The 67,029-nt window shown below is 41.0% G+C and overlaps 1 protein-coding gene across 2 annotated transcripts; it reads right to left on the reverse strand.

Annotated features, from left to right (window-relative positions):
• Positions 1 to 17,422: 17,422 nt before the first annotated feature.
• Positions 17,423 to 56,242, reverse strand: EPM2A (EPM2A glucan phosphatase, laforin). 2 transcript variants are annotated; one of them, XM_064446976.1, is made up of 4 exons: positions 55,702 to 56,242; positions 41,826 to 42,000; positions 20,737 to 20,978; positions 17,423 to 19,327 (listed from the first exon to the last, which is right to left on the reverse strand). In XM_064446976.1, the coding sequence occupies exons 1-4, from the start codon at positions 55,961 to 55,963 to the stop codon at positions 19,047 to 19,049; spliced, it is 960 nt and encodes a 319-aa protein (XP_064303046.1). In that variant the 5' UTR covers positions 55,964 to 56,242; the 3' UTR covers positions 17,423 to 19,046. The 2 variants fall into 2 exon arrangements, with proteins under 2 accessions (XP_064303046.1, XP_064303047.1); XM_064446977.1 differs by having other exon boundaries at positions 55,366 to 55,845.
• Positions 56,243 to 67,029: the final 10,787 nt, after the last annotated feature.

The following is a 67,029-nucleotide window of genomic DNA, read 5'->3' on the forward strand; positions in this document are numbered from 1 at the left end:
AGGACTGATTCCATCAGTATGAACAAGGGGCTCAATATGACCAATTTGCCATGCAAGTGAATTATCTGTCACTCGCCTTCCCTCAGTTTTACTGCTGCTAGTGGGCCTCGTACGGGTTTTGCTGGCATGTGATGTAAGATTCTGGTAACTTTGAGTAGATTTTTTTAAAAGGCTGGATAATTTTATGCAATCATTAACCACCTCTTGCTGCTTGGCATGCTGAAATAATAAGGGTAATTGAATATCACGCTTCTGGGTGTGAGCTAATTGCCTGCAGGGCTCTGGAAGGATGTTTCTTCCCTGTACACCGCATAGCATAATTGGATAGGTAATAGGTGTTATGGGAGTCTTCCACCTTCCTCAAGAATATCAGTGCAGAAGGCAAAATGTCAAGTTAGATGAACAAATTATTTAATCCAGTACGGTGAGCCCTCTGCTCCTATGGTGCCGTGGTGAGCAACCAGTTGGATTGCAGGATATGCACCTGCCATTGTTGATGAGGTTCTGAGTAAGCTGGGTCATTATTTTTAACCTGAAATGCCAGCAAAAGCCCCAAACTTCTCAAAATGCTCGTCTCTATGGCAACCTCCATATAAAGTATTGTTCAGTTGTGAATTAATATGTATTTATGCTTAAATGAGAACCAGGAGTGACTATTCCTGGTTTTACAAGCACACCATCCCCTGAATCCCTTTAATCTTCTCTGTGTGCTGCTGAATGTCAGGTAATGGAGAGGCACAGTGTGAGCTCAATTAGTTTAAAATCTTATCAGTGTAATTGGGCAGGATGAGCTGTATTAGCTTGCCAAAGATGACTCCACACTTTCAAGTTATTTACTCAATTTTATATTCTTCTAAATGCAATTAATTGCATAACCATTAGCAAATAATATTAATTAATTAATGGGGTTCCAACCTAATTGTATGTGATAGACATCACCAAATGAGTCCTTTGAGATGACTGGAAGGTAGGGAAGGTGATTGCTACCATGAATACCAAATTTCCTCAGCAGTCTGACTCACCTTCAAATCATGTTCAGGAATGATTAGAAAAATGGCCTGTGAGAAAGAGGACTCTAGAGCTTGCATTGCCACACACAAGGCCTCAGCATGGAGATGTGGGGTGTTATTAAATCAGAATAACCTTGTGTAGGGGACCAGCTGGAAAAACAAGCAATTTAACACCAAGGCTAACTTGTGAGCCCCTGCAACAGAGAACTGTTTGAACCATGTGAGCTCTGTAAAACAGAATCTGGCCATCAGAGGAGGGAGCTGAGAGATAAGGAGGCATTTGTTTTATGACTATATCCACAGAGAAGAACTGAGAGACGGATAAAAGGGAACCTTCTGCCTCACCTGGTCGATAAAGTGTAAAGTCAGTCAAAAACTGTGGTAACTAGGGGAAAGGTAAGGGTAGTGGGGGGAGATCATGACCACGAATTCAATTCAGGACTGAGAAAAATTGTCCCCCACTCCTGTAAGGAGCATGCGTGCTAAGCACACAGCTGGTAGGGATGGCTAACCAATCGGCACAAGACGAAACTGGATAAGGGGACAGGGGTGGGTATCCCTTGAGCCTTTCCAAGGAATGTCTCAGACACTTGCAAGACAAAAACCCTGGGGAGCAGTCCGTAGTGACCAGTGGACATAAAAGGGGGAAGACAAGTGCCATTGGGGGACACTTTTTTGGATGAGCGCACCTACTGACCAGGCATCTGCCATTGGCTGGACCAATGCTGGGACCTGGACCACTGATCTCTATTCTGCCCACACCCACCCCCTGCTTTTTTCCATACTTTCACCCTTTCTTAATAAGTAATGCAAGGCTTGGGACAAGTAAGTAATGCAAGGCTTGAACTAATTAGGTAGCACCAGACTTAAGCTAAGAAGTAACTTTTACAATATTGTTGGGCCTCTGTTGATACAATTACAAATATACACAGTAGAAGTAATGTTTCTGTATGGACCTTGAATGTTGTTTCACCTTAATTCACACTGAGAGGCTTGGCAAATCTGAGTCACCTCTCCCCCTTTCCCTGGTGGGATGTGACACCTTGGTGAAAACAGGGGTCTCAAAAAGCTAGCTAAAAGAATGACTGTACTACTTTCATCTGCTTTAAACAAACAGCATTTCACTGACTTCAACAAATTCCTGTCCTCTGAACTCTTTTTTACTAGCTAAACATTCTTCTCTTGATTTCAGCTAATTGAGGCTGAAATCTTTCTGTGTAACAAGCCATTTACTCTGGGAGTTGTTTGCAAAGAAGCCCTGCCTGTGCTTGTCAGCACACCACTGCTCCATTTTCTTCCCTTCAGCACTGGAGTAGCCTCCGCCCAAGAAAAGCAAGCACATTGAAGGTATGCTATGGGCTGCTGTGCTTGCTGCCCTGTTTTCTTGCAGACAGCAATGCAGAAGCTACACAAAATTATATCACTGACTATTCAGTTGCTAAATTGAAGTCCCAGAATACTGTTGCTATTATGCCATTATAAGTGCCATCATTCATAACAGTTGTAACCCCTGAATGCTTGTGGTTATCTCAGGTCCTGAACTGCCTTACTAGCTAGAACAGGCTGTTATGATCCTGACCAGTTTTCTGACATGTGTTCATTGTGCATTGTCAGGGTACTGCTGTTATGATCAAAACGTTCAGGAGCAAGCATTCATTTGACATTTCTGACTTGGGCTGTCTAGGGAGCCTATGTTTCCGTGGGATGAGTATGTGAGCTGGGGTCCATCAGCACCCATGATTTTCTGCAAGGATGTGAGGACCTCTGAGACGCAGAAATCATATCCTGCCTAGGAAAACTGAGAAGCACCTAGAAATTAGTGGGTTTTGATCAAAACAAAAGGTATAGGGTGTGACAGGTAGACCAGATACCTTCTACATGATACCTGTAATACAAATAGGCTTAAAACAGGTAAGGGATGAGATGAAGTGTGATTTGTTTTCCAAAAATTGTATTAGTTCAATATTCATTTTTAGCTACACTTTTATCTGTGCTGTTTCTGCTGGCTTGTGCTTTGCTTCTGCCCTTCATTGTGGGACAGTGTTATTATACACAATTAAACACATTTCCAACTTGTACTCCTGAGACTGTGGCAGCTGTACTTCAATAGAGGGTGAAGACAGACCAGATGGATAGAAGGTGAAGTGCTGTCAGTCCTCTGGGATTGAAGATGCCACAGAAATGCAAACAGAACCTATAGTTTATAAGGGAAAATAATGTCCTGACAGTCTGATGAAAGACTAACTCAGAAACTCCTCATCCTCCCAAAGATTAAGATCTGGGAAGATTGATATGTGTGCACTGTCAAGTACTTCATCTTTTTTATCTATTTTTAGCTTTTTTTTTTTTTATGAGAAACCATACAAATCTAATCCGAATGAGGAAAGTCACCTTCCCTGGTGCTCGGTTTCATTTTCTTCAAGCAATAGAAATGAAAATGAAAATTCCATTTTAAAAAAATGAAAAGAGGAACTTTCTCATGAAGGTAGAAAAAAAAAATCTTCAGCAGCCCCACAAGTAAAACTCTTTAAAACTGTCACTCACATCCTTAAAAAATGAAGCCCTGCAAGTCAGACTATTCAAAACCATATGCAGGTGCTGCACATTTTTTTTTCTTGAAGGCCAATAGAAACTGCAGTGACTTAAAAATACAATAAATACATAGCAAGGGAACACTTGAGAAGGGAAGGAGAGAGAGGAGACAGAGATGAAGTCAAGTGAATTTGGAAGACGCCTTAAGAAAAGAAGATGAATGCTGTTACGACAGTTCTTCTGGGACTTCCCGTTCTGTGCATCAGTCAGTAATGAAAGAAGCTGCTGATGTGTAGATCAACATTTAAATCCATGATACTTCTGGCAAAGTGTTTCTATCGGCTTTATCCTTCTTGCTTTTTATACTGTATCTATTTCACATGCATGCATTCCTATTTCTTATCAGCCAGATGTTGCACATCCAAAGCAGTGCTAACTCCTATGAGATCAATGAAACTTTTAACCTGAACTGCAAAGCAGGATATCTTTATGTTTCCATGTGTTAATCTTTACGGTCCTGAGCAAAGGTATGAATTCCCTGATTGCAGCGGTAAGCAACTCTTCACCTCACCAGTTCTAGCCAAGCCTGAAGCAATGAATTGTGTGAATATCTGCACCCCTGTCGGGTTTACAGATCTGCCCCTCGTGCATACTTTACAGCAAAGATTTCCAGTCAGCCAGCTTGACATTATTCTATGAATTGCCTATGAAATGATACAGCTAAAGGGCAGTATGCCCAGGAATGACCAATTCAAGTGTGGCGAATATTGACTGAAAGAGAATATTTCGTATTATGAGGCCTTGCTTGGATTTTGCTGTAAGCGCCTGAGACACACTCAGCATTTGCATTCCCAACACCCCCACCTGCTTTACAGACATGCCATCCAGTCCAGCAGCAAGAGGAACTCATTGCAGTGACTGCTCTGTAGACAGAGAGCTGAAAAAAATTTTCCTTGCCCAAAACCATACAAAGAAATCTGGGTTTCTACAGGTATGTGGTTTTACCCGGTTTTGGAGAGGTAAAAGGAACAATGAAAATAAATCCTGTGTTGCTGAGGTCAATGACCTGACATCTCCAGGGAGAGAGGATGAACGATGAAGGAGGAAACCTGCTCTCACACCATGTGGTGCCCCGTAGCCCTGACACATCTCTGCTCTGTCAGGTGAGATGAAGACAAAGGTGCTTTTAGGTGTGGTTCTCAGGAATGCGCTCTTTCCACAACAAAGTGTTTTCCCTGCAAAATGTTATCTGAGCCTCCTGGGCTCTCTTGTCAAGATCACCCCATTAAAGAGTTAATCACAGAAATTACGTGAGATATGAGGTAAACCGTAGCTCATCCTTCTTCCCTTTCGTATTAGTATACAGAGATGTTATAATGTGAAATATTATGACATGAGAATGTATTATTCCCTCAGGAATATCTTGGGGGAAAAGCAGAAGAGAATATAGCTGAATTTAATGAAATTGCCAGTTGCAGTACGGCTACTTGCAGGGTAAATGGCTGCTCTTTGCCAAGTGCAAAAGCATTATTATACGCATAGAAGAACAAGCCCATGGCAAAGGCAAACTGTAATCACTGCAGAAGGTAATATTAAAAATAGGATCTTCTGTGGATTTCTAGATTTCCCCTATATTGTGTATATTTTTCAGAGCAAAATAACAAAACTGATAAACTGCATTTTTTATTTGGGCCCGTATGTAGGCAGCAGGCTTCAATGCGCATGTCAGCAGCAGACATTTTTATTAGGACCCCACAGACACAAGGATCTGTAAAGCTAGAGCCTTTTTTCCCTACCTTCTTGGGGATGCTGGAAACATTTTGACAGAGTTGCCAATCCCCACCCCCCATGGGTGTTTGCATACTTTCTTCTCCCGGCATGCTTTGCCTCACTTTCCAGGTGTCTCATTTCCTTTTCAAGCTGGTTTCTCCAGCTATCCCATTTTTACAAAGTTAAATAGCAAGCTTTCTTTGGGTTTCTCTTTGCCTGTCTGCCCAGATGGCAGCAGGTTGGTGTGGCAGGCAGGCAGGAGGTCTGGGCTCTCCATTGCCCTCTGAAACACGTTGTCAGGAGGCTGACCAGGATTTCATCACAATGTTCCAAACACATTTTGTGATGACTCTCAAAATCTTGCTCTTATAAGGAGCCTTGTGTGGGGTTTTTTTAAGCATTAATATGTCTGGTTTTGTGCCAGGCTGCAACAGCTGACATTTCTATAAACTCTCCCTAACACTAATCCCCGTGAACAGGTACAAGGGCATGCCGCAGTAAGCAAGGGGCTCCCGACCCTGACTTTGCTTTATTTTTCTCCCCTCTGTTCTCCCTGAGGGAAAGAGGTGCCCCAGGCGAGGAGTCTGGACCACCAGCACCCACAACACTGCTACAGTGGGCACTCAACAGCTTGGGCCCCAAGGTATTTAAAGTTAGTTTATAGCTCTGAGGTGAGGGGCTGGTCTCTGCTGCGAGACTGCCCTCAAATCATCTTCTCTGGCACATGGGCACTTCCCACCAGGAGGACACGGGCCATCTGTCCACCACGGAGCTCTCCCAGATTGCAATGAACTCCCACGGCAACTGAAAAAATCATCCCTCACCTTGACATCCACTTTTAGGTCATGATTTTGTATGTCCTCTTTTTCATGAATATATTTCCTGAGGGACTTCAGGCTGGTTCAGATTTCCCCCACCATGGCACAATCTGTTTGAGGGCAGAACATGAAGAGTGTGGGAACAGCTTCAAAGGCATGTGGCCTTTTCTTTTCCTTCTTTCCCCCAAAGCAATCATCTTTAGAAAACTACCAGGAAACTTGTGTTTTCTGTTACTGTTCTGCAACTAAATATATAGTTTTCCTTTTAAATTTTTATTTAAATGATTTGATCATTGGAGGAAAAGAAGAAAAAGACAACAGCAAAAACAATTTATTTACATTATAAACCTACAGTGTTTCTCCATTCTGAACTATAACTTTTGCTGGCAGTATTTGAGCATCTCATATAGGCTAAGAAGGGGAAGAAAGGAAACATTTCCCATGTGGTGAAGCAGCACCCAGCCTTCCCTCTCCTACACTATGATATACACTTTCTTCACCTTTTGGTTCTAGCAGATGTTTGCAAGCTGTTGAATAAAACAGGGATTGCACATACATACACAGTTTTTTTGTCTCTCACAACAGATGACAGCCTCAGAAGAAGCTGAGATCCAAAAACCTCTTTAGGCTCTGGGGTGCCAGCAGTGCCAGCATGGAACACTTCCATACCTTGTATACCTCAGCCACTAGGGATGGGATTTTCAACACTGTAGACACTTTAGAGAGTTTAGGCTTCATAGCCTAAATATCACTTACTGACTGTGGGTATCTTAAATGCTGATGTAAGCATATACCATATTTCTTCTGAAATACCAGAGATTATTGTGATACCTCTGGCAAAATAGCCTATTCATAGGAATACTTGTTTTGGAAATGAGCACAAAATCCGTAAATTGCTTCAGCAATAAGCTCTAGGCTAGGCTGCAGCATGGTGGGATCAAGCCACCCACCCCAGAATTATGGTAGTGCAAGTGCCAGAGGAGCCACACAGCAGCGCTAATGTAGCATTTATGCTAGAGCTCATGCCAGAGCTGTGCCAGTGTGCAGCGCAGATTTGAAGTTTCATTGGGCCAGAGAGAGGGAAAGCACAATAGAGATGTTGATCGTGGGATCTGGAGACCAAGACACTAATGGCTGACAAGGAGCCTGGTGGCCTCCTTCCTGCTCTCCAGGATGTTTCTGGCTTGCTATGGCTCTTTAACATAAATTCCCTTTGCGTGCTATACCACTCAGTGTCTAGGGCCACATCCTGGGAACCATGGTCTTGGAACATTTTGGGCAGAGGAGTGAATTAAGGCTAGGGTCCCGCTTTCTAGGCCAATATTTAAGCCCTGGATAATCATGATGCGCATTAGAGCCGTCATCCCTGCCCCACTACCCTGAAAGACAAGGGTGAGTCGGCAACTTCATTACAAAGGACAGGTGTCTCCTCTGGGGACGGTGCTATGTCCTGTGTCCCACGCAGGCAGAGGTACTTACCTGAAGTTCTCCCAAGCTAGGGGCAGGCATCAGATTTGCCTCTGCCCTCTGATTTTCTATTAGGTATCGCCAGGTGACACCTCAGCCAGCATGCAGGTGGCAAAAGGGGGCTGGGACACCCAACAATATAGCCTCGTCTGGTAAAATTTACGTGGTTTTATGAAGTTTTTAGCTGGTAATAAAAAAAAACTTATTAAGAAACTTCCTGCTGCCTGCTCTGTAGCTGGGGTATTACGACTTCTGCAGATCACATACCCAGAAATAAAGCTCTGGGGAAAGGGATGGGGACTGAGACAAGGACTTCAGGAGGCATTAATCAGAAACATATTTGGACACATACATGAGGACTCTCATTCCTTTAAGTTATCTTCCATTACTTCTAGATCTTTTATCTATGCATATATACGCATCAGGATTTTTATAAATAATGTAATTCACCAGAATTACAGTAGTGCAAGTGCCAGAGGGGCCACACAGCAGTGCTAATGTAGTGATTGCTTTCACTTTGTTGTTTAATTGCTCAGAAGCACCATTTGGTGCCTGCAGGATTTTTGCATCTTCAGGCCTCTGTGAGATGGCCAGATGAGTGCAGGTGCTCACTTCCCTCTTTGTGCTGGTGGCCTCTGACCAGGGGCAGTGAACAGATGGGAATCAGAGGAAAGCAAGAGTTAAAAGAATGAAAGCTATGTGGGAATGCATGCCCACTTTATTTAATATCTTAATAAACCAGAAGGTTTTTGTGGCAGCAGTTAACAGGGATAGAGGGAAAACATTTGTCTCTAGGAAAGCAAAGGTTTAGAAGTGACCTTCTGAATGTCTACACCTAAACAAAGGCTCAGAGCAGGGAGTTCCACTTTAAAACACAACAAAATGAGTTTAGCTCTGCAGCGATGCTATTGGAGACCTCATGCTCAGCAAAGCTTTTGCAGATGAGTTTGTGTTTAGGTTTGGGCTAAGGTTTTGTTTATTCCCACTGTACATCATCAAGCTCTTAATATTCTGTTATGTGTGTGCTTAACAGAGCAGACGCTTCTCTGATGGAGAAGGTGGAGAAGATATTAATTACACTCTGAATCTTCAGGTACAAAAACTAGGGGATGTGAAATGCACCACAAAACAAACAAAATAACGCAGTTATTCCTCCCATGTGTAGAAGACTTGTGGAGTTTCTTGAGAGAGGCCACTGCGAAACACTTGAGGCTTATGCCCACAGGAGACAGACCAAGCACTTGAACAGAGATATATTATAGATTACTAACCAGAGAAATTACACCAGCTCTGGAAATTGATTGAGCTACAAATGATCAGAGCCTGGGGGCAGTGTAGTACCCTCTATGATTTGCCCCGTTCTAACTCTGCCTTTGGCTTCTGCTTGTAGCCACTGCCCAAGTCAGGCTATTGGGCTGGGTGAACCCTCAGTGTGCCCTTATGCAGCCACTCTGTAAGTGAACTGCTCTGTGCAGCTACGGCCTACAGGAGAACAACATTATTAGCCTTGCACTACAAATACAGAACACAAGACTAAGTCTCAGGCCCTGTTTACAGGGTATCTCTGGGATTTAACTCATGTTTTTGAGCTGAGCAAACGAGGTAGGCGTAGCAATCGCCCCAGAAATCAGGAAGGAAATATTATTCTTACAGGTTCCTGGGAGACACGAAGTATAAATCAAAGCAAACTCAAGCTGTTGGTGATCACTATTCATTGACTGTTCTCATTTAGCCACCCGCTTGACTGATGAAGCTCCACCACCAAACAGAGCTCCTTGGACTTCTGCTGCTTCCCCTCCAGGACAGATAATTGGAGTGCGAGCAAACTCAACACAGTCCCCTTACTGTGCAGCATTTTGAAATGCCTCTCAGAAGTCACTACGTTATAAAATGCCCATGTACCTGTAGTAAAGAGGACTGTTTGTCTTAGCATTTACACCCCCACTTGTCAGCAACTGGGGAAATCTGCTCCTGTGCAGCCAAGGCACTCTGCTGGTCACAGAACCACTGTTGGCAATAGCTGTGAACACTGGTTGAAGGAATTGTATTACAGGCTATTATCAGAGGGGAAAATAACTAATGGTAATCAGTGAACAGCTTCAACACATCCGTGCCAAAATATAAGCAATGAAAGAACTAGATATAGGAAAAAATATAAAAATAACCAGAGATCAATTCATAGGAAACTGCTGTAGCTCTGGTATCTAGTATGCAGCTCCAAAGGGCTCTGAGGCACACATCATTATTTGCATGCTGAAGAGACCAAAAGACCATTCACAACCATTGCAAGTTGCAAAGTGTTCTTCAAGACCAGGTCTCTTCACTGCAGAAGGAAAAGCATAAGGGTTTCCTGACTAGCAACTGATGTGGGAAAAACCCACATATTAGTTCAAATTATGTCTAGAAGTACTGATGGAAAAATCATGCTGAACTGTAGTTTTCAGATGCTTCAGCAGGGACATATCTTTCTATCTGTCTATCTATCTTTCTATCTATCTATCTATCTATCTATCTATCTATCTATCTATCTATCTATCTATCCATCCATCCATCCATCCATCCATCCATCCATCCATCTATCATCTACCCATTTATCTATCTATCTGCTCTGATTTCTGCACATCTCTTGGAGGTGATCCAAAGCCACACAGAATCATTACACAGTTTTATGCTTCTCCCTACCAAGTTCAGGAACTATGAAGGAACAGGTGAAAAGAAGGAGTTGTGGCACTGAAGTAGATAAGAGTATTGCTCTGGTATTTGGCAAGTCAGGAATGGGCAGTTACCAAGAAACGGTAAGGAAGCCCATGGAGAATAAAAGTTCTACAAGTCAAAGAATTTTCCTCAAAATTTCTGTAGTATTTGGGTCTGTTTCAAGCAGGAGAAGAAGCAGGGGCAGAAAGCAAGCAGGAAAGTACAAGAGTAAATGTGTAGAAGAAATCACACCCATGCATAATGCAACAGAAACATGGCTAAAAACTGCAGGCTTTCCCCAAGACACTGCAGAGCTCATTTGTGTTTCCAGCCATTACATATCTGACACATACACATTCATTCTTTTAATTTAGGCCTGAAAACTCTCATTTTGGGTAGGCCTTCTCTTTATTTTATTTCTTTTCAGGCGGGCATGTGGCACATGAACACAGATGCTCAGACAACTCTGCTGGTGTGCACAACGCAGTTTTCAGATATTGTATTTCTAATGAAGTTCCAACACCCATTCCCTCGAAAAACAAAGTGATTTCACTTTACCACCTTACGCAACTTGTTTGCATCACAGTCATGTAACAAGCAAGTGTCCTTACCCTTTTCTAAGGGCTCACAGCACATGACATTTGCTGGGGCCATTTTAGTTGCAGCAATGCACCAATTTAGAATTTGTCTCATCAAAAATCAAGGTGGAGAATGCAGCAAAGCACTTAGGCACCAAGTGTAAAGTTTTCAACTTGAAATCCCCAGGACTATTCTTGTACTGAAATTTCCACAAGTGGTAAGTGCTTTGTTAAATCAGTTTCTATCTAAAGGAGGTGTCCCCTGAGCAGAGCCTTTCAGAGCGCAGAAGGAGGATCAGCAGGTCATCTGCCTGAACCCACTTCTAAAAAAAAAGGAGCAAGGGTATGTCGATGTGCATAAGCGTGTCTTCTGTTTGACTTCCTGAAACATTTCCCAAATAATTTTCTCTCCTGCCATGTCATATGAAAAGCAGGTAATAGAGGATAAACATTCTGGTAACACTGCATTTCTCACCAATCTTTGTTTAACAGGTGGGGGGAGGTTTAACATAAAATATAACATAGTGAACCCTGGATCTTTACAGCAGCACAAAAACATAACAGTTTCAGAAATAGTTTCAAATCTAGATTATTTTTATATTTTCTGTACTACCCAAGCATTTGTTTTAGTCTGGAATATGACAGTAGGTGAGCTGAAAGAAGATAACTGCACATTCTAAGCTCAGTAATACCTCAATAAAATAGGATGATCATCATTAAAACCACAGAAATTACCCTAGGTATGTATCATTTATATCAAATTCTCATATGATCTTTGGGGTTTTGGTTTTTTCTTTTTAAATCAGGGTGTCACTGAAAAACAGCTTGAAATTATTGCTATTCAGGAAAGCAAAATAAGAACCATGTTTACAGCTAAAATTAAGTTATTGATTTCCGTTCCATAAGCAGAAATACATGAATGGCAGAGCTCAGCATTTTCCAAAGTGTACTCAAGTCATGTTCCCAGCAATCAAGAGAGGCCTAATCAAATTTTTTCCTCTCAAAAATAACGATCTTGGCAGATTTTGTTAAATAGCTTGCCAGGCTTTGCTGTTCCTGTAGATATTGTGTGCTTTTAGTGATGGCTTGGTGCTGAGATGTATTTGGGTCTCACTGCTGCATTTCCTCAGACCCTGTGCTTACGTCTGCTAACAGCTGAATGAAATATTTCCAAGTGCACTGAAATAAGAGTGATGATCTGACTGCGTCAGTCACACCACCGCCCCCCGGGAGCAAGCCCTGCTCACACCTCATCTCTGCACCTTTCCCCAGGTTCCTGGCCATTCCCCAGCCACTCTTGTTCACAACACTCTGCCTGGACTTCCTCCCCTCCCTATCCTCAGCCTGCATCCCAAGTCCTCTCCTTCTTTCCATGTGACATGAGACCACTAGAAGGAAGGCCGCCTGGCCACTTGCTCTGCCTCATCTCAGCAGACCACTGCTTCAGGTCATGTATTTTCCTACTCCTGCATCTAAATCCTTCTCTGGTGGCCTAGTACATATCTACTTATTGTCTTGTAAAATGTTTTGTAGTTCTTTGCATGAAAATTACTGCAGAATAATATATTTATTTTACCATTTGGGAATGGTGGAAGATGTCAAAAATTCAGAGCAGCATTTTTAATTTTAGTTGCCCATAGTTGGGTATCTAAATTAAATTAAATTTAAAAACCCCCAAACCTAAAACCGCACCACAAATGAAATTTTCAGTAGCGCTGAGAACTCCATGATTGCTTTCATTATTCTCTGAAAAGAGCACTTGGATGGAAAGCGCAGTATAAGGCACCAAGAAAACTACAGTAAGTCGGAAGGTGACGGCATCTGTTCATGCATCTTTTATTTCCAGGTGAATAAGATACCCCAGTTGGAAGAAGGCCAGATCAGAGTCCTGGTTCTTATTGCTAGACCGTGTGTTACCTGTGAGCACCATCAAACTGCAATGCTCACTCATGTACCAGGAGGGTATGTGGGGGACATGGACAACTCCCTGTGAAATTTAAGCCAACCATTTAGACCATATTAACATGGAGTTGCAAAGTACTTGAAATAGTGTCTGATCAAGCGCTCACAGGCACCCACACAGCCACTGTGGGTGGAGGCACTGAGAACATCAGTTGTCCCAGTTACTAGTCGAGGACTGAGGTGAAGTATCCTTTGTGTCATGTTGAGAAACAGAATAACTCAAGTAAAGAGGTTAAATGGTCCATTTCACCTGCAGAAGCAGAGTTCAGCACTGGGTGCAGGACCTGCCTCTTGTCTTCCAGTCCACCCTTCTCCTGGCTGGATCCTGCTGGGCCATCTTGGTCCTGCAAGATGAGTTTAACTCCCCCATTCCAGATATTCCTCAGACCTCCACATGGCAGCCTTCCTCTGAATTTGGCCAGCTCTGCCAGACTTGATGATGGTCTGAATGATGTCATTTAACAATTAACTAACTGGGGTCAGGGCCACTGCTACTCACAGTTACAATTTCCCCTTCTGGTGCTCTGGCTTTAAGCACAGGTGTGGCAGGACAAAAGACCTCTAAAAGGCTTTCCTGTTTCAGCAAGACACATGAAGAGAAGGACACTGTCAAGATATATGCTTGTTCAGACTTCCATCTGGAGCTATCAGTTAAGCATATTTTAAGAGGTGTCCTTCCCATTAGTTCTTCTAAAGCATAGTTTCTTGGTCCTATTTCACACACCAGCAACCACTTTTGTGCTCACAAAGCTTCACCTGCTCAAGTACACTCCGTGAGTTAGTTGCCCAAGAGAGGATATAAAACTGGTCTCTGCTCTTGAGACCTTAACCTTCCACATTTCTTTCTTTATACAGATAAATATTGTAAGCCTAAATAGTTTGGTGGTATCCCTTTAACTGATTAGTGAACTTTAAATACCAGCTATACTTTTATCTAACATACTGATTATGTTTTCAAATGACTTGTAGTGTTTGTTATCCCACTCCAAAATATTTTTCCCTTTGACATTAGCTAGGATTATACTTTATATATTTTTGCTTTTCTTAAAATACAGTCTTATATTAATTTCTTAACCTTTGCGGTTATGTATTTTATTGAATTTCTGAAGATTGGATTAATTTTCAGCCTTTGATTTGTTGCAGTGACTTTGGGCTGGCTGCCCAGCTTAAACATGGCTGCTACCCTTGGATGATGGCCTCACTGTTAATTATTTCCCTGCTGAAACTGCATTACCACAAAACAAATTTTGTTATAATGACATTAAGTAAAGACCATAGAAACCTGCCCAGCATTAGAAATTTTTTCTTGGCAGCTGTTTTATGCTTTTTCCTCACATCACCTAAATCAAGAATGAGACATCATTTAATATTTTACCAGCTCATGAATAAACAGGCCTTCTATTTTCCTTGATGTAAATATAACAACATCAGCATCGAAGCAATTATCAAATCACAGACATTATCCCTCAATCTTTATAAATTCAATCTCCCAAATAAGATGACACGCTTAAGCACAAAAAGGTTGAATTATATAGGTCTAAGATTCACAGTGTCATCATCCTTGTTTTACAGGGTATAAAGTTCTTATTTCCTTATCCCCAAAGAAGCCTTTATATGTAAAAAAGGTTTAACAAAATACACATTACTTACCTTTACAAATATGGCAATTTTTAAACACAAAACTGTTTATAAACTGGTCAAGACTGGAATGAGGCATCCTGAGGTGAAAGGGAGGAGAGAGGAAAATATATCTAATTAAGAATGAACACCATATAAGTTCACTGTTAGCATAAGTGAAGGGCCAATGACATGTATTTTGATCGCTTATATCACAATTATGTAATTATGCTAATATATGTTAATGTCATTTCCCTTGAAAAAAAGCTGCTTTCTTATGTCAATTTAGGAAGAAGATCAATTATGAAGTCATAGGGTTTGGTCTTGCTCTTGGTGATGTCGTTGTTTCACTGAGTAACAGAAAAAGGATTAATTCCTATATATTTCCACTGTTCTAAAGCCTGCTCCCTCAGAGCAGGCCCTTTCCCTTTAAGCTATATACATGTGGAAAATAAACCACCATCTTTTCCAGCAGATATTTTTAAGGCAGTAACTGTAGAGGTGTTGATTTACCACTAAGAATGTAAACAGTTAGAGTTGGATAGTCATCTATATTTTGTCTTCTGCTACATTAATCCAATTCCATTATAGCTAAGGGCAGCCTGATGTTCATTATCCTTCAAGAAGGTAGGGCTTGCTTGCCAAATATATGCCTCTGTGGTAGTTATTATGCTTCTAAATATTTCTTCATAATTTCTTGTTGCACAGTCCCAGTGTATTTTTTAAAGAATCATATTATTCTTTTTTTTTTTTTTTTTAACTCTATCATTGGTTTGAAACCTCTCTCTGCAATTTAATGATAAAAGAATAAAAAAAAGCAACAGGGTAATACAGTTAAGGCAAATGCCTTTGACTACCTCAAACCAAATTTTTTTCTCAATTACAGACTAGTAAAGTCAGTGGGTTTTATAAATTAGAACTCAAAAAGGACATCGTAGTAGATAACGGGGTAAGTCCGATTTTTTGCATTCTTGTTTTAAATAGAGATTTTATTACGAGCTCCTGCAGAACCTACAGCCTATCTTTTTCCTTTATCTTCGCCCAGGAGGGCTTGGCTGGCAGTATCACATTTCAGTTCCACCCCAGAGCAGAGACACTGTTTTGCACATGCTTTTGTGCAGCACACACAGCTCAGTTGCCAGCTGTGAGACTTTCCAACTGCTCTAGAGTGCAATCTGGTACAAAGCCTGCAGTTCTGGCCACATCCAGAGCTTCACTGTGCTTGGTGGTTTACAGACAGAAAGGCAAGACCAAGGACTTAAAACTGAAGTGACTAGAGCAAACAAATGCCAAAGGGACAAAAGTTCAAAGTGTGAAATAACAAGTAAGGAGTAAGGGAGAAAGGAAGGTATTGAACAGTCGTGCCAGCAAGCCCAGTCTCCTTTCACCAGGCTGCATTGCCTACCTAAAAACGTCATGCAGAAGATTCTCATTAGCACTTTGCTGATGTCAAAAGGAAAAAGAATATTCATGCAACTACACCACTCAAAGACAAACCCATCCCTCAAGGCACTGGTTTTGTTACAAAATCACTTGTAAGAGCTAGGACTGCATACCTCCTTCATGTCCATAGCCCTGGGAAAGAATATATACGCTATTGTTTGGTCTAATAATGACTTGGAGATAGCCTAAGTACCTGGAGTTACAAATGGTCCCATTCCATGTAGCAAATTCTGCTTTCTTCTTTAATTTAACAGAGGTAAAAACCTGGCTGTAATAGGGCAGAGAATACTGATGCTTATATGAGCAGAAAACCATTTTCCCCAGCTGATGCTTTTCAGTGATGAGTTATCAAAAATATTTCTACCTGGCTCCTGTTATTGTGTAAGTATTAGTTTGTCTTCCTAGGCCTACTTTAAAATAACTGTTACTGTTTATCTAATTCCTTCTATAGGAGTCGTTCTTCTCTAAATTTTGTAGCACTTTTATGACTAAAGTAGCAAGGAAATACACAAGTACATGAACAACAGACTGTCTTCTTCCTTTCACCCAAAATGGATCGAGGCTAGTCTGTAGAAACAGCTAATGATCCAATCAGCATAAGAACATATTACAAATTGGAATTCTAATAGATAATCTCTAGATGCAGATTTATCATGTAATTTTACAGCTGGAGAAATGGAATATTTTAATATGATTGCTTTTTCTGTTGCTGTAGCCTATTGCAATGATCTCTTTAGCATTTCAATTCCTAGTTGCATTCAACAGACAGGGCTTTGAATGAATGTTACTTGACCGGGCAGCCTTCAATGAAGAAGGCAGGAAGGTGTCAATGAGGAAAAAATGTATGCTACAAATAGGTACAAAGGGACCACAAGCCATGGGATCTCTTTACATTCTTTGTCAACATGATGTTGGCAAGTTGTTTTCATGCAGTACAACCACAGGTACTTGTCCCAACATATATTACAAGTTCCATCTGATGGAAAGGACTGTCTGTCAGGGATGCTTGGAAACTCATTTTAAGCTTGGGGTTTCAAATATATCTCAACTGAAATGTAAAACTTAAATGAGTTCTACTCTCCACTTCTTATGCGACCCTTCTCCTCTCAGCACTTGATTTTGAGAGGCACATGGTAGCAAAAGCTCACCATTTTTACTTTAAACTCAGTCAAAAGGAGATAAAACTCCTGGGTGCTCACGGGTGCTCAGCTGTAGCTCTGCACATTTGCACGAGAGCCCAAGAGCCAGAGAGCAGCACTGACGTACTCCCTCTGCTCTCTGCATTGGGCTACGGTAAACAACCCTTTTTTTTGGTCCTTCAAGGTATCAGAGGTGCCATACTACCTATGCATCTTTGCTGTGCTGTTTTTTGAGATTTCCTCCTCAAAACTGACACAGCATAGCAGACAAGAAATAAGCTATTACCATTAAAGTGGCTGGTTCCACCTATATATAGAATTGTCAGTCATGATGCTTTTTGCTATTCATGAAATTGGGAGCCAAAGACATAAGACAAAAAGGGCTGCTGGAATTGTCTTTATATTTTTATTTAATAGAGAACTTTTCTTATCCATTTTCTAAACAGGCAGTGTTATTTCAAAGGATAATATAAGAAACAAAATCATGATCAAAACCACACAGGTAGAATAACTTAAATAAACATTTTTCCTTTTGAAGATGATTGAAATATAGGATAAATAAAATGTATTATATTATTCCGTTCTCCACAGAGTTCATATCTAATAGTTTCTCCATTAAGTATTCAGATAATCAATATATATCAGCTAAACTACTCTGTCAATGACTGGGTCTTTAGAGGGTCAATTTGGCTGGAAAAAAAATGAGATTTCACTGAAGAATAAACCTATACAAATTAGGTTTCTTCATGTTTATACATCCTTAATTCTCTGTTCCTTAGGAAATGCTTTCTCTCCCTTCTCTCTTGGACTTAACCTACAGGAAACTGGGTTTGCCTGAGCAGGGCTGGAAGCTGTTGGTGCCGCTGCTTAGTTTAGCTAAGGGACTAAGCAGCACTGGAAAACATTAGGGATCATTCACAAAGCCAACTTTAGCCTACTGAGGCTAAGCTCCTGAGAAACCCTCAACAGAGCTGCTCTTTGCTCCTACAGAGGAACGTATTTGCTTCACTTGGCTAAATCTAGCAGCTGTGAACATCCACACACTGCTTGTGCAAGAAGAGACTTTTGCTATAGTGAAGAAATTCGTCTAGGTCAATAACAAAGAGGCTGTGGCATCAGTGATGCACAGAGGCTTATCACACAGATCCTATAGGTCCTGTTTTAGCCCAGTGGCTACTGCTTATATTGACTTGGTACCTAGGAAGACCACTGTAAGCACTGCATAGACCAGAAGAGCAAAACGTATCTTTGACTTAGAGATCTCACAGCCTAGGATAATATAACAAATAGTAGTCCTTCCCTGCAACAGAGTAAGACTTCAGTAAGTGGAGTTGTTTCTTTTCTTCATGCCACATTCCAACACGACACCAATGTCATGAAAGAATATAGCTATATCTCATGATATTTAACATTAACTACATAGGCAAAAAGAGCAAATTTTAGTTCACTGCATTAGACACTAGCTTTTTGTTTAAGAAACTGAGTTGAAAAATCAGTTTCCTTCTGGTTTTTCTCATTAATACCTCTTGTCTACAGAAACAATAGCAAACACTTCAGTAACAGACACTCCACCTAAAATAACTCATCAGCTTTGACAATGATCAGCTTCATCCTAACCTGAACCTTAATCCAGCCAAGCTTTGTATCTGTTTTTCTAAGAATGTCTTCTCTTTCTTGTCACTGAAATATTGCCAACTCTAACTATTTCACATTATGACCTTTTTAGCATCTACTCTAAAAACTCAGTGCAGGCAAGTAGTTAAAAGAAAATCTTAGTTTCCCTTTGCAGAGTTTCTAGGTCTTATACTTGCAGAAAAGGCTTGAAAACATGAATCATATCAGCCTAAACAAAGCAAGTAAAAAACCCTCAAAGGCACTTTTTAACAAAATTCTCACAACTTCTGTGACAAGCTTATAATCTGAAGAGGAGAGGCAGGACTCTGACTCATGATTTCTAAGTCCTTGGGGTTCAAATGTAAAGATTCCTCTTCACCTTCCTTTTCATCTTCTGCTTTTCTACTCTTGTACTTTGCATGAGGAACGAAGACGCCCAAATTTCTGGTAGAAATCATCTTCAGCATGAATCAGAGCTTCCTCGTCAATGTAGACAGCTGCTCTCCTGGAAGCCAAAAAGTACTGCACTTTCCGCAGGCTCCATCCCATCACATACTTCAGCCAGCCGCTGACAGCAGCTGTAGACCTGCCAACACCAGCGTTACAATGAACATAGACAGTATGTCCATTCTCCAGTAGCCCGTGCAAGAGGCAGACAGCTTGTGGCAACATCTGTATTCTTCCTAAGGTCAAAAACAAGGCACGTTCATTTGCATTTGAGAAAGCTGTGTTCACAGTTGAGATTATGTCTGTACAGCCTGATGCACTGTGAATCATAATGGCAAACCTGACATATTTTGGGTTTTTTCCTTTTTTTTTTTCCCCAAATGACCTTCTACCCGAACCTTTGTTTCTTCTGGCAACATAGATTCGGATCACACAAAATCTGTACCATGCCCAAGTCTTCTCTAAATACACATTCTGATTAACAATGAACGTGTGTGTCATATTCATTTTCACAAGGACTGAGATAAGGGAGCAAATTACATCAAACAGCACATCTTAAATACCATTAAAGTTAGCAAGACAAAAGTGCAAAGTTTTTTTAGTGCCAGGGGTTTGTGAAGCTACCTACATACTGCTGCTTTCCAGAACACTGTAATGAAGGCCATTATGTCAATAGTAACTGAGGGAGGGAAAGCAGAAGAGTATTTTCCTGTACAACTTAATACTGTTATGGTTTAACTGTGTATTAAGCATATGGTTAAACAACACAGAACAGTCTTTCTCACTCCCAAAGGGAGGACTATACCGTATTTCCTGACACCTTTCTCTCTGTTACCCCAGGAACTGAAGATGTAACCATCAGAGCCTAACTTTTCCTCATGTCACAGATGAGCACTGACATTAAGCCCTTTCAAATCCCTGTTTCAAGGCCTCCTGTCTTCCCTGATGTCCTATTACTGATATGACAGTTCTCTATTTGTGGCAGCAGTCCATTGAAAGCACTCTCTCCTCCTGGTAGACTACTCACTCAAAAACCTGCACACTTTCTAACTTACCAGTTGGAAACAAGATTTTGAACTGAGCATTCCAATAGAGGAATTAAAAATAATAATTTATGTTACGACACATGATGCTATGGGTATTCTAAATTATTTACAAATAATTATATAAATGACTCTATGGAGATTTATCAGACTGGGATATTACAGTTAAAAAAACCAATAGATTTGCTGGGGGAGGGGAACAGCAGAGGCAGACACAGAGCACTGTCTCTCCATTTTTAACCAGCAAGTTTGGCAAGCTGTCCTGCTGTGCAAGCTTGCAGTCTTCCACCTACACAGTGTATTTTCATTATAAGGGCTGAATTCAAGCTGAAAGCAAAAACAGCCAAGCAGTTATCAATGTCATATGGCTTTAAACTCAAATACATATATACTGCCAGACATGAAGTACTTTAGATGGCCTCTCTGTCTATGAGAAAATATTAATAATTTGTTAGAGATAACATACAGAGAAATCACACTCTGTGCATTATATTTTTATGCAAAATTTACATGGAAAAAAACCACAGTCGTGAAAGTGACAGATTAGTAACTCAAAGGGTTTGTTACTATAAATTTAGCTGCAAGAGTGGTATGAACATTACCTTCAGTGCTCATGTCCGGGGTTGGCATCCAGACATAGGCAATACCTTCCTCTTTATACAGTTTAATGAGGATTTCAGGGCTCATGGGTTCCGGGTAGCGGTTGCATCCCCAGGAATTCTGAACAATGTCCCATTCGGTCTGGAAGTTCATCACAGCTGTAACACCCAGCTCGTGCTTCAGCTTGACGGTCACATGCTCCAGCTGCCGAGGGCAACTTCCCAGCCAGATGTTTGGCAGAATTCTAGCATTAAGAAAACATTGCGGTGGGATCGATTAAAATATCTTAACAAAGAAACTGCCAAGTTCAGCGGCGTTCCAGCTCCAAACCTGCTTAGCACCATCACACAAACACTGCTAAGCACAGCCTTTTCATGTCATGCAGTAAACAGCTTCTTATTTCATTACATTTGCATTGGTAATGTTTGATCCTGGGGATCAAGTACCCAACCTACCACAAAGAACCCAACAGTCAGAGAAAAAATTCAGGGCATAATTAGTAGCACAGGTCTACAAGGCATCCATCATTAAGCATTCAGTGGAAACTTACTAACATCACAGATTAGAATAAGAAAGCTCTGAAGATTCATGCAATTTGCACCAAAAAAAGAGAGACCTAAAAGATTCACATGATCCACATCTGAATTACTTTAATAATAAGCCAAACACATAGAACTCTTCCAGCTTTGTAGCTACTACTGTAATGAGGAAAGTAGACAGAGAAAAACCCCAACACTACCCTTCTGTGAGGAAACTCAAAAATGAATGGGTAATTTTCTTCTCATTTTTCTCTGCTCTTGTGGAGTCTAGTGGGAACCAAAAGCAGAATTACAATACATGTCTAGTGTCCCTTGATGCCTGCAGAACCAGAAATTTTGCAAGCAAACTTGAGAGACGTGTAGGATGGATAAGCGTCCATATTTCTGGTACTTATCTAAATCATACTCAAGACTACCATGGTTTTCCAACTGTTAATTATCATAAAACTATTTTATCTCTCAACAGATTTTGACATAAACTGAATATTAAGATGCTTGTTTTCAAGATTTCAAACTGATGGTATTTACATGCACAGATTATTAGCGATCTACTTTATTTTTTCTTGTTTTCATAAACTTCTGTTTTGAACATGCAATCCACAAACTATACAAAATATCCCTGCAGTTGAACATACAACTTAGCAAATATTATTAACTACAGAAAGTGAAGCCCATCTACCACAAAAGCAAGATCCTCAAAAATAAAATGTCTGCCATGCATTTCTTATGGCTCTTTCCAATCTAAATCTCAGAGATAAATAAGAAAAGTCCAGGAAGCACTTATTATTGTTGTTTCCTGTGTTTCAGCTGCCCACAGTGAGTTACATACCCACTAAACAAACACAGTCTTTAGCCTTAACAGCCCCTGTTTCAGTGAGACAACATGCTTGATCTCAGTATATGGCAGCTGAGTCCATATATTACATAGCAAATAACCACTTCAACTGTGTTTCAACAGTGAGATTGTTTGAAGAGATTTGACTTAGTAGTTGTTTCACATCCATGTTCTGGTCTAGAATGCAGTGAGACCATTTCCTCTTATCAATAGAAAATGCATTTGTTCCTATGCAGCAAGCAAGCTTTAACCCAAAATTTCAGAAATTCAGATTTACACCTTGAAGTTGTTTCCTTTGTCACTTTTCTCACACTCCTGAACACTAACTTTCTAAGGGAGAGAAGACACGGAAAGAAAGAAGTTCTAATACACAGGCTTTGGATTTCTTAAGCTACAAATTAAATTCAGTTCATTTATTAAGAAATATCAATACCCAGTGGACTCCACAGCAACCTGAAGGAAATCCAATAAAGCACAACAACTGTGTACTACCATTATGTTCAAGGCACAATCCTACATGTTGGTGCAGGAAGGGAGCTTCACAAAATTGCCCAAAATCCAGCATAACCAGCTAGAGCATTCCCACTGACTAGAGGGATTAGCAAAGTCCCACTGCAACAATGGTTTCACTGCCCCACTTCCCATATGCTAGCCCCACAGCAAACCCCATCCTAACCTGAAAGAGTGACCACTGTCAGGCCACAGGGATCTGCCACACTGATTAGAGCATTTCAGTGGTGAATATAAGCTAAAGTGCCCTACCAGACACTGATTAGTGGCTGGAGATGAGCAATGCTCACAAAAATCTGTAGCGGGGAAAGAGAAACGGCAATATCACTGATACCTTGTGACAATAAAAGGATATTCTTTCAAGAACAAGAATATTAGTATCCTTCCTCCAAAGGCTTTCCTGGAGGCTCATACATATGTAATTCTCTTGGTATTTTCAGAAACATCTAATACAATAAGTTACCTTGATGGGAGAGCAAAAATGTGTTTTCTAGCATTTGATTGAATCAGGAGTGACTAAAGCATTCCTGAGATAAATGAAAATCTGGGTAGTACTCTTGCTTACAGAAAAATCAATGCTTTATGATTTTTTCCCCCAGTGATTATTTAGTGGGTGAATGTCACAGCTGTGCTATCTGCAAGACCACTGCGATATACACCATTTGTTTATTCTGGTTTTGTAGCCTAAAGGGTGTTGTCCATAATGAGACCTCCTGTATTTCACAGTAACAATTGCATTTACCAAAGAAGCTGATGGGTTTACCAAGTTTTTATCACTGTCTTTCCCTATAATTAACCAAATTAGTGGTGGCATTCAGAGGATGACCAAAACAACATATTTAGGAGAGCCAATTCTTGTGAATTATTTTTCTGATCAGGTCCTAGAGTTTAGCCTTTGAGAGGACCAAGATGCAGCCTTGACCTTGGTCTTCATCTTTTCTCTACCCTCTGTCTTGTGACAAGGCACATAACTTTAAATGGTGATACCATCAGATTATGATGACCCAGAACTATCATCCTGCATGTGCTCCTTCTTTTGCCATTGGCATCCTTTAAACAACATATAGCAGCATATTCTTAGGTAAATACGTGTCTCTTCTGGGCCTTCCTTGTTCTTTTTGCCTGAACCTGTGACAGTGAAAATACTAATAGCACTCAACAGAAATCAGACGAGGTTCCTGCACCTTTGTCTAGAAAATCAGGAACATTACTTAGATTGCTATCTGATGTCCTGAAATGCATATACAAAGATTTTCAAGTGACTAAATTCTGCTCTCCAGTGAAAGATCTGAACACATTCAAATATTGTGTGATATGTAGAAAGCACATTGATGACAACTCTCACCTTCAGAAATATTTTCCTAACGTCCAACATGAATAGCGCAGTCACAGGACACAGTGACTTGTCTCCACAATGGACACAAAGAACAGATTATTCCTTGCCACTCTGCAAAATCCATTCACCTATCTGAAAATTACTAACACACATACACATGCTTGTCATATTCAAAGTATTTGACAATTCTTGTTTGCCTTTGGACTCTCCAGCTGGTCAACATCTTTCTTAAGATATTATGCCCAGTACTGGAAATAGGTCTCACCATTTCTGAGCAGAACTGCTTAGTTACCTCTTGTGCCTCAAAGGCAATATCCCTATTTATAGTTCCCTGGTTGTCCTTTTACAGCATGACACTGTTGACCTATATTCAACATGGAATTCTGTTTGCAAGTTAAGATCTCTCACAAGAGGTAAGCCTACTCAAAGAGAGTAAAATCTGGCCAAAACAGAACTATTTAAGTTTTTATTATAGTTACAACTGCCAGTGGTATCAAATAAAACTAAACAAATATGCAGCAAAGGAGCAGATGAAATTCACAGTTGAATGCATCTCAGTAATGTGTCTTGGAATAAATAATCTCAGCCACTCACACACATCACGGGGTTTTAAGTTAACTATAATCAATTAGAAAGGGAAACAGTACATGCTTGCAGTGATGCTTGGTGAAAGTGTTGCTTTATCGAGGGGTCAAAGTGGCAGTATTAGCCTGTACACAGAAGTGAACTAAAAATGACAGAAAATTTATAGTAACCTTCTAAAAATCAATGATCCCGTTCTATGCACTCCAGCTTTGAACTTTCTATTAACTATTTTGTAGTATCAAAAAAGATACAGAAAAACGAAAGCATTCAAAATACAGGAGATGCCAGCTCTTTCTTGTGAAAATCCTTTCATATGAGGGCAGACTAGGAATGTAGCATATTTGAGAGGTAATTGGATGACTGCTTAAAGATAAAAAGGGGCGGGGGGGCAAATTAACTGGCCCTATCTATATAAAAGAGGTAAAGAATCCCAACTTCTGTATAGTTTCACCTGTAAAGCAACCACTAAAAGATGAGAAAAATGGCAGATCTTTTTTAATAGTTTTTTTATTTATTTATTCTTGCATCTTCCTCCAAAATACGAAAACATAGGCAGATATCAAAACAGAGGACTCCCTGGTTTGGTCTTGTACAAGAATTCTGGTTTCATTACATTCTCTTTAAATAAAGGACAGAGAGATCTCTCAGCAAAATGCCTCCTTACCAATGAAATAATAATGTAGAACTGAGGGGTTATGACACCGACATTTCATTGCACAGAGCATGTGGGTAAATGACTGTGGTCTTAATCCCTTCTCCTGCTGACTTCCTGATAAATTCTCCTTGCAGAAGACAAGCTGACAGAGGCTTTGTGATGAGAGGTTGACTTAAGCAGGATTGACTGAACACAGTCTGATGCACTCAATTGCTCAGCACGCAGACAGGCACTACAGGCCAGAGCAGGAGAGCAAGGTTTGAGGATACAATAGTCTAACTCACAGAACACCAAGATTTAATAGCCAGGCTTAATAAGCTCACTCTTATCAATAAAGATGGATTAAATGGACATAACCTTAGCAGAAGTCATCAGAGAAAAGCATTGACTAATGATAAAACTACATCCTACTGAAACAACACAGCTGTAGACCTTGTGAAAACTACTTATATTTTTGAACAAAAACATGCTTTTACCTAAATGCCAAATGTAGAAGGAGCACAAGTTGTTGTTTACAAATTTGTTCTGCTTTACCACTGAAAAAGTGCACTTTATTGTGAAGATTCCACCTCAGGGCTTTAAATGAGGAGAATTAAATAGCCTACAATGTAGTTCCAAGGTGGGTTTTTTTCCTCCTTCTTATTTGGCACTGTGATGAAAAGTAATTAAGCTCTGGCAAATTTTCTTCTTAGATGTAATTTGGACTACTTATCTAGCCTCTCACATGGGAGCAGACTTGGCAACTAAAAAGAAATACCTGCTTTTATCACTTTAGAACAACACTTTGTCAGCTTAGCAATATGCAAAGTTTCTCAGGCCCTTGAATTCTGAGTGTTATGTTTAATAGTATCTTTTTTAGTCCATGGTCGCAAATTTATGCATGAATGTGGTATCAAACGACCTCATTTGCTGATATGCAGAGCAAATAAGCCATTAAGATTTGACCTTAAGCTGACAATGTGCTGAAATGAAAACAGGTAATAATAATATCAAACCAATAACTGAAACATAAGGTTACCCAGACATTCAGCTACAAAGCAGTTCCAGTAGTACAGTGCCCTCAGGTTCTGCTGTCTTAGGAGGAGATTTCTGTAGCTTCAGCTTGATGGCACAAAAGGGCTTGGTTGTCCCCTCGTCACCCACCAATCTGCATTTACAGCAGGTGGTACGGTGCACTCTTCAGGTTGTGAGACAAGGAGCAACCGTGCTAATGCCTAAGCACAGCAGAGCTCTCCTCCTCATTCATAACCTCCTGGTGGATTCTGACTCTGGGGGGCCTGTAGGCTATGTGTACTTTATGGATTGTCCTGGTTTTGAATGCACCAGGGATACAGGATAAGAAAGTTCAATGTGAGTAAAATTAAAGTCAATTACATAAGAGAAGTTTAGTCTACGTGGACTCACAAAGCTTTCTGTTTATGGCCCATTTTCCCCTTCCATAGCAATCCCAAACATTCCCTTACAATGAGCATAAGAGGTTTATTAAATGAAACTCAGAAAAACATCTCATAAGGACAGCTGCAGAGATCAAGGGCATCTCTAGCATCCTATACCCTACCACAGCAGGGAACATGTTTGACGAAAACACCTAGACCTGGGAAGTAAACCACATCCCACACTACAAAGATTGCAGCAATACTTGGAAAAATAGGAAGTAGAACTATGTTTGAGAGTCACAAAATAATCCTTCCATTGTATTTAGTACTAGTAGACCATCATCAGGAGGAATGGGAAGGAGGAACACCTGGAGAGCCCAGCAGAAAGTACCAGAACAATCAGAGGTCTGGAAGACAAGCTGTTGGAGAAAAGACTGAAAGAACTGATGGTGAATATCAAAATGAAAATACTGGGATGTTCCAACCTCAACCACTTTGTGATTCTGGGAAAAAGGGTAGGAGTTTCCAAGCACATGAGAGATGGCTATAAAGAGGCAGGATACTAATCTGTTCTCCAAGTCTGCTGTAGAGGCAACAAGAAGAAATGAACTTAAATTGTGGTAGGAAGAATTAAACTGAGATTAGAAAAGCTTTTTAATGGTAGGAACGGTGAGGTAATTGAATGGAAGCATCACAGGGCTGTAGAATCTCATCACTGAGATGAGATCATATTTAAGATCAGGCTAGATAAACCTGGAATAATTTAAATGTAATTGAGACTAAGAGCAAGGAAATGGACTGGATGCTTTTTGATGTCCCTTTGAGCCTATGATCTATGACATTATAATCATAAACTTTAATTTCCATCTCTGGGATCACTACCTATATTAATTTATCAAGCTCCATCTTGAAATAATTTAGGTTCCTTGTCCTCCCTGCCCTGTTTGAAAGGTCATGTCAGAATTCAGACATCATTCCTTTGATGTCAGAAACCTTGTTCTAATTTCCACCCTAAATTCATTCAGAAGCAATTAATTTCCATTTGATCTTAAAGCAGGTTCAATTTCAAGAATTCTTCTTCCTCTCTTGTACTAATTCCTGAATGTCTTTTACAAATAGTAATATATCCTCTTTCTCAGTCTTCATTTAACTCTGCTGTCTATCTCAGACACCAGAAGTAGCCAAGCTATGGTAGCACAGAGTTCCTTGCAAGCCAATTTATTTTGCTCCGACCCTATGCCATAGAAGCTGCACAGCATGTGGAAAATGCCCTCATTCACTCCAAGGTAGCTCAAGTATCTCTGGTTTTCACTGCAGTTTGTGATTAAGGCATATCTTATGTCAGGGAACCCCTGACACAGAAACAAAAAAGAATGTTACGTTATTTTGAATTTTAAGTGGGTTTGCAAAACCAAATTTGCTATTCCTATTCCACCTGTGATGCAAAGATGATGTAAAGTTCACCTGACAAGAAACCTTGGGGATTCCACAAAGTTCCTGTGAAGAGGGCAACACAGAAGAGGCAGTGTATCCTCATTAACAGGGATCGTGCCATTACCTCAAAGGCCAATTACTGACAGATCAAATAGACCAGACTGATAAAGCTGACCTCCTCCATGCCAGGACTAGAACATGTTCCAGACTTGTCTGCTCCCTGGAAAATGGAAGTGCAAAAGGGACTGTAAACCATCTTTGTTCTTCTGGCCAATAACAGATGAAATTTATCTGATTTTGTCTCTCGGAGAAGTGCGCATGCTCCAGTAAATTCAATGGAATGGCTCTCATTAAGCTTGCAGTACATTTGAATCTATACAGGGAAAAAAACACTCTATAAACCCTTCTCCCCTCTCATTCACCTCACTCCATTAAAAAGCTTAAAGCCAATGAATTTATACCTTATACCTTTTTTATAATCTATTTTATCTCTACTCTAGATAAGATCTAAAATAACTTGGTCGCACAAGACTTTATGTACAAGGTCCAAACTAAATTGTGGAAGATAAAATTTTATCCTCCTTGTCTTCAAAGGGAAAAATCTTATGCCATATTTCACTATGTATTTCTACTGTGAAGATAAAGTAGTCAGTCATAAGCACACCAATGCCTTGTTGGACAGGGTGTCCAGATCTAGCCTTACAGGACTCAGTCAGACTTTACTTTCAAATATACACGTAATGTTTCTACTGATGCCTAAGGAGCACACTGCATGCAGCAGAAGGCAGGATTTGCCTTTGTAGAGAATGACTTTTCTCATACTTTTATTTGTATAACCGTTATCTGAAGTAAACGATATGCCAATGACAAAAATACAGCCTGAGAAGAGAATTAGGTTCCAAGGCTTGTACCAAACAACCTGGAAAAGACTCCTCCATTGGCTTGTGAGGATTAATACTTAAATGCTCCAATTACAGATTCTTGTCTCACGCAACCATGGTTGCCAATGGTTACTTCCTACATATGCCTCTGTTAGGTTGCCAACATTCCCATTTGTTTTGAATTAGAACAAATACTCAGAAACACATGAACAACAGGCTGCTAAACTAAGCCAGATCGTAATGAGCCATGAATCTCTTGGCATTAGGAATGAGAATTTCTAGCATGAATGCTTAGCAATGGGAATGATGCCACTGCTGGTGCCTTTAAGTTAAAGCATCTTAACAAAATTGACTTAAACCACTACAGATGAACTTTAAGTTAGTGCCTGAGAAGTTCCAGGAATCGTTGGTAAAAATATCTTTTGTCGTCTCTCACAGTTTACATATTAGCAGTTGCTTAGAAATCTAGACCGTGAAAATAATAAAAGATGAACCCACTTTTCAAAATGCAGCACTTCAGATCCCATGGAAATGCTTTCCAGTGCTTCAGAAACAAGCACATATTCATGAAAATTACATAATTGCAAAGCACTGTTTATTGAAGGGTGGCTTTCTGATCCACATGGATGTGGTCCTGTGCACCCGGCTCTCGGTGTACGTACTTAAGCAGGCAGGTTGGACGAGATGATCTCCAGAGATCCCCTCCAACCCCTACCATTCTGTGATTCTGTGATTGTGTGATACACACATGTACAGAATACTGGAATCCCCTCAGAACTGCAACAGTCAGAGGAAGAATCACATCCATCCCATGTGGTACCATCCAAATACAACAGTCTTGACGGGCTACGTATCCGTGTTCATTCCAGTTAAGATATTTATCCAGAATTTCTAAACCTGCATCAGTTCATTTCTATTAACTTTAAAGAGGGACAGACACATTTTACAGTAGCACAGGCTGGGGGACGACATCCTAGAAATATTGGGAAAAACTGAATCAATGCATCACCACAGTCAGCTACATAAATATCTAAAAGAATGTGTTCCCACAACAAAGTCAGATGAAAGGGACAACAGCTGCATGGTGCTGCCACAATAAAATTGTCAGAAAACTTTGTTTTAGCTAACATACCTGGTTACTAGATTATAAACATAAAATTAATAACCCTGGTGGACGAGTTGCCAGCCTCAAAGGTTGAGGCTGAGACTGTAATGGAGCTACTGAGAGGCCCCAGAATGACTGTGTAAGTCTTCTTAACACAAAACTGCAAAGTATGGTGGGATCTCTTGAAGAAGCCTTGGATGTCAAAAGGAAAAAAAAATCATTTGACGCAAATTTTACGGATGAGCAATGCTGCAGGTTTTACTGGAGCCCAAAGATTGACAAGAATTACCAAGAACTGCCTATTTTTTAAACTGCCACTTTTTTTTCTGAGATTTCTTTCTTTTCCTAGCAGTATAATTTCACCTGCTTGGAAATTGAAATTGCAGGTATTTGAATGACAGCATTAAAGTGATCTGCTGCTACTAACGTTTATATAAACGTGTTTACATTCTCAGCTGAATTTAACTTTGTAAATTTGTAAAACTTTACTTGTACTGGATAGCCTTATTACCTAGACCGCAAATATATTTGAGAAGCTTTTCCCCCTTTCATCTCACCAGATTGAAGCAACTCAGTATTACAGGAAGCTGAGAAATTCAGTCTTCTGCAGTGAAAGTAGTAGTTAATGCTGTGTTTAGGAATGGTCTGCACACGCCCAACCCTTCAAGCGGGCAGCCTGACTGCAGAAAGAAGGAACACTAAAGAAATTATTTTATTAGGGAAGTTGTACATCCTCCTCGTCAGACCTTCACCTTGGGAGAGTGAAGGCACTGGATATAACTGTTCTGAAGAGTTTTGAAAAGGCAGTCTGGAGAAGCTAGAGAAACTAAAAGAAAAAAATAAAATAAAATAAAATAAAATAAAAGGGCTCTAGAAGCCCACCAACATCCACACATATATACTAGCACGGAGCATCCAGCCCCTGAACTGAAAGACAAAGCCACGGAGAGCCTTGCTGCTGGCCCACAGCTGATGAATGGACTTTCTGCATGAACGTTACCATCCTATTCCTGCTGCTCTTCACTCAAGTACTTGAAATTATAGAAAGGCAGGGTGGGAGGGAGGAAGGGAGGAAGATAAAGATTCTACTTCATTATTGATCTTCTTTATATTCTACATTTTCTTGTGTCTGTATTAAAACTTAAATTTATATTTCCCCCTTTTCCTCTTCTTGCATGCTTGAAATCATATTTTCTATTATTAGGTTTTTCACATCAAAGAAAAAAGACATTTCATTTAAACTTACAAACCCTGGTGTCTACTGAGCCAATAAAGAGGAAATCCATATTTCTTATAACTTGGGAATGTCTATGGCATTTGGCTCAATTTTTATCATAGTTCACAAGAGGTCATACATTAAACCTCTGAACAATAGGAGAGATTATGTATCTGACTCCCTGAAATTAAATTTCCCAAAGCACAAGCATTAAAGGAGGGAATAAGAAATTTTCAGTTCAGCCTCTTAATGTGTTCCGTGGGAAGACAAACACAGTTCATTTCTTTGTTTTTAGTTTTTTCTTGCAGAGAGAAAATTGTATATGGGAAAATATAGCAGCAATTCGATAATCTCTGTTTCCTCTTGGGAAATAAAATACTGATGTTTCTGAGACAGACTTCAAAGAAACTAGAACTACATTGACATTTCCTTCCTAATAAATAATTTTTTATCCTTTAAATAGGATTATCCATATTTATATATGCAGGAACTTTTTCAAAATTATCTTGTAAATATCTGGAGTACTTAAGCATGTAAACTTGCATTTATATCTCTCACCATTTACAAAAATTAGTGAAGACAGAGGTAGAACTTGTAACAGCTTCAGCTTACTACAGTTTTAAATGAAGTATCTTTTACACTTTCCCCATGTCATTTCAGTTGAAACAACTATGCAGTGTTTATGTCAGACTTTCTGACTTACAGGTTACGTTTCAGAAATACAGTATACACTAAGCAAGCAAACACCAAACCAGACTGTGGTAATAAACTGTCGGACGGTGTCACCTTTCACATTTGGGGACTGAAAACTTTTTCATTTTGAGGCTTTTTTTTTTTTTTTCTTTTTGTAAGTCAGCCGCAGGATGGCTGGGCTAACGTGCCCTACGAGTTGTGCCACGAGAAGAGTAGGCAGAGTGGGCCTACGCTACAAACACAGGTCCCTGGTCCAACAGTTTCACCAGTTGGAAGTTTTGGAGTTTTCTTCGCAAAGTTCTTCCGGTAACAACCAAATATCTGAATTCACTCCCTCCTGCTACATTAAATAGCAATAAGGTTGAGTACACAATCTCTGCTTTTGAAAAAGGAGCTTTTGCTATCTTTAGATAAACTATATTAAGAAATGCCAGTGATTACAGGGCACCTAATAAATGCATGTAAAATCTAACAGGAAATAAATATCTGCAAGACAACTGGAACATCATCTTCGGTGAAAGAGCGATGCTGCCCCTTCCCCGTCATCCTAGCTGTGAGCTAAATTGCCCAGGATTTCACAACCTCAGTCAATTTCATTCACAGTCGGCAACGCCAGCAAATTGCTTTCCAATGGAGACAGAACTTTACTCTCTCACTGACAGCCTGAATGTTAAAGAGTAGAGATTCCGGAAAAAGGGCTGAAGACCTCCAGAAGAAATATAGACCAGGGACAGGGAGGCACAGTAAAACAGAAAGAGAAATTAGAAGCAACAGCAGTTTTTGCCCTCTAACAGTGATACCCCACATAAAGTTCGTATTTACCATGAACAGACATATTTGTCTGTTATATCCCACAGAGAAAGACAGAAGAAATAAGTATGTTTATTCCTCAAGGTTTTTTCATGGAGGGTTCCTAGTCTTCCTCTGTTTTTACTCCCAGAATGACACAGAACTGTAAGTATTTCTTAAGAAGGAAATCTTTTTGTGCAGTGACACACCTATGAAAAGATCCATTGTAAAGAGCAACAGTGGTTATAAGCAAATATTACCCATTACTAGCCAGCTGATGAAAAGCATTCATCTTGCCATCAACAGCCAGTCTGTGCTTGCTGCCATTTTATCAATGAAATGCTCATTCCTGAACAGTCAACCCTCTAAATAAGTAATTCTCAGTCAAATGCTCATTCCAAATACCAGATATGAACAGCAGAATGCTAAAGCAAAGTTCAGAAAAAAGTCCAGATAAAACTCACAAGAATATCCAGACAGCATGTTGAGCTCCCCTTTAGCTTGTTGTGTCCTGTTGCCTACTCCCTGTTTACAAATTACTTGGCTAAATTACTAGCTCTTTTGAATTGAACCCTTATTTCAGTTTTTCTTCTAAAGCACCTTGCAAGCCACAAGTTTCCCGTATGTGAATAAAAGCCAGTTGCTTCCACAAAGCAGCAGCCGACCTTTGCAGCTTTCTCTCCCTCTGCCATCTCACAACACTCGGTCTAACTCAGCTATGGACTTCCTACCAGGTTTTAAAAATTATTTTTTAAAAAATTTAAGATTTGCTAAATTCATCTAGCTGACTAGAAGCACATTGAGCCATGCTCAAATTTATACATACATAAATTATTTGGTTTCCAGAGGAACAACATATCTAATAATTGCTGCCCTGCAGAGCTTTGTGCCGATGCGGCGTTACAGGCACCAGGGCTCTTGCTGTGGTCCCATTCCTCCTCCTGCTGGCACACACATGCTGACAGTCCAGCAGTGGCACTGCATGGAGCTCATAAAGCCCAGCCCAGCGACAGATGAAATGATATTAACTTCTGAGATGAAAGTACACTAAGAGCTTTGTTGCTGCAAAAGCTCTCTTTTGCCTAGGGAGCATTACTCTTTCAGGTTTTTAGCAATACTACCATAGGAAGATAATGCAGATCCATACCATCTCCCTAGCCATCAAAGTTTAGGGAAGCCAACTGGTTCTTCCTTGGCTAAGCCACATGGCAGTTTGAAGGGCTCTGACATTACTTCTGAGTATGATTCAAACTGTGGTTAGGGGAAAAAGAACACTTTTTTTCAGGTGTGTAACATCCAAAAGATTTCCTTTATCTACCCATTAGGAATACATTGGCTTTCAGCAAAAGTGAAATCCATGTATCAGTGTGATTTGCCCTTATTTGCTTTCAAGAATTATTCTAATTGCTCTATAAACTAAGGCAATATAAAATTCCCCATTAAATCACTTATAAAATGTTATACTGTTTAGACTGCATATATGAACTGTTCAAAATTATTCATTTATCAATAATGCTGACAGCATACATTGTGGCTTTATAGAAAGAGGAGAAAACACTCAGAAAAGCTGGTGAATATTAATGATGCCTACCATTTGAAAAACTGCTGACAAAAATATTAATAGTTCACAAGTTTGCTGGTTTTCAGTCCCATTTGCTGACAAAATAATTTTTTATATTTACATGACTCTATCATATTTACAGAGATAATTTACCATTCATCAGCCATGACTTTAACAGTGTCATCCCAATGCCTAGACAATATTTTGCGTCCCTCAGCCACTGCAGTACACAACAAACCTGGCAGCATGCTGGCTAGTCACCATTCATCAGATTTAACAGACCAGACACCGTAACAGAAGTAATACTGAGAATTCAAACACTGATGACAGCCATGCAAAAATCTTTAATCTAAAAGCTCTGTCATGTTTTTCTTCTGGCAAGATTTACATCACCCATTCCAGTGCCAGATTACACTTGTTACTATGGCACATAGAAGATACATGATTAGAAATGAGTAGCTGAGATGCAGGAGTGCCCATTTCAAGCTTCTTTCTAGTGGTCAGGTGGCAGGTCACAGCGAGGGAACCAGAGCTGTGCTGACAACAGCTATTTGCTAATAGAAAAACAAACTGACAGAAAAGTGACTTCCATCGATCCAGTTCATCCACAGTACTACAACGGTACCAGTTTGCGACTGCACCGCTGCCACATCCTAACTGCATTCCTGCGCACAATTCATGGGACTGAGATTTGCAGCTAACTGTCCGACAGCATGACTTGGGTTGTCCCAGCCACATGCCATCCTGCCCATGCAAAATCATAAAACTTGGAAAAGCAGAATCAGTTTTCAAGTTTTTAGCCATTGTTAGGGAAGGTGCAGCGCGGGGAGTCCCTGGAAGGAGAAACTTTTTGTTTGGAGGGGCAACAAATGTGGAAGAAAAATGTATTTGTTACCCAATACAGGGATACATCCGAATTAATAAATGTAAACAAATAAGGACTTTAAAAATGGATTAAAATCTGGCCTTGTAATATGTTTGTCTTCCCACTCATGCTCCTGTTCCCTCACACTCTTAATTTTCAAGAACTTAAATAAAAAAGTGCGTAAAAGTCACTTCTTCCACTGGTTTGAAACCCATTTTCTTCACAGCAGAGACTAGCAAAAGTATTTCACAGCTCCAGTTGAGTGCAATATAGAAAAAAATGAAGATATACAAGGGACACAAAAATAGAAGTCGTATTTAAAACATTCTGTAAAATATGATTCCCATTGGTAAGTAAACAATAGCTCTAATTTAAAGTAATTTAAGACTATAGCCCAGTATAATAAAACAAAATTCAAATGAGTGGTCAAATGTCCTAGTTTATGGGATAAACATATCACAAAACGTGCCTTAGAATATTCTCATTATTTAATGTACAAAAGAGCCAGATAACTTTACAGTTAGAGCCCCAAATGCTGAAATCAAAGGCCAAATTCCTATTCATGTTAACGATTTTCAATCAGGATTATTTTACTAGAATACAATTGAAGACTTTTGTTCCAGAGCTCATTATTTCTTATTCTTTTCTCTATTATTGTTACCACAAATAGGCTTTAGGCACAGGGGACAGCTAGCTCTCAGCTTTTAATGTTAATTACGGTAATCTCCACAGACATCATCACCTCTGCTCTTAATTCATAACGTAATCATAAAGTATCAGTTCAGCTTTCTACTACAGTAGTATAGTTCACTGCATTCGGGGGGGGGGGGGGGGGGGGGGCAGCTCCCTCTAAAGTTTTTTTAATAATTCACTTAATTGCACTTAAAACAGAAGGATATTTTATTTTGTAAATGAATTAAAACTAGTAATTCAGAAGAGAAGTTGAAGAGTAAAAATAAAAGTGCGCCCTCTTGTATTTTTTCCAGTTGCATAATTCAATGGTAATTCTGACTTCATATGGAATAGAGATGGACATTATTCACTAATATAGGCTAGGGACAGGATACAAGATTAAGATGAATGGCCCTGGTTATCTACAAACGGGTGTCTTCAGGCACAGCAATGCTCAATGCACTGCCTAAGGACAGCTTCCCACTGACATCTGAGACGTCCTATAGCATCTGGAACATCTGGTACGGCCAAAGAGCTACAGGAAACCATGCTCCTGTAGTGCAGCAGCTGGAGGCCAGACAGTAAACTTCAGAGCATCTCAAATGACACTAGACATCAACATTCGAGTAACAAGAAAGGGTGTTTAAAGCCTCATTATAAATCAGTAGAGATCTCATCAGCATCATCAATGGAGTTTGGAGACTGATTCAATTCTTCCTTTCACTCTAAAGTAGACATCTAGTCACCAGTGAGTTAAATTGCTGTATAGAGATATACGAATTTAGTGGTCTTAAGCTCAAGCTGAGTCCTACCACAGATGCCTTTAAGTGTATCTTTTAAGTTCATCAATCCCAGCAGGGTTCCAACATTCAAATAGCAATAACTGCACCTTGTATGACCAAAATAAGTTAACAGAACCTACATTATTTCCCTTCTCCAGTGATTCTCAGGCAAAAATATACCCAACCAAGTTCTTGTCTTCCACCCCAATTAAAGATGCATGTCAATCAAGCAAATGCAAATTTTCTTCACATGAGAATTACTACAGACAAAAGGAAACTCAGTGCTCATTGGCAGAATCATAGAATCATAGAATGTCCTGAGTTGGAAGGGCCCTGCAAGGATAATCAAGTCCAACTCCTGTCCCTGCACACACAACCCCAAAATTCACACCATGTCTCTGAGGGTGTTGGCCAAGTGCTTCTTGAATAGCATCAGGCTTGGTGCCGTGACTGCCTCCCTGGGGAGCCTGTTCCAGTGCTCCACCACCCTCTGGGTGAAGAACCTTTCCCTAATACCCAAGCTAAACCTCCCCTGGCACATCTTCCTGCCATTCCCTTGGGTCCTGTCATTGGTCACCAGGGAGAAGAGATCAGCACCTGCCCCTCCTCCTCCCCTTGTGAGGATGCTGTAGACCATGATGAGGTCTCCCCTCAGACTCCTCTTTTCCAGGCTGAACAAACCAAGTGACAGATGCTCCTCATATGGTTTCTGTTCTAAACCCGTCACCAACTTCATGGCCCTCATCTGGACACTCTCTAGTAGCTTTATATTCCTAGTGTACTGCAGCGCCCAGAACTGCACACAGCCCTCGAGGTGAGGCCACACCAGCACAGAGTAGAGCAGGGCAATCACCTCCCTTGCCCAGCTGCAATGCAGTGCCTGATGCACCCCAGGGCACGGTTGGCCCTCCTGGCTGCCAGGGCACACTGTTGGCTCATGTTCAACTCGCCATCAGCCAGAACCCCCAGGTCCCTCTCTATAGAGCTGCTCTCCAGCCTCTCATTCCCCACACTGTATGTACATCCAGAGAATATTGCTTTAGTGCCTCAAGAAGTTAAGAAAGAAGCATCTGGATTTTTCCCTGGATCATTCCTCACCCACTCACCTATCTACCTTAACATTTTAGTACAAATCAGGAGCGCACACTTTATGAGAGTCACTTGATGATGCTCACTTAACACTTACAACCTACATTACTATGGCAGTGCCAAATGAAACCATCTTACCAATAAGCTACAAAGCATCTGGAAACACTATGTCATAAATTAAGTTTAAAATACAACCATCAAGAAACAAACAAACAAAAATACTATTGCCAAGCGCAAGTGTTTATTTTGTCTTTTGCTTTGTCTTACAGAAAAATTTAGCGGCCTAAACACTGATGACAGCAACACATTAGTCATGTTTACAATTTCTTGGATTATATCCAGCTACAGGAACATCCCACTCGCTCCATAAACATGAAATAGTAATATTTAATGGCCTTAGTATTTAAGTGAAAAAAACCCTCAAAGAGTTGTTGTCAAGACCCACGGCTACTCTCGCGTAGTGACTCCTCCATTAGATTCTTTCATATTTAGAGCTGATTGTGTATTTTCCTCTAAAAGGTTTAGCAGCCGTAACAATACTTCAGTTAAGAGATTAGCTATCATTGTCTGAGAAATTCAGTTACAGAAGCTAGTTCAGCTGCATTCTCTTTGCAAAGCATGTAAAAAATGTTTCTTCATCAGATTTAAGAGATATGACCCACAAAAAGCACACACAATGACTAAATTTACAGTTACGAAGACAGTAAATTTGAAACATATATTATTAAAAATTAGACACCATAGATGGCATCAAAATATATGTCCTAAAATGAAGAGGCGGTGGTCACACATCATATTCAAATGAGTAGGCAAAAACTATGGGAAGTCACTGCTTATCAGGGGTGGATTTGGGAACCTAAAATTAGTCTGAAAATAGAAAACTAACTAGATAGTTTTTCCTCTTGGTGATATTTATTCCCACAGCACCTAATTCTCCCATCAAGCATCCATGTCTCCAACACATTATTTAAGGATTTTGCAGTTTCAGGTGTCACTTCCTCTCTTGCTCTTATGCAACGCCTTTCTTCTGAGAATTGCAGAGCTTTTTATATAAATAATAAGGTATATAACACCTATGAATTAGGAAGTTCCACCTTTCACAGATGGAACTGAAACAGAGCTAACATGCTGCAGATCTACAAATTTTCTGAAGTCATCTTCTCCCAGAAAAGATTACAATATCTCTAATTTGCTTTGGAAAATTACTTTGTCCTAAGTGAACTCTCCTGCAATTTGAAGGCATATTATTGCAGTAATATCTAACATGAAAGATAAAGGGACTGTTACATCTTCCTGAATTAGATTTTGGTGATATGTGTCATTATCACCAACACAAGCGAACAGTAACACCACGGAGGTATCAGTCATGACTCTGTAGGTGTGGGCAAACTCCATATCACACTTTAAAAAAATTAATTCAAATCCTGCGATGCTTCAAACCACATCATACACTCACCAACTTGAATGACCAACACAAAGTGAGTTCTCTAAGTTTAAACATAAATTCACTGATTTATGAGCAAATACATTTATACTGAGTAAGAAGAATCTGATACCTCAGAGTGTTGCCATCAGCCTCAGCATGATTCGGAATGATTTTGGGCAACAGCAGTAAGCAGGCTGCCTCACCCTGCTGCAGCCTATTTAAAGTTTATGCACGTTTTATGAAGAAGGAAGGTGGTAGCAAAGCTCAGAGCAACTGTGTCTAATTGTGATTAGAGAGACAAGTAAAATCAGTCTGAGGGCTCATGTAGGAGGCCATTTTGACAGAGAGAAACTTTCTTCTCCAGCTAATTTGCACATGGCAATCCTGTTAAGTGGAGGAACATAGAGAAGGGGCTCACGTCAAAAGTTTTCACTGACAGATCATTTCTTTCCAGCCACCACTGTTCTGTAAAGATCCTACAGCTGGTGGCAGGGTGCAGAATTTGCGCTCGTAAAGCTCCCTGCAGTACCGCTGCCCCCATTACAGCATGGAAAAAGTAAACTTAGCCAGATAACTACAATCCAATCATACACTGAGCTTTTAACCGTACAGGTAGAGGGATTGACTCTTTGCTCTGTTTTGGGGTGGGGTTTTTTTGTGAGTTTTTTTTTCTTTTTGATGATATTAATCTCCATAGTACTCTTCTGAATCAATAAATCCATTACAAAAAATAAGGCATTTTCATCAGCTCACTTCAGCTGCTCTGCCAAAAAAAAAAAAAAAAAAATCTTAATTAGCCAGTATTTTTGGGCTGCTTTGTTATAATCAGCAGAATGGTGAATCTGCCCCCAGCTGCTAATAATTAAAAAGTCATTTAAGCCTGCATATCTTCAAAGTATTCAAAACAATTATGCGACAGGACTGTTATGGGGTATGCTCACTTAATATAGCTTAAAGAAATGAGATAAGAATTACTTACTGTGGATGTACATATAAGGTTGCCTTGCAACGAAGGCATGTGTGTGTGAGAGGAGATCCTCACCTGGAAAAGACTACACAACTCAGAAAATTTTCTCCAAATATTCTTTAATTGAATCTGCAGCTCTTTACCTCATCTTGGAAACATATAGTCATGCAGATAAGGCAGTATTAAATGGATAACTGCTGCCTCTGGAAAGGAAGATAAGTTAGCCTTTGGTGCTTAGATATTTGCTTTTTGATAGCTGTTCTTTCTCACAAATTTCCTCTACGAAGCAAAGATTATTTGGGATTGACAAGTCTGTGCTTTGGAATAAACATGATTTTTTTCTCTGATAGGGTGTTGGAAACAGATGCTTAAGATACAGATAACAGCATGGTCTGTCAGGCGTGTTATATAGCTTGAGGGGGTCTCAGGGAAAACGTACCAAGCCACATGAATACCTACATATGCCTAACATTGCTTATGAATCCGTACTATTCCAAAAGATACCAAAAGAAGGAAATCTTCCCCTCACACACTGCAACTTTGATGAGAAAAAGACAATTCTGCTTCCTACACTGTGTGAGAGTGGAGGCAAAAACTTAGAAAGAGGAGACAAGACCAGGAGGTTGGAGTGGCTGAAACGGAGAACTTCACACAAAACAATGCTAAGGCCTAACGAAAGCACAAGGCAATTTGATTTCTTAAAAAATACATCTCCCTCTGGGATCATTACCTATTCTGTAACCAACACCAGCTACATGTGGCATATCAGGGCTGCCAGCATTCAAGCCATCATTATCAACCAACAAACTTGCTGTCATATCCACAACTGGAGAGGAAGAAAAAGTTACAAATGGTCCCAAATTCCTCACTGCCACTTTGTTAACCACCAGTGCTAAGGCTGCTGCTCTAAATACAACCTGTGCTTTATCTGCAGCCCTAAAGGGTGGGTGCCATCTTCTCTTTAAGCCTTACTGGTCCCTAATTCAGGCCAGGATGCTTCACTGGTGAGGCAGCAAAGAGGCACTTCAGACTCTCTTTCACTGCAAGGTCTGGAGGTCTCTGCACCTTCTCAGGCTCCTTTCCCTCAAACAGCAGCAGCAGTTCTAGCAGCACTTCTTGAACCTGGTACTTCAAAGATGAGCTATACTGTTACAAGAACCCAAGATCACAGGGGTCTTCTAGACTCAATAGTCCATGGGAATTGGCTGGACTCAAGAGAACTCTAGGGAAGTACAAACATTTTAGGACTTCCCTAAGTTTTAGCTTTTATTTTTTTTTTTGAAGGGCTTGATCCACAGAAGCAGAGGTCATCTGTAAGAGTTGTCACAAATTGCAGTTGCTGCCACACGAGTGATAACGTGATCCCCTAGAGTTCTGGTGATGGAATATATTCTTTTTATTTCCCCAGATGATGTTCTGCAGCAAAATATCCCGAACTAAACACATTACATACATGCATATTTACACGTGTATGTGGACAAGCACTTGAAAATGACAGTTCCTCATAAATTTATCCATAGTTACCAACAGTCATTTTCAGATGTGATGCAGCTTAACGTACCTGTACAGGTTGCAGGTATCCTTAAATTCAGAATCTCTCCTTTTTATTACTAAGTGGCATTTAATTGCCAAGAGGTGTTGAAACTTTATTAAGCTTTATGGTTACACACATACTGCCATTCACCACTTCAAATTCAAAGTTTGCTGACATCCTGTTGGTACAGATTTTCTGTTTGAATGCTTGACACCAGCCAAGCCCTGCACTTTTCTTTTACCTGGAGTAATGGATAGCTTGATGTCCCGCAATATTAAAATAGAAGTCAGTTGTGTGCTTCATCTCATCCGTATGTCCAGAGACTTCAATCCAGTGTGCTATCGGGAGGCAGTAAACGCCATCTACTATGTTGCTCTGATTGTAAACACAACTTCGATCATGATGGGGCCCATTACCTAGAACAGAAGAAAGGACAATTGAGGGCTGTGTATCCAGAAAACCTTCTGAAAGATTTGTAGATCTGAACTGAGTATTTAAGGCAAGGAGTGGTGGTTGCTGCCTGTTCAGACTTCATTTCCCATACCATATTAAAATCTCAAATAGTTGTAACAGAAGCACTGCCACAAAGCAAGTGTTCAGCATTAAAAAAAGTTTTTGCAAATTATTTAAGAAGCATGAAAGCTATATAAGACTTCCAAATCATCAACCGTGGCACTTACAATTTCAAGAAAAATTAATTTCATTTAAGCTCCTCATCTGATGTCTAATAACAGGTGACCTCAGCGTTTAACATTTCTGCTGTGTGACCTCCCTCTGGAGGGGTCAGCTTGCTGCAGCCTGAGGTCTAGCTCTGCCACGGCACAGCAGCGTTACCGTGCCTCAGGCTTACTTCTAAGGAAATTGCCAAGCTGTGAGAACGACCTCGGAGAAAGCACAGAGTACAGCCGTGCAAGATCAGAAAGGTAAAACCGCAAACAAAGGTAGGACCGGTGACACTGGAATTGTTACTGGCTTAAGAATTCAAGAGGAAAAACACCAATGTGGAAAGGCATCAAATCCCAAAGAAGAAAAGTAAGCAGGCAGCAGACAGTGCAGCAATGAAGACCTGTTGCAGGGAGAAGTGACGGGTGGTCCTCCTCCACCTCATTCACAGCTGCCTGGCCAGCAAAGACTCTTCAGGTGTCCTGCCTTGAGACAGGACACACACTGATGCCTAGCCTAGGAGCTCATTAAATCCTACCTGTCTTTTATGTTTGCTAACTAATAAGCAATCGCTTTGTACTCTTCAGATGCATGTCCCACTTGCAGAGTCTGTCCATACACAGTAAAAGTTGCCCAAAGTGACCCTGAGAGAGACAGTCACATCTGCGATGCCGAGTGATCACAATTACCTAAAATGGCCTTGTATAAAGTAAGAAATTTTCCTTACGGTTTTCCAGTACCTGTTATCCATTACCCCTTCTTCTTCTCTTACAGCAATAGCGTGAGCCTTAGTACAGAAAACCAATTTATAACACCATGCCAGAGTAAGCAACTTAAATTGAACTGGGCCGTGTCATCAATCAAAGGTTATCTAGCCTCCAAAAATTCAGTACATGTATATCCCCTCCCCACCGTTTTTACATACTTAGTGTAATACTAATTGCCATGTAGGAATTATTGTGCAGATTAGAAGTGACCTAGTCTATAGCTTGCTTTTAATGCAAGTCTGTTACACTTGTACATTATTAACAATGTTGGAACATTTCTGAGTAAAATTATGCCCGAAGAAACATCTTCAATTTCACACTGCATGTAAATGCATGACCAGCTTCCAAACACCACATTTAGGGAAATTTGCTAGAACAAGAGCATTTTGGGAGATGTATTAATGCAATGACTAGAGAATAAGAGTAACATTTAATACTAAAGCTCAAACAATCTCCGTATTTCCAGATGACATGCAGCACATTTTATCATAACTGTGAAATATTATTTACTAAAAAGAAAAAGAGAATACTAGGCAGAAAACTATTTTCTCATGCTGTATCACTGAACCATTATGCATCATATGCAGTGGTATGACATAGCTTTTGATAAATAAGGTGAGCAAGATCAGTATATAGCTCCTGAAGCTACAAATCTTACCACCACATTTTTATCTTACATTTCTAGTTGTTTACACAGTCTTACCACTTTTAAACAGTATTTGAAGTCAGCAGAATACATTGACAAATACAATAGTGTAACGAAACCTATGGATGTTTATAATTGACTTCATTTGTTGAGCAAAATCTTTACAACCACAAATAACACATCTTGCCTTCCCCATTTTACTCTCTGACAACTGTCTGTAGCAATGCACCTTGGCCTGCCCAGCCATTGCAAGGCTGTGTCTGATTCTGACCCCCACCCACTCATGGGCAGATCTCCCATCCCAGCCTCAGCCCCATCCCCGGGGAGGTGCCCCATGCCCGGGCCTGGGACTGCCCCGGTGCCCCCCAGCTGCTTGCCAGCCCTGGGGGTATCCCCGCAGCCCCCAGCCCCCAGGAGCTGCCAGTCCTCATCACATCCTGGCAGTTTCGAACCATGTTCTCAGGATCTCTGGCTCCTTTGTTACTCCCAGCACTATACTCCTTTGTACGGGGGCACCCTTGTACCCACTCGGGCTCCCTCACAGATTGCCCCCTTCCATTACCCACAGCTGTTTTTCCTCTCCCACCCAGGTTTCTGCACAAATTTTTGCAATCACAATGTATGATCTCTCCCTCCTGCTTAATTTCTTCTTTCCTCAAGGTGCTAGTCAGTCCTACAAGACAACAAAGCCTCACTCTTTGTCTTCAATGATCTCAGTTGCATGACTACATGCTTCCTACTTTCCCATATCCAACTGCTGCTGCTTGACACGCACGTGCTTCTGTCACTTGCCAGTTTTACTGTCCATCCTCATTTCTCCTCCAGTTTTAACTCTTGGCTCTTATTTTCCTTCCTTCTCTATCATCTGCCTTCTTAAATGGCAGTAACCTCCTTGCTTTGTAACCTTTTCACCTTCACCATCATTCATTCCCTTACCTAGCCTACAATCACACATGAAAGCGGGGCCAAGAGTACATTGCCACGAGATGTTTGTTTCAACTGTTCCCTCAAACAGGTTTTGACAAATCTCATTCTGAAAAGCTTCCTTCTCTAATTGTTATTTATTGCTGTTGATTTTTCTGTACCACTCAACCTCACCTTCCTGCTGTGGCCTACAGTCAAACAGGAATCTCGGAAGGTACATTTCCATTTTGGCTGTTATACTTCGGTAAACAATAACAGCTTGCATTCGTAACGTTTTTTCATAACTCCACAGCTCTTTAGTACTCCTTACCTTATATACTGATCTATGAATTAACAACCCTTTTACTGAAATATGTCATCTGTGCAACAGAGTGTATATGAATATACATTCAACACATATATATTCATGTGTGTATATATATTCATGTATTTGTTGAATACATATTCAACAAATGCAGTGATATAATTTCAGACAGGAAGGGGAGAGCACTACCGCCTCCAAGAAATACCAATTTAGAGAACAGTATGATCATACTGAGCTGTCCAGGAAACTGAATTCTCCATTCCCCTTGCGAGAGTTATGAAAGAAGGCAATTACAAATGATCAGCATCTCACTACCCAGGCAATAGCCGAACGATGCACAAGTGCTTCTCACTGTAGTTTGCTTCATAAGCTGCATTTAACAAATAAGTTTCAAAAAAAAAAAAAAAGAGAAAATTGTTGTATCAGTTCACATAATGCTTCTGCTAGCACAGTTTGTCACAGGAAAACCATAATATTTTGGATGCCATAAAACAGTGCAAGGAAACAGTTTCAGAAGTAGAGCCAGATGACAAGTTTGGAGGAGTACAGTAGAGCTCATCTATAATTTAGAGCTGCTATAAAAGGGCCAAAGATTTAATTCTCTCAAATTCTATCTTCCAGAGTAATTTAATACAAAAATAAGTCAGCCAATGAAACCAACTTTCATTCAAGGTAACTGATCATAAACAGTGTTTTAAACAGAAAACAATTAGCATCACTTACATGTTCTGTTATATATTTGCAGAACATATACGGCTAGGAAAAGGGGTGCAGCTTGGGTGATGAGCAGAAAGCATTAACTGGATAATCCTCAGTTCTTCCTTTTCCACTCCTATCTTTTTAAACCTTTCCTCCTGACTTTCCTCTATCTGAAGCACGGTGCATCAGCCTCATGGTATGACATACATCCAGGCAAAACATGCTTTAGTCTCATCTTAGCCCCTTTATCTCTGCTGATGGAGCAGGCTCCTTGCATCTCTTTTGCAGTAGTTACATGACTCCGTCAGACTCAGACGAGCTGGTCCAAGACTTCCCACAAGTACAGGAAGAGTTTGTGCCAAGAACAAAAAAGCTTTCAGAGTCAGAGGGCAGGATAAAAATCTGGCACACTAGAGTGAAAAGCTTACTCTCCCTTCCGTCGCCACAACAGGCCAGGCAGTCCTTTCTGGATTTGGATCCCTGGAACACGGGGACTTTCCCACACCCAGGGCAGGACTCGGGCAGGGCGTTAGCTCCAGGCAGTGACCAACAGCACCACCACTTCCTTGCTCTCTCTCTGGTCCAGGGCTGTTTGTGGGGCATGGTTGGTTAGTTTGGGAGTAAACAGAGCACCCAATGAAGGCAGCAGGACCTTCTCAGTGCATCAGAAACGTGTTGTGGTCATTTCTGATTTATTTGTTTCTGTTCAGGAACCAGACAGAAAAGATAGAGGCCACTGCAGAGAGAAGTGCCATGAGATTGTATGTATGCAGAGTCTGGACGTGTCTGCTCATGACTGGGGCTGCTCATACCCACACCAATTTCCTGCTCCACTTATTTCCCCCACAGGTCCCAGCTATCTGCATAATCTGAAAGGCCACTGCACCTTTGGATCTTCTAAGTGACTTCCTAAGAAGTCAGACTCAGCAGCCCATTCCCACAGAAACTCAGCTCTATTACTCACTTCTCAAATGCACAAAGCACTTCACAACATAAATTACCAAAACTGAAGGACTAGTGCTGAAGTTCAGTTTCTGTACCTGAAGCTTGGAAAGGTCCCTTCTACAGGCTAGGAAGGCTACCCTGACCGTCCTGGGCAACCACACCTGTCAGGGTGTCCCTACATCACCGCCTGGCATGGCACAAACAGAGAACATCCAGGATTTAATTTGCTGCAATCCAACATGCTTCCGTGATCACGAACGCACATCGGATCTTTACCAACAAAGTGTGCACCACTGGCGAGTCCGAGGCACATACTGCTCATGCAGAGATGGAACAGCCAGAGGACTCTGCATCCCTATTAGGTGAAACAGCTTGAAGCATAGCAGTGCTGAGCGCGAGGGCATACTGCAAAATCCCTAGGGGAGCTCCAAGGCAAATTCTCACCAAAGGGAAGACTCTGGTGCCTAAATTGTTTATGTAAATACATCTGTCCCCTTACACTGACTAGTCTCCCCAAACCTTGTACAAAGACTTCAAGATACTTTGAAGAACTCCCCTATGACTCCACCAGTCTCCAGAGCGGGAATTCATCACAACTCTCATTTAAATGCCCTGCTGAGGCACAACAGCTCTGTGCCTCCTCACCAGCATTTGCAAGACAAGAGCGCTGGTTTCAGAACCAAATGCTGTTTTCTCACATGTTGCTCGCAGCACACATCAGACCACTGGGTAGGTTTCCACGTACTTTTAATATGAAATAAACAATTATTTGGGTGAAAATTTAGGGTTTTCTATAGTCAAGAAAACACTGTGCAGCCTCAAAGATTTGTGGGAATTTTAACAGCATTTCAACTTCTCTGTTCCTAGAGCCAGTACTAAAGCAAAAAAAATTCAAATTCCACATGCCTGTTTGCCATCACAGAAATAAAAACAAGTAAAACTCCCCTTTGAGAAAGGGAAAAGTGCAACAGGAAATGTGGTGTTTTACAGCCCAAACCACTCTAAATTAGTATTTCCCTTCATCTTGTTTTTATTCATGTTGTTTCAATTGATAAAACATTTGTTTATTTATTTGAGAAGCAAATACACAATTCTTTGAAAACATGTAAAATTCAACAATGAGAAAAGAGTCAGTAAAATTTCTAAACAGTACTGATCCTCTTGTTAACTGATCATGTGGACTTTCCTAACTAAAGAATGAAAGGAATTTGGAAGAGCTTATTAGGAGATACAGGTCCCAGTTCAGCTGATAGGGTAGCGCTCTTTTTCCTTCAATAATTCCCAGAATTATTTTATTTAAATAATATCTGTGACTTTTCACCGCAAAAATGCTTACCTGAAAGAGAAGCTTAAAAAATAAGTTTCTAGGCATGAAATTATAAAAACCCATTGCTTTTGCAGCCCACCTGTTGCGCTCTCTACTGCAGATGGTTGTGCAGTGGAATCCACTGATGTAGGGAACTGCTGCAGAGGAAAGGAACCAGCAGCCCCGCTTACAGCTCAAGCCTCATAGAGGGCCCTTTCACAATCCGCACGAGTGCACGCATGGCTCCTGGTTTATTGCCTATGAAGGATGATCAAAGTGGCACAGGAAGGAAGCTGGCTGCACAAACAACCAAACAAAAAATTAAAACCAAAGATCTCCATATAACTGATAAATGGCACTAGCAAAAGACGGATACAAGAATGAAACAGAGGAAAAACAGATGAAGATATAGTAAGGGAAAAAAAGAAGTCCAGAGATCAAGGACTAGAAGATAAGCAGGGACCAGAAGAGGATCTTCTAAAATTTGAGCTAACCACATGCAGTAACAGAACACAAAGAAAAACCTTCAGTCGCTATTTATTATAACTGTACTGCAGAAATGAAAAAAGCATAATCTAACAGTCTACCAGCAGCACAGAGGACAGCTGCACACAGATTGCATAATGGTCTGGAAGAGCCACACTGGTGAAATTATCAGCTTGATCCTAAAAGATAACGAGCAAAACCTAGGCCAATGAAACTTCTCAGCACGAATAAGTGTGGTGAGCAAAAAACCACGAATGAATGGAAAAAATAAGATTGCTCTTCCACTGTCTCCGCAGAGCTCTATGCAGCAAAGCCACTTAGTATACTGCTCAGCCACAGCTCTCCCGGCTACCAGCTTGTTGCATACCTTGCTGGAATTGTTTTTCCTTTTTTTTTTTTTTTTTTTTTTTTTTAAACTGTGTGAGGGAAGGTGTGTAGAAACTCCAGGGCACAGCGGTGGCTGTAGAGATGCTGTGTATCTCACCCTTGCCTTAGCCAGGCCCTATGCCAAGACCTACTGCTTCCAAACATCCAAACCCCAGCAAGGTCAGCGTGTTTCTCAATTCACCGCTCCCTTTGAAAAACCACAGGGCTACTTAGATGACCATAGATACACACATTAACTTCAACAGCAACTAACAAATCCAAACAGCAAGCAGCCAGGCAATTTTCAGATCACCTACTCCCAAGTCAGTAAAAGCAAAGACTTACTTTTTTAATATTTGTCATAAATTTTGCATGAACCAGCAGGCTTTACACATGTCAAGTCAAAATTTTAAGTCTGCCTAAATATTATAAGTAACTACATTTGAAATATTAAACAGGGTCTTTTAACAAGGTAAATGAACATCCTGAGTTCATGCTTAGAAATTCCCCTGGAAGAGTTTAATAACATCATAAGCACTATAAACACTTGGGGGGGCAGAGGCATGAGGAAGGGTTGAGGAACATAAGATTTAAAAAAAAAAATACCAATAGAACAACAGGAACTAAAGGAAACATATGAGGAAAAAAAGTCTCTGAAGTGAAGGGTTTAAAAGATTAAGTACTTGCTAGCTTCCTTATCTTTCATACCAACATTACAATGAAGAAAACCCTCAAGTCCTATTTTGGACCCAATTCTCAGAGTTACCTGCATGTGCTACTGCATGGCGTCATTATCAGACATTACTCTAACTGGACCTCCATCGCTACACTTACAATGTTCAAATTTACTTACCCTTTACACCAGATTCTGTCATGAAAGTCTCCCTGCTGCCTAGCTGTTTGAACAAAATTCAATCTCTGATGTCTTGAAACAGGGACTGTCTGAATCCCACCACGGCTGAATTGCTATCGATTGTTAAAAACCAGAGAGGGACGTGAGGTTGAATTCTCCTCCCTGGAACTGAGCCAGGTCAGGTATTTTGGCAGTGTGACTCTGCCACAGGCTCTTAGACTGGAGTCCCACCCTCCTAAAGTCTCAGTAAAGCCCCCTGAATAGCAACCCTTTGTTTTTATACCCCTCAAAAGTCGCACCAAATAACACATTTTAGTTCTGTGTTGTGTACTAACCTTTACTTGTACGCTTAATATACCTAGCTTTTTAATGCTACTTTCTCTGCTGTAGGTGAATTTCTAGTATTACTTAAATACTTAATGTAAGACAAACTTAATTTGCCACACCTAGTCCACTAACACCTTCGTCATGACTGGTTTAGTTTTCAGAAATGTTTCCTTGCATCTGCCAGCCCAAAAGAGATACCAAAAAACCAAAAGGCCATTTGTATCATACACTGCACATCATAGACTTACAGCAGATTGTTTCCATATCTCATTTGGGAGGGCTGATATACAGAACCAAGGAAACAGTTTTCAACCTATTAAAATACAGGTTGAATTCAAGATCTTTTAGTCTATTTATTATGCCAGAATTAGAACTAAATGGCTCACAAGAAAGCCCTCCTCACCACTTAATGCTGTTAATCAGCAAGGCTTTTTTTACTTTTTTTTTTTTTTTTCCAATCAGAGATGAGAAAACAAGAATTTTCAAAGGCAACTTTCAAAAACGTGTTTTATTTCTCTCTCTAGGTCTGCTTAGGCACAGGTGTTTCTCAGTGGGAGCTGCTACCATACGAAGAGCTTTTAGCCAAATGCCCAGTCTAATACTGTAGATTAAGCCAGAGAAAAACAACTAAAAGGGAATTCAGCCCAAGTGAAATAGAGGTTCTTCTCAGCCAAATAGTGGAAATAGGAATAAAGGAAACACAGATGACAGAGAATGGTTGATAGCAACAAAATGTATAATGTAACAGTCTTCCTAACTGCTTTGATACTTTCTATGGCATTGCACCGTATATTACTGTTACTTTCCACCATACCAGGAAAGGCTACTGAACTGTAGGCAGGAAAAAAGCTACATCAAAATAGTAACTGTGGCAAAAATCTTAACCAAAGTATCATCCCAGTTACTTTACTTACCACTTCTCAGTGCTTCTTGTCACCAAAAATAAGTTCTTGGCCCTTACTGCATGCTGCTGTCGCTTGGAAGCAAGGGCAGGGAGTGAAGTGGGGGATGGGAAAAATGGTAAAGTTTTTGCATAAACAATGCATTTACTGTAATTTTACCATTATAACCACAAAGGATTTAATTAGGTTCTCACAGCATTCATTGCTGGCCCCTTATCATCCCTGCAGGTAGGAAATGACACATACCTGCCAAGTCCAGAGGAATGCATACGTACATATTTATTTTTATTCTCCTAATTTCGCAGTTTCATGGGCAACTCTCCATTGCTTTATTGATCTCCGATAGTCTGCTGGTTAATGCTGGCATACAGATAGGATGTAATGAAAAACTTGCTACCAATTATAATATAATCCCTGCTAAGTATGTGTCTTGAGGGGGTTGAAAAAAAAAAAAACACCAGGAGCTATAACACTTTGTAAACAAGATCCTCTCCATTCATTAAGGAGGTATTCCATAGCAGATTTCAAAGTTATCCACTTCTACTCAAAAATTTACCTCACATCTGAAAGGTGTCAAGGCGTCTAGAATTGTCCAGGAAGCTTATCAACATCCAATTGTGCTGTATGTTCCTTCCTAGTCACTACCTACCACCTACTTCTGTACAAGACTGGGATGGAGGAAGCAAGTAAAGCCCTGATTATTTTCAAAAGTGGAACAGATTACACTAAACACTGATGAAATGTGCAAGTAGCTGCAAGACGCTAGGCAGTCACTGGCTATACACAGGTAAAATGGCGACACCCAGTGGGAACACTACTACATAAAACATCTGCATTAAGAGGGGATCTGTAGATCAGCTTTGGGAAAGAAAAATATGTATCTCAGTTACAGAAAAATAATGTTGCATCTAACTGTACTTCTCAAAGAATTTTTACATTGCTTTATTCTGCTCTGGCTTAGCCCCAAATATTTTTTATCCTGTTACAATCTCTCCAACTTGAATGGCAACTAGGTATTACCTTACACAGCCTTTACAAAATCTCCCCCATTAAAATAAGAAATTATACCCATTTTGTTCCACAGATGAGGCCAAGAAGTGAGATCATTGCCACTTTAAAATGGAAATTTTAATGTGCCTTACTATCACAAATGTTTTCAGCCAGACAAGCGCTCAACCCTTGAAAGCTATGAGCAAATTTTACTTCTGACATTTTCACTGATTATATTACAACATTATGAGAAGCTTTATTACTCCATAAATACACCAGTCCTTTTGCACTACCATCAGAAGTGTATGTTGTCCAACAGACGGCTCAATCCATAACCAACAAGCTCGCAGGAGCATGAACTGCAGACGCTGGAAGGCCAACACAGCAAGCCACAGGCTGTGTCACCAAACTGCTGCTAAATTGAACTGTGTTCCACTGGTCGTTTTAGGCTTCTGAGAAACCACAGTGAACAACAGCACCACGTGAGTGCAAGCAAGACATCTCCTCTTCTCTCCTCCTCCCTCCCCAAAACTAGAGATGGCTTTATTTGGAAGGAATCAGGCCTTGCTCACTTGTTCCAATTACTAGAATGTAGGCTGATTGTGCTTTTCAGCTTTAAGTGGCAATACTGTATCTGTCAATCTTCAAGCAAGCACCAACTACAAACTAATGGTTATGTGAAAATGGATCAACATTTCAGAATATAAGCGTATACATTTTATATATTTTTTTTCCCCTTCTCAAAAGGTAAGGTGTCAATAGACTGTATTCCACCATCTCAAAATACAGTTTAGGGCATACCTTTAGTAACTCTTCTGTCCTTGTACTGAACATGTATCTTGTATAATACCCACAATTTATTTAGACCAGAGTAAAGGGGGAAAAAAAGGCATAGATGAGTGCTCAAGCATGAAGTCACAAAAATAAATTCAAGCATAAGTTTCATCTTATTTATTTATTTAGTTTTGACAGTACGCACAATATGCTTTTACTTTCCAAGCTGAAAGAGAGACATAAATAAACCCCGATCTGAAGAATCTACATCAAAAACAAATTACACAAAGACACATGGGACGCAATTGGGAGAAAAAGAAAAAAAGAAGGTATGTACATTCATTTATTTTTTCTAATGGGTAAAAACCTATTCCCAGGTTCTAATGCTCAACATGATCACCCTGTTTTCCACACACACTGTAGCACAGTTAACAACTCTCCTGGGTAACAGTTCTTTCAGCTGAGCTCACAGCAGGTAAGCAAAGTACCGTCCCTGAAGAAACCTCACTTGGGCCAGAGTACATACAGAAATCATGTGCTTTGAGCCAGAAGAGCCGTAAGCGACAGGCTCTGGATGTGGCGTCATCGCCCTGGGACAGCACAGGTAAGCATCTGGCCCTTCAGGAGCACAAGAGAGCCTCCTCTCCCACATCACCCTCCTAGAGAGGGGAACTACTTCCCTCCAGACACAAGCAACAAGCCAGCAACCCTCCTGCAGGCCAAGCCTTGCCTGAAGGCTTCCTACCAGACCACCAGGCAGAACCCAGAAGCCACCGAATACTGGCCCGTGACTTTGACTCTTCCAACCCACAGAAACAAACACCCTTGCTTTATCTTTCAGTTTCCCGATTGCATTGGAACGGCTGTAAGGATGAACTAAATTTATACTCAAAAGACACGATGCAACATGTGCAGTAGCATTATAAAAATAATATGCATTATTTGTGGAATTCTCACACAAAGTATACTAATAAAAAAATTGGGGGCAATTTTCTTAAATACGGCACATTATTTCATATCCAATATATGTAAACGTCTGATATCCACAACTGGGCAAGAGTTTCTCTGGTTACAGATGAATGCCTCACCTCATAAATTTAGAGCAAGTATCATTCTGCACTTTCCTCTATCCCTCGTGACCACGTATTCAAAATTGCAGATGTTCTGTAACTGCTAAATGTCTCCCAAAGCACATTTTAATTCTAAACACACAAGTTACTAAAGAGCCAAAGCACAGTGTTTGCTTATCAGCAAAAAAAGTTTTGTTCTTTTTTTAAAAAAGGTAGTTGACTTCTCAAACAGTGATTTTTACAAGAATAAACAGATGACAGACACATCTACAGTGTGTGTGTGCGGAAATAATCATTAAAACAGATGACATAAAAACAACCCTGCAAGATATTACTTAATTATTGAATAGAAAAACATCCTTAAGCTCCCTTCATGTAATACATGAAGAACAATGAATTTCAGGGTTTAAGCAAATTTAGTTCCTTCTGGTAAATAACAACTCAGAAAAAAAATGGTTGATACGAATGACTAACCAAAAAACCCCTCCGCGTTTGGACAATATGCCCATTTGTTCTTCTATCATCCTAGCTAAGCGATAAACTCAAACCGCTGAGCATATACTACGGCAAGAACAAAATCTCACACAGGTTAATCCTAAAACTGCGTCAGCAGCACTACTGCCAAAACAGAGTATGTTTACTACTCAACAGACTACATGTACTAAATGAGCTCCCAGGTATGGAACAAATACCTTGAGGTACCATTACTCCCAAACTAGACAGTAACCATCACCTTACAATTGCAGGTTTTCTACAGACTGGAACACTCTCTTATTTTTATATTCTGTGTGGTGAGGAATCTTTGTATACCAATATCACTGGCATATTATGTACAACCTGGCACCTTCAAAACAGACCCAATTCTGCTTCCTTGGACAGATGCAAAGATTTTTATTCCATAAATTCACTTTTCCTGCATTTCTGCAAAAGAAAAACATTGTTAAAACAGGCAGAACATACTATTTATTTTAGCTGCTAAATAAAACAATTTATATTACATGGTGTAAATAGTACTTTGTGATGTAAACTTCTACGAATGTACTATTAACATGCAGTCTTTTATTAGCATGAATAAGAAAAAACAAATGCAACAATTGTGATGATGTGCATGTTTTAGTGTATATGACAGAATGGCACTTTAAGAGTCTGATACGTATTCTTAAAATGGGTGAAGAGCAACTGCTCTACAATGTGTTATTTCGGTACATGGATTATAAGACTATTTTATAAGTTTAAAAAAAAAAAAACCCTCACAAATTACCTAGTCATCTGTCTTTCTTTCACCAGGTCCAATCCATTCGTCAGCAACAACAGGTATATTTAGAACTTTATTTGACCCAGCATACAATGGTATGAGTGTTCTCTTTTATTTAAGATACTTAAGTTAAATATACTAGAAGAGTACATGGAAACTGACTAAAGTTATTCAACATTTCACAGCACAGAACAGGAGAAAATCACGGTGGAACTACTACCAAAGCCACAAGAAGACTGGAAAAGCTGTGATAGAACTTTTCCCTGGGTTTTTTTTTTCCAGCAATTCTGACGGTAAAATTTACCGGCCTAACAATGCCACGATGACATTTCGGCTTACTGAAACAAATGAACAAATCACACCTTAAAACGCATAAGCGGGGAATCCCGAGTTCTTTACTTCTGGGGGAAGATAGAAAACAAAATATCAGGACAACGGATGCCTAAAGTAAGGGAAAAAAAAAAAAAAAAACGACTCAAACTGTTTCAAGGAACTTCTACCGACCTAGAAGACCAGCCTCCTTCTGCGTTCGCTCCCCTCCAGCCCACAGCGAAAACATGGTTTTGTTCGCGAGCGCTCACGTCATGTCTCGATAGCCCCGGGGCCTCAGCCTGCAAGCGCAGCCCGGGCCCTCCCGGCGTGGGAGGCGGCGCCGAGCCCCGGCCGCGGCCCGTTCGGCGGGGCCGCCCCTCCGGGCCCTGCTCCGGGGCACGGCGCAGGAGGCGGAGCCGCCAGCAGGGCGAGCGAGCGATCGCTCCGGGAGAGCCCCCGGCCCCCACCCGCAGCGGCCCCGGGCCGACCCTCCCCGCCGCCAGGGCACGGGCGCGGCCCGCCCGTTACCTTCCCAGAGGAGGTCGCCGCCCTGCCGCCGGAGGAACTTGTACCAGAAGGGGCCGGAGGCGTCCTCCTCCGGCAGCACCACCTCCGCCAGCCACAGCGCGGGCTCCTGCGCCAGCAGCGGGGCTGTGGGCCGCGCCGGCTTCATGGGGACGGCCCGCTGCGGGTCCCACTGCCCCAGCTCCGGCCGCGAGCCGGCCAGCAGGACCGCCCCGCCGCCCTCGGCCAGCCGGGACGGCAGCACCAGCCCGAAACGGAACAGCATGGCGGGCGCGGGCGCGGGCGCGGGCACGGCGCGGCACCGCCGCCAGGGGGCCGCGCCCGGGCCGCGCTTCCGGGCGGCCGCGGGGGCGGGGCGCCGCCCCTCCGGTACCGGGACCGGTCACGGCCGCGGCCCCGGCCCCGGCCCCGGCCCCGGCGCGCGCGGCGGGGGAAAGCGGCGGCGCTCGGCCCGCCACGGCTTTGCCCGGTCGGGGTTTGCTTCGGCGCTTGCCCGCCCGTAGCAGCGGGAGGCGACCGCCCCCCCCGGAATAGCGGCGGGGAGTTAGAGCTGTTCCTATCCCGAACGGCCGCCTAAAGTTAGGCCTGGAACGGAGGGTTATCCCTGCAGGTAGATAAATACTAGGTTTTCAGGTTGCAAAAGGCTGCACGTTACGTGCTCTGACTTTCGCAAGTGAGTGTTGTTATTACTTCGTTAACTGAAGCCGCTGCAGTTACTCCCCAGAGCCCAGACTTAATTTAGCGCAGCAAACGCGTCATTAAATAACCGCCGTGCGTGCGGCATTGCAAACGTGGTTTAGCCTCAAATAACACTGAAGTGTCCGTGATGTTTATATCTTTTCTGCAGACAGGCAGCCAGTGGTGGCAAGACCAGAACTGTGAAATATTGGGGAAGGTTGGAAAGTTTTTTTTTAAAAATGCTGTAGCTCCCACCTGCCCGCAGTCTGTTTTGCCCTCCTGGCTGGAATTTGACCACTCCTACGTAGAGCAATATTCAGGGCTCGCAAAGAGTGACTGAGAAAGAGGATGCAATCCAACCATTTATAGGGCAGTCCTTGTCTGAATACACCCATTTCAGAAGCGTTTAAGGACAGAAACAGAGGAGCGGTAACTTTATTTAGGTCAAGTTCTGGGAACAGGATGAAGGCCTTTCAATGAGTCAAAAGAAATCCTGCCTCAGAAGATGGCTGCCTGTTTCCTGTGTTTGGGGGGGACGGCACACTGAAGCGGGTGTACTGCCAAATTTATTTTTAAGAGTGCTTTAGCTCATTTTTCCGGATCCTCATTGAACTTGTGTAAGTGATATGCCACCACTTTTCCAGACCTAGCCAAAGCCAAGGGAATTCTGGCTGTCCTCCGTGCGCTTCTACTAGCAGCAGCCCTCACTGTAGCACTGCTGCCTTTGTGGAACAGAGCATTACATTTGATTCTTTGCTTTTGCTCAACCTTACAGTCGAATTACCCATAACCTATCTCATAACTGTCTTTCAAATACCTACCCCTTTACCATACGCCTTCATTTTAGTATTACGGGCTATACAGAATGTAACAATGAATTTTTGGGCTCTATCCCAAAGTTCAAGCTTGACGGTAGCCCTAAAAGCACCCCAGCGCATTGTGTCTGTAAAATCATACGCTTCTGTTCATTCCAGTCACAGTCACAACTAAGAAACTGCAGGATCCAACCAGATACCTGACTGACAGTTTAGTTCCGGGCTGTTGTCTAAGCCTCAGTGTAAAGAGGAAACCAGCAACATGTGTACCTTTAGACAAACCTTAACTTCTTTGTGCCTGTAAGTACCAAGTCCTCATCCTGGACCTGTAAGACATGTGGAACAATAGAAAAAATGTTCTTTAGACTCTGATGTGCCAAATAAAGCAAAAAAACCCTCTAGCTTTAAAAATAACTCAGTCTGTTTCTTCTCCAGGTTCTGCCTTAATCCATTTTAAGCCTATCAATACCGGGTGTTAGATTAAGGTTAAAGATGACAGAAAGTTACAAGCCTGTCTTCCTGTTCTTTCCTCAAAAACCCTATTTCAGATTAGGGTTAGCATTGAGAGAATAAACAAGAAAGGCTGAAAAACTGGATTTATTGCTGGATCCTGCAAGACTGGGATAAAAACTAGAACTGGAGATAGGCTTGAGACTCTGAAGTCCGATGGCTTTGGGACAGTGGGAATACAAGAGCAATTTTTACTGACGAATACTACCAAGCTGTGGCCCAAGTGAGGCCTGTATACAGGACAAAATGGATTCTCTGAGGCTGGTGAGCTATAGGTACCATAAGGTTTGGGTTTAAGCTCAGAAACAAAGGCAAATGTGTGGTTTTTCCGTTGCTAGATTTGCATGGTCTATGGATTTGTCATCTCTAAACCAGAATTTTAGCCAGAGTAAAGGTGGGGCTGGGAGCGTGTACATTTACGGATATTGTTTGGGATTGCAGGAGTTGAAGTACTTCCGCCATTGGGCCATTGCCATAACCCTAAATTTAGTTTCAAGTGTCACCCTAAGCCTCCTAAGGAATTAACAATAAACTGGTTTCCTTTGCCAAAAGGACCCCTTATCCTCGTGCTGCCTGACCAGCGCTCTTGCCCTGCAGTCCTCAACACTATTCTCAAACCTAAAACACTTCCCTACAATCCAGTCATCTTTTACAGCTGCAAAATTAAACGTGACCATTTCCTTTTTTTCCTATATTAAGTCCTCACTCCAACTTGGCAAGCCGTACAGGTCCCGTCAAAAAGCTTTGGTATAAAGGGACCAAAACCCTAAGAAGTTGCTTTTAACTGTCCCAGAAACTATTATTAACTGTCCATTCTTGTGGGAACAAACTACCATCTTAGTGGTCTGTCTGAACTGTAGTAATAAACATTGTCCCTTTGTGTCCTTAACAGCTGTTTAGGATCTAGCAATACACTTACACCTACAGCATCTACTGAGTGGAACACTCGGTCTACCTCCAATCTAACAGTAAACTAGCAACACAGTGATGCGTAGTGCCAAATTAGTTTTAAAGTCGGCAATTTATTGTCGCTGGTAACATTCCAGGTGTTTGTCAACGCTGACTATATTTCTGTGGTGGGTTGACCCTGGCTGGACCCAAGCCACTCTATCACTCGCCCTCCTCAGCTGGACAGCGGAGAGAAAATACAGCAAAACTCTCATAGGTCAAGATAAGGACAGGGAGAGATCACTCACCAATTACTGTCACAGGCAAAACAGACTCGACTGGGGGAAATTAGTCTGATTTATTGCCAATCAAATCAGAGTAGGATAATGAGAAATAAAACCGAACCTTAAAACACCTTCCCCCCACCCCTCCCTACTTTACCCCTGATTTCTCTACCTCCTTTCCCCCCCGCCCCCGAGTGGCACAGGGGGACAGGGAATAGGGGTTGTGGTCAGTTCATCACATGCTGTCTCTGCTGCTCCTTCCTTCTCAGGGGGAGGACTCCTCACACTTTTTCCTTGCTCCAGTGTGGGGTCCCTCCCATGGGAGACAGTACCCCATTAACTTCTCCAATGTGGGTCCTTCCCACAGGCTGCAGTTCTTCACAAACTGCTCTAGCGCGGGTCCCTCCCACTGGGTGCGGTCCTGCAGGAACAGACTGCTCTGGTGTGGGTTCCCCCATGGGGTCACAAGTCCTGCCAGCAAACCTGCTCCAGCGTGGGCTCCTCTCTCCATGGGCCCCTAGGTCCTGCCAGGAGCCTGCTCCAGCATGGGCTTCCCATGGGGTCACAGCCTCCTTCAGGCATCAACCTGCTCCAGTGCGGGGTCCTCCATGGGCTGCAGGTGGATACCTGCTCCACTGTTAACCCCCACGGGCTGCAGGGGCACAGCCTGCCTCACCAGAGTCTTTTCCACGGGCTGCAGGGGAATCTCTGCTCTGGTGCCTGGAGCACCTCCTCCCCCTCCTTCTTCACTGACCCTGGTGTCTGCAGAGTTGCTTCTCTCACATATTCTCACTCCTTTCTCTGGCTGCAGTTGCACGGGGTTTTTTTCCACCTTCTTAAATACATTATCCCAAAGGCACTACCACTGCTGCTGATGGGGCTCGGCCTTGGCCAGCGGTGGGTCTGTCTTGGAGGCAGCTGGCATCGGCTCTATCAGACATCAGGGAAGCTTGTCTCAGCTTCTCACAGAACCCACCCCTGTAGCCTCCCAGCTACATAAACCTTGCCATGCAAACCCAGTGCTGTTTCTAACTGACTAAATGGAGAAAACTGTATGAAAAAGATTATTTTTCCACAGTATTAGCATCCAGGAAGGGGCTCCAGAGATCACAGTCTCTGCAAGAATCAATTGCTTCATGGGATTTCTCCTAAATTGTACTGATGGGTGCATAGGCCTTATGTAATTTCCAGCTAATTAGCCTTTATGTCTGGTTTATTATGCAAAATTTGTGCAGGTGGTGGAGATTCCACAGGAGGAATCACTAAGGCTGTGTACCAACCATAACATCAACAATTATATCTTCAGTTTCTGCCTAATTGCTGTAGCTAAAAGGGTTCTAAGGAAAAGTTTGAATGTTCAGGAATCGGAGATGCAATTGTATTTATGTACACATAAAACATGTTTAAAGGCATTTTCTGTTGCTGTGCACAAAATTTTTGCAGAATCACAACTCCTAACTTTCTACATAGGGCCCTACTGAAATAGTAACACTGAGGTTCTGTGCTCATACAAATCCCATTGCTGTGGATGATTAACCAGTCAGGAAAGATATGTTCATGGGTTTTTTTATGCTACAAAGTTCCTCTAATTTCTGATACTGTCTCTTCCTGGCATAGAATTGTTCTGGTATTTTTGTGAACTCAGAGTTTTGAACTGTTTGTTACATTCAGGAAACTTGGACAAAATATTACTGGCCAAAACGATAATAAAGACACTAATCAAGAAGTTTGACAGTATACAGCAGTCCAAAATTCAGTTTACCAAGTGGAAAGATATTTTTCTTCACAGTTTTCATATTTGAAAAGTGTCTACTAGTTATAGAAATAGCACACAGTTATCTAAACAATGTAAATACTGTTAAATGACAGAAGAGCTTAATACTTCTACTTTGGGGTAGCCTGTGTCTGTAGCATACATGTTCTTTACTGATTACAAACTTTTTACACCGTGGGCCAGTTTGCTCCTTGGCACAGCTTTATTTGGTGTTGCTGTACAGTGATCTCAAACGCTAATACTGCCAAGCAGGAAAATCTGTAGCGAAGACAGAGTTTGAAAAACAAACCCAAAACACAAATACTGAAAGGATCTGGTTGGAGAAGGGAGAGGGGGTTGGGGAGGTATCCCTGATTGCAAGTTTTGGGCGATGTTTAGATTAGCTGTACTCCTTCCTAGACTAGCCTTTCTTCCCTTTTTAGGTAATTTTCTTTCTTGTAAAGATACAGTGTTATTGCAATTTCCAAATGTTTGTGCTAATAATAGAAAAGAGAAAGGCAGCACACTGTACAGTATTGCTTGTAAAAGGGAAAACATTTATATTATGTGGTAAGCTGATATAGATGTGTTAGTGATTTAGAGGTATTAGTGATTTGGGTAGAATGTTCATTGCTGAAAAATTTAGACAGCCTATGTTTCTTCAAAGAGATTGAAATAAATATAAAAGCTAGTCTAATGCAAGGAATTTAAGGCCACTCTTTTAAGTGAAAGTTGATCATGTTGATTAATAATCTAAACTAATCAGTGATCTATGGATCCAGATCTTCTAATCGAAGTCTAACTGTTCTTCTCATGATGATTCTGATAGAACTATGAACTAATGCTTTCACTGTTTGTTCTAATTTGAGAGTACAGCAGCCAAGAAAAGCTGAGATTTTACCTTTTATAGTCTGAAGACTGAAAAAAAATTAAGCAACTGAAGAACCTGTTACCAGATAAGCACTGCTGTTCTAATGTTTTTAGTTTTAGGTGCTGTGTCAGAGCAGTGATAACTGTACGAACTGTTATAGCTGCTTAGTGCTAGCAGCAGCCTTTTATGCAGACTATATTACAGAAGTTCTGGCATGACTGACCACTTTAGGAATTGTGTTGGAGAATTATATTGTAATAATAGGTAGGACACTACAGTATTTTCACTTTTGCATGGCGTTTTATATAGCTTATTTCCTTAACTTATAAAAAAAATAGTTTATTCTTAGAAGTAGGCAGCATAAATATGCAGTAAAGCTACAGTAAACGTTACAGGAAGACATACAGGAATAGCTGTTTTAGTAGGTTTGTTTTTTCAAAACCCAATAAAATATAAAGCCATCCCTGCATCCTCCCCAGGCTCAGATGTCTTGGGAGCTGGAGAAAGTTCTAACATCCTTCACCAGAGGGCCCTTTCAGTATGCCACATCAGCCTCATCAATGCCCAGGTACCAACAAATATCACAGGCAAGACTAGCACACAGTTCCTTTCCTGCTTCAAGCAGAGTCACCCACACAGTTCTTGGAATGACGCTCTGGGCCAGCCTCACATATCTGTGGAGTGCCTGCACCAGGGTAATATGTCCGCAAGCAAACCTTGAGTTCTGGTAGCCCCAACAGCAATGTGGCTCTTCTGCCTGGCACCAAGGGACAGAGGAGAGGCCAAGGATTTACTTGGAGGGCTTGCATAAACTCCTATAGGAGAGTAAAGATTTGATGACTGCAAAGTACCTTCTGCTATGTAACAGTAAATCGTTCCAATGCCAACTCATTATAAGGTACATTGTTTGAAACCTGCCTTTTACCACCAATGGTACATGAAGTTTCTCATTAAAATACTTACCTTTGGGCAGGGGGAACTGTTTCAGCCCTATTGAAACAAGGCACAGTATAAAACCAAACACTTGACTGTAATGGAGTATCAGAACTTTATTCCATCAGTTGGAAGAGTACAATCTGACCAAAATTGATGTGCAATATGACAGATTAATTTTTAAGTAGAAGAACGTGTCTTTTTTTTTTTTTTTTTTTTTTTTGTGGAGACTTATATAAGCCTTCTGTTGCATTAATGGTAGGAGTCTGAGGAGTGGCTAGAGAGAGACCCTACTGTTAAGTCACGAGGTTCAGACGGGACCCCCTTGCTTTCTAAACTCCTCTGAGAGGAGTCTAGGTGCGGCTAAGTCCAGTCTTAGCCTCAGGCTTGGTCAAGAGTTTATTTTCTAAGGATTATAGAAGTAACCACCCATCAGAGTATCTGTTGTTAATAACTAATTTGGCAGACGCCCAGGCTGGTCGCATTCAATGAGAACGATCACGGCTAGATTAATGAGTAGTACAATTTAATAAAGCAACAGATACACAGGTTCTTTGGATTACCAGTGATAAGACTGCTGGTTACAAGTCGCACACAAATACTAAGAATATGGGTAACGTTGCTAGGCTACAAGTGCGTTAAGTAAATATGAAGCGACTCTAATATGTTAGAGACTTAAAGTGAGTCTATAGAGGTTTCCAATCTTACCCAAAGGCATCCCAGTAGGGGGGGAAGAGAGATTCAGCCCGTCGACTGGTCCCAGAAGTCAGAGTGGTACGTGATGGTATCTTCCCTAACACCCTTTTTCCTCTTCACACATTTGATACTATTTTTTATCTTTCAGGTGGAGCCTGAGTGACTCTAGTCATATACACCTTTATTAGGACTGGTGTAAAATGTCCTTGCTTTGCTTTTAAAGGTGTAGACTATAAAAATTCAAAGCACATGCTCAGTGAGGGGTGGTCGTACCTTAGAGGTGGGTAGCTTTTGGGATGGAGGTGTGTTTTGGTATTACAATGAGCAAAGTTCACCAAAAGGACAGCATTTTGTCAAAAGTATGACGGACTGTTGGCCCAGGGTGGCAAATATGCAGCATACCAGCTCCATGGTACCTCAAGTTCCCATTTATCACAGAGCCTGGTCACGATGCCTCCACACGGCTCCACCTTCCAGACAACTCCTCTTAGGGTCAGTACGCCAAGTTCTCCTGGCATTGCTGACGTCTAAAGTTACTAGGGAACTTCCGTGGAATGGATTCCCCACGTATCAGCTGCACTCCACCCTGACAGCTTCTTCAGTGCTGTACCTTTTCTAAAAACATAAATCTGATTTCTAAGTCACCTCCAGCAATTATTCCACACCTTCCACTTTCAAAAGAAGATGCACACAGACCCTACTAACTGTGCTCCAGCCTCATGCACCATCTGTACCTGAGCACGGTTTCAGTGTTCTTAGGGCCCCCAACAAATTATTGGTTGATAGAAAGTTCCTGTATGTTATAGTCCTGTGACCATTTTAAGAAAAAGTTAGTGTTCATTATGCAGACTTTTTTCTTGCAAGTGTTTTAATGTATGACCAACAATAGTTCAGAAAGTCACAGCGTGAGAGGGCAAAACATTTGGCACAGTCTTTAAAATCATAGCATCACTTAAGTATTATAAGTTATGCATAGTTTGCCCACTTCAGAATATAAATTACTAAATTATTGATCTTGAATTCAGGAACAATAAAAATCCAGTTGCTGTTGTGTAAAAGGTGAGAGAATGCACTTGTTAGTTTGTGAAGCAACCATGGGAAAGTAAGTTAAACAAGAAAAGTTTCTTCTCAATACGCTCTTAAGCAATACCTTTCTAGCTCCAAAGCTGACTGGAACTTAATGTACAGCATTAAAGAATTGGAGGTCTTGCAGAAAAGTCTTCTGACTAGATTTTAAGGAAGTTAGACTGTTTCACTGTGTAACAGTTAAACAGTTTTGTTTCCTTTACTGTTTTTTTTTTTAAAAGTAAGCAAACACAGACCAAGGGATGCTATCCCTAAAATCACAACCCATGTAACAGAAAAGGGAACAGAGGATGAAATGTAGGGAGATGATTATTCATTAAGTATACAACTCTCAGTGGTTATTATATGCTCCTCATAAAATAAAAATCCAGCTTATTGGTGACTGACCTTATCAATCAATTTCTTTCTCCAATGATATTAAAAAATAACAACTTAAAGCCTTTTTCTTAGACTGAAACTGGATGCAAAAAAACCCAGAAGTTATCTTTAGATCAACAAATTATCTTTAAGGTCTTGGTAAAGTGACAGCAGAAAGGAAAACAAAAAATTCCAGAAACCACCCTGCTTCCTACCCGACAGTCCCACCACACACAGAAAATAAAAAGAGGTTGTGTCATCAGCCAAATCTAATAAAGAAGTAGATTTAATGCTCAAGTGGATAACAGTGTACCGAGTATCTACTCTGTTATCTTCTTTCCTTGTATGAATGTGTTGCTGTATCAGTGCATCAATCCAATACATCGCTGCTGCTTCCTCATCTTGGTTTCACATATTTACCAATTTTTCAACTGTATATTTCTTGTTTCTCTTTCAAAGAAACTTTATTTCAGCTGGTTTGGAAAGCTTCACTGAATTAGCTGGCACACAAATAATCCTTGCTGAGGAACAAACACTGTTTTCATCCAGCTGTAATGAAATCCTCAAAGTAGGAATTGCAGTCTAGAATGAGCGTGTAAACAGCCTGCAACTTAGCAACCTTCCACAGGTCATGGCAACAGCTTGCAGCCAAGAGCCAGAAGATGTGTATGACATACTCTGAAGACTAGATCATAGGCAGGGGACTCCTACTGTGTAATTTGGTGTGTGCATGTTGCTGTGTCCCATAGCGACCTGTTTCCACTTGAGTTCGAGTTCTCCCACAGATGCCTTCCCATTAGCACAGCCACTCCCTCAAGGCAACCCCCACACGGAAGCCACAGCTAGCTACTCAAGAGCTGCACCTGGCCCGTAAATCACCAGCTGACCCCTTCTCGGTTTTTTTCCTTCACCTGTTTCGAAGGAGTAGCAGAGTTTGGAGATCAGCCATGTTAATGAACAATATTACAAGAGCATTTGAAGTACAAGAATATGTACTTCATTATATGCATATGAACAGTCTCCTTGTAGAGTTACACTTTTATTACACATATATAAATTACATTGGCTTGAACAGCTATGAGCACACTTCCATTTTCAAATGACGTTATCTCTCTCAGTACTTTTTGCTCCTTACTGCATGAAAATATAATTGTTCAAGCTGTCTGAAACTTATGTCATCTTCCCCCCACCAAGTGGCTTTAAGCTTACTGAAAAATAGCACTTGGGTCTAATTGTCCTACTGAGTCCTTCTTGGTTTAGGTGTATACATTAAGTCCCCTGCACACTTACACAGGCACAATAGTCTCAAACTAAAATCATTATGGAAGGCCTAGTGCCATAAAGCATTTATTGCCAAAAGCCTTTCCTATTCTGAGATAAACCTAAACAGAAAACGTCATAGAGTCACAGATTAGTAACAGGCACTAATTTGGCTGAAATTTAATAGTTTTTTTATTATGTCACTCATGACCTCAAGTTCCACGTAAGTGGAATTGTTTTTCTTAAATTATCAGAATTAGTTTTTGCTTGATAGCAAATTCCTTGTCTGGGAAACTTATAGAATAAATCCTGATCGGAGCTCTCACTTTTCAGGTTCCTACCCATAAAACAATGAGGTGGAGTTTTTAAAAACATTTGAATATAAATTGTTGGAACTAGTTTGCATGGAACTAATCCCATGCAAACTTCAAGCCCTCTCTGAGTTCCTGCCAGCCAACCAACCATTCTTTGTAGCGTGCAGTAGTTCTTTAATAAACACGTGTAGAAGAATATTGTGTTCCAAGTTCTCAAGAGCTTAATCTTGTTTAAAAAACAGTTTTTACACTGCATACATTTATGAGTATTTTTAACTTATTACTGATTACAGCTGTCCCAGTGGTTACAATATTTTTAAGGAGGAAAAAAGAAAGGAACTAGAGCTATTCTACTGGCATGATGGAAGTCAACAGTCTGGCAAAGTTATCAACATCAGTACCTTTAAAAACATCAAGCCTGTTGCCACCTGTGACCAGTTCAATAATCTACGCTACAGCACATTCAAAGCCACGCACTACAGTTGAGATGGCAATCACAGACCTGTCCACGTTCATACACATTAACCATCTGACACAGAACAACTTCAGTATTATTTTATTCCAGAAAGATCCTGTATTGAACAAGTAAGAGATTTACATCTTTTTATACTTAATACTGCAGAAGTTGAGCCCACCATTGTTTGCCTGCCAAAGTAACTGAGCCAAGGTGGCATATTCTGTTGGAACAATGAAATTAGACGTACCTTCTGATGCTTTTCCTTTTAATATTTTTAAGGAGAGCACAAATCAGTATTCATAAAGAATCACAGAATCATAAAGGTTGGAAAAGACCTCTAGGATCATCAAGTCCTACCATCAACCCAGCACTACCATGTCTTCTAAACCATGCCCTGAAGTGCCATGTCTACACGTCTTTTAAATACCT

Source organism: Phalacrocorax carbo, chromosome 3 (assembly GCF_963921805.1).
Source record: "Phalacrocorax carbo chromosome 3, bPhaCar2.1, whole genome shotgun sequence".
NCBI classification, from domain to species: Eukaryota; Metazoa; Chordata; class Aves; order Suliformes; family Phalacrocoracidae; genus Phalacrocorax; species Phalacrocorax carbo.

Excerpts from the sequence above, each read along its gene's own strand:
- EPM2A (XM_064446976.1), bottom strand. The coding sequence starts at position 55,963 with ATGCTGTTCCGTTTCGGGCTGGTGCTGCCGTCCCGGCTGGCCGAGGGC. Across the intron at positions 42,001-55,701 it reads CGGCGACCTCCTCTGGGAAG|GTAATGGGCCCCATCATGAT; the intron begins GTAACGGGCGGG and ends CTTCTGTTCTAG. Across the intron at positions 20,979-41,825 it reads CAAGCTATCCATTACTCCAG|AATTCTGCCAAACATCTGGC; the intron begins GTAAAAGAAAAG and ends TCTTAATGCTAG.